We start from the raw sequence: 66,561 nt of genomic DNA on the forward strand, positions 1-66,561 counted from the left end.
TGCGTGGGTGGAGGGGGGGGAGGGGGAAGGGTCAGGGGGCGGGCGGGTCGTGTCACTGCAAGGCCCAGAACAACTCTCATAAATTCTCGCAGTTTTCAAGGCGCCCCGCCCCGCCCCGCCGCACCCCTCCGGACCACACCTCCCCCCCCCCCTTCCGGACCGCCACGTGAAATGGCGTGCGACGTGATCCGGCGAATAATTGGGAACGCGGCACGGCCATTCTGTCTCTCTCGCAGCCCCACGGGACGGCCCACGAGTGCGACAGAGACAGAGCGACGACGCGCGTCTGCGGAATCCGCGCGCCGGCCGCACGCAGCGCCGTCATAAAACACGCACAGGCCTTGTCTTAATCCAATTACGGTTCGCTTTCCCGTTCTGTTTACCGCTTCTTTTTGGAGAGTGCTCTCGCCGCGCGTCAAGTTTGGCACTCGGCAAAAAAGTTGGCCGTGGCGGCCGTGCCGCGCCGTGCCGCTGCCTCGCCGCCGTGCCGCCGCCTCACACCGCCGCGCTGCGGGGCCGCGGGGCCGCGGGGCTGCGGGCGTGTTCGCGGCCGACCTGTCGGCAGCACGCGCAGCACGCGCCTGGCAGGCGGCAAAGCGGAGCGAGGTGGAGGCACTGGAGGGACGCAAGCAGCGTGCCGTTCTTGCAGGCCGCAGAGTCATTGTGAGTGGCGGAGGGGAGGGGGGGGGAGGGGGGAGGAGGTCGTTGGGATGCCTCAAGAGCGTGAGCCAAGCTCTCGCCCCCCCAAATGCCGAGGCAAAACTTTTGAAAATATTTCCCCTCCGACCTGTTTACACCCCCCTCGTTCTCTTTTCACGGGCCCCGTCCATCTGTCCGCCCGTCCTCCCCGCCCCTCCTGGCCCTCCGCAAACAAACCCAACTTTTGTCCAGCTTGGCGCACTCTCCGCACAGAAAATGTACACGCCGCGTTGGGATTGACACTGTGCACGGAAACGGAGGCGGCAGTTCAAGCTGATTCTCTAACAGGATTTTCCCCGGAGGTCCGCGTAAAAGCGCATGACTTTACACACAGCCAACTTTCACGTAGTGTCGTCGAAAGATGGCAGGGGCTGAAGTCCGCAGTCAGAGAGTCAGAGTCAGGCTGATGCGTTGGTATACATCATCTGATTAAAATTCCCCTGCCTGCCCCCTCCCCCTCCTCTTTCCCTTTCCCAGTGTGGCGAACCGATTCCGGGATGCGAATTGGCGGGGATCGTGTGGCGAACGTGAGGATCGTTGATTGGCGCAGAGCGACGCAGAGCGGCGCAGAGCGAAAACAAACATCCCGGCTTCCCGGCGCCGCAGAGGAGTCGAACCAACAGAAAGAGGCGACGACGGCGGCCTCCTTCCTTTTTATTCCTTATTCCGTTTCCATCATTCGATCGGCCGGGAACTGCCAGGGACTGCCAGGGACGAAGAGGTGCAGGCTGAAGGCAGAAGGCGACCGAGCGCCAGGTCGACGCCGAATGTCAAATCGGTGACGCCCCCTTCTCTCATCTAAAGACAACGCATTTCCATCCGGGCGTTTATACGCCACGGGCCCCTCTTTGGGCCCGGGCAGCACAGCAGAGCGAGGACCTCCCCCACCACGGGGCGGTTAAGGCGGGCGGGTAATGCTGTCCGCGCCCGGGGCGGTATTTACTCGTCGGACAAATTGATTTGACAGGCCGAAGCGCCAAGACGCGCCGTGCCGCCGCGGGGAGGGTCGACGTCGTCGTCGTGACCGTCGTGGCCGTCCCCGCGAGCTGCCGAGGAGTCCGACGGGGAGTCCGCCGGCATGCAAATTCATCGTGATTCGAGGCGGAATTTTGTTTGGCAGTGGCGGCGTGCAGCGGCGGAGGGCCGTGGCGGCGAGGCGGCCGTTGTTCCCCCGCGCAGCACGCAGCGCCGCGCAGCGCCGCGCAGCGCCGCCTTATCGGGGTCGATGGCAATCCCACGTCACGTCGCGCGGAATTGACAACAAACCGGAGTTTTCCTGTCCGCCTTTTCGTTCCGCTATAATTGCTTTCGGCGGCGATCGGCGCGCTGTGACACGGCGAGGCCGCGGGGTGCGTGGTGGCTGCGGTGGGCGTGTTTGCCGTGGTGGCCGCGGTGGCCGCGGTGGCCGCGGTGGCCGTGGTGGCGGCCACAAGGACTGCTCGGACATAAAAAGGAGCCCCGCGGAACTTGTGAATGGCTGTCCATAAGTGGGGGAGGGGGAGGGAGCGTCGCGGTCCCGGAGGCTCGGCGCGGCGCGGCACGGCGCGCGGCTGGAATCCGGGAATCCAGCAAATGGCTGCGGACCGACCGAAGAACGAAGCTCCACTTGAGGCTGAAAGAGGTTCAAGGACCGCTGGGAAAAGTGTGTCTTTCCTCCAGAGAAGGAGCGAGAGCGCGGGAGGGACGTGAATATACGACGGCTACGTCAATAGTGCTTCGACCTCTCAAAACAAACAACAGCGGAAGCAACAAAAGCAGGAGGTCCCCGCGGCGCTGCAGGCTCGCCGGGCGCTGCCTGACCATTCGCTCTCCTGGAGGCCCTCCACCTCTCCGTGACTTGCGCGTCGTACATAAAAAGTAAAAAAAGGCGCGCGGTGCGCTGAAAAACACCAGTGGGTCCGCCGGGGCCTGGCTGGCTGGCCTGCCGCCGCCCTGCCGTCTCGGTGAAGAGAAGACGTTCCGAGAAGCAATGCGGAATGGTCCATACAGTGTGCACGCCGTAAAGGCAAAAGCACGGCCTTGGCCGAGGCCCTGGCGTAGCGGACTTTACGGCGGTTTGCAGCTTGCAGTGCGAGGAAGCAGACAGACAGGCAGGCAGCCAGCCAGGCCGCGGTCCTCGTCGGGGAGGAGCAGCGCACAATGTAGGACAAAGTGGGCCAAATTGACTGGCGCACAAAAAAAGTTTACCGGACCTGACGCAGCGCGACGTCGTCGACGTCGTCCTCGTCGTCGCTGTGGCCTCGTCTCGTCGCGAGCTCTTTTCAATAAGACTTCTTTGCCTCGTCTCAGCCGTCTTGGCTCGACGGCCGAGCCACCCCGCCCCACCCCACCCCAGATCGCCCCGCCCCGCCCCGCCCCGCGCCGTCGGCGGAGTCTCAAGCTTTCCCCCTGATTGCAGCAACGGGAAAATATGAGTCGCAAAGGCCCCCTTCCCGCGTGCCGCGCTCCGCGCTCGGCGTCTCGCGTCTCGCCTGAGCGCCGCCGGAACTCAATCGAATCGACGTCATCAACTGTTTGCCGAGTTTAGAGGTTTGCAGCGCGGCGGCGGGGGCGGCGTCTCGTTTCCCAGCTCCGCCGACCGCCTGACTGCCCGTCTGCAGCCGCCCCGGTCCCGGGGGCCGTTTCCGTCACTCCGTCTCTCTCGCACTCGTGCGCCGTCCCGTGTCGCTGCGAGAGACGCAGAGCGCTGAAACCGACCCTGGGCCCTGGGCCGCGCTGGCGGACAGGACAGGGCGCACGGTGGACTCGCTCGCGCCCGATGAATTTCTCATCAGCAGCAGTGCGCAGTGATGGTAATCGCAATGATAATTATTAATTGGGGCGAGATGGGCCGGGCGCAGGAGAAATCCAATTACGAAATGCGGAAAAGGCGAAGAATGGCGCGACGGATGGCGGTGGGCAGGACGGGGAGGACGACGAGGCCGTGGCGCCGCCGAGTCTTCTTTCTTTCATCTCCTCAGGGAAGGCCCACCCCATTCGTGATTCCGTCCCTCTGCACCTGCTGCTCAAACCATATTATCATTATCGAACCTGCCTGCCTGCCTGCCTGCCTGCCTGCCTGCCTGCCTGCCTGCCTGCCTGCCTGCCTGCCTGCCTGCCTGCCTGCCTGTCTCTGCCAGCCAGCCAGCCGCCTTACGCCTGCCTGCCTGCCTGCCAGGTCGCCCCGTCCCCGTTTCACTCTCCGTTCCTGGACAGCAGACAGCGAGGGCGGACCAGCACAGCCAGCGGCCCAAGGACCTGCAGCAATCACATAACTGTCTGGACCACCTTCTTTTCTTTCCTGGCCACTTTGAAATCAATAGAGCGCCTAATCCTGCGCGGCGTCTGACATGTGGTGTGGTGGGGACACGGCCTTACAGGAGGCCCCGCCCCGCCCCACCCCGCCTCGCCCCGCCCCGCGCAGTTCCGTGACCTGATTCGGTATGAACCCCAACTTCTGGGGCGGCCAAAACTTTTTTCCAGCCCCAAGCCTTGCAATCTCGCCGTCTTCATCCCCCGCCGTACATGATTTTTTCCCTTCTTTTGAGCGACCCGCTCTGCGGGGTGCGGATTTCGCAGCAGTGGCGCGGGTACCGGGTAATTTTGCGTCCGAAGAGGGCTGTCGGACAGCTCTGTCGGACTCGGACTCCGCACCGCTTGCCCCCACGCGGCGGCGTCCTCGTCACCAACGCAAAAACGGAGCCCAGGCGCGCCGAGGGGCCGCAGGTAGGGCGCTACTTTTGGAGGGCGCCCCGCCCCGCCCCGCCCCGCCGAGTGCCTCGCTCTTGAAGCACGTCGCGCCCCCCGCCGGCGTGGTGCCACTGCGGTGGAGCCACTGCCGCGGTGCAGCCAGACTGGCGTTGCCTGGCGTCGCTTGCTTGGCGCCCCGAGTCCAAATTAGCAAGGGAGATGCCGAGACGACAACCCCAGCGGGCCGATCTTTTGTCTCTCTCGCCCCGCGTTCGGGTGGCCCCACTGGTGCGAGAGAGAGAGAGAGAGAGAGAGAGAGAGAGAGAGAGAGAGAGAGAGAGAGAGAGAGAGAGAGAGGCTTCGCGCTCGGAATGCGTCCGCTGGCGCCGCGCCGCCCGGAGCTCGCGGCACCTCCGGGCACCTCCGGGCACCTCCGGGCACCTCCCCCCACCGGGGCTAAATCTGCGGAAAATTGAGAGCCCCGCCCCGCCCCGTCCGGGCGGCCGGGCGGGCAAGCGGGCAAGCCGTGGTGACTCAAGTCGGCCAAACCAATAACGCTTTCTGCGCCCTTCTGCCGTCCCTCGGCGCGCCGGCCCCGCGCCGCCGGCGGAAGGGAGGGGAACCCCACCCTGCTCCAGCAGACACGCACGCGTCCGCGTGTATCAAGTTTTTGTTTCTGTTTGTGTCGAGATAAACCGCGCGGCTCAGTGCCTCCGGCGAGCTCTCCTCTCCTCTCCTCCGGGCGCGACGGCCGACAGCGGGGAAGCGACACTAACTCCGCGGGGAGTTGGTCTTTATTTTTCATGCCGCATACGGGCCGCCGCCGGGAGGGCTACGGCAGCTCCGCCTCCGGGCCGCGCACGGCGGTCCTCGCTGCGTTGGCCAAAAATAAAGGCGAAAAACGTACAGACAAAAGTACGGTTGTCATGTGGTTCGCGAACGTCGGGGCGTTGGCGCGCCTGACCCACTGGCCCGGGCTGCGTCCCGCGAGCCCGCCAGGTCCTGCTCTTGTCTCTGCTGCACTAAAGGGCCGGTGGTGTGGCTCGGACGCACCCCTGGCCTGCAGTGGTGACTCGCTGAAAGCATCGATTTGTCCCTTTTCCCCGGGTCCGCTCCGCCCGGCTCGGCCCGGCTCGGCCCGGCTCTGGCGGCGCGTATCGCCAGCATCGCCTGCCATTTGTCTTTTTCGCGCGGTGCCAATTCGCGATTCAACCCAACAGCGGGGGCCGCGCCCTCTCTGCAGTGACGGCGCGAGGGAGGGGGGGGGGCGAGAAAAACACGAGCGGGGCGAATCGGAAGGACACCGCCAATCTCTGCAAATAGTACTCAATCTGCGGACAAAGAGCCGCGGGGAACGAACGGGGGGGAAGTTGCGTTCATTGTAAGCCGCGCGGAGCCAACGAACCGCCGCCTGATCCCGGCGCCGCCGGAGCTACGCTGGATGCTGGAGTGATTTCCCAGCGCCCTGGCGGCAGCCTGAGCCCGGACGCCCTGCCGGCAAAAGCGAAAGGGCTAGTGAGTATCGGCAATTAATAATGGAGCCTCGTGAATTCGTGATGGGCTGGGGCGACGCCTACGCTTTTTGGGGACCGCGTCGTCGGGCGTCCGGGCAGCCCGCGGCCGCGCCGCCAGGCAGCAAGGGCTCGGTACCCGCCAGGCAGCATGCACTCTGAGAAAAAATGACGGTAAATCCTGGATAATTTTTTTGCCAAACTTTACCGTACTTCAAAAACCAGTATCCACCGTACAGTCTACAGTATTTACCGAACTTGTTTTACAAAATATTCCGTAGTTTTTTAACAGAAGTTACCGTTCTTTCGTACAGACCATGCCGTAGGAAGGACTAGATCTGGTCACAACAAAGGCCGCTCCCAAGAATTGTCCACATCAGGATTTTGAAAAAAGGGGGTCGACCGACTGAAAAATTTTATTGCACCTTTCGATAGGTCTCGTCAAGACCTTTTCAACGAGTGGTCGGAAGGGGGGTCCAGGAGTCCGACTTCAGCAGTTACGTACATCAGGATCTTGAAAACGAGGGTCGACCGACTGAAAAACATTATAGCAGTTTTTGATAGGTATCAAAAGTACGGGATTGCCGGGTAAAAAAGTACGGGATTCCCTGTAAAAAAAGTACGGCGTTGCCTGTAAAATAAGTACGGTATTGCCTGTAAAAAAACGACGGTATTGCCTGTTAAAAAAAGTACGGTGAAGTCTGGAGTAATCAGTACAGGATTTACCGTGATCTTTTCTCGCAGTGTGGGCTCGGTACCCGCCTGGCAGCATGGGCTCGGTACCCGCCTGGCAGCATGGGCTCGGTACCCGCCAGGCAGCATGGGCTCGGTACCCGCCAGGCAGCATGGGCTCGGTACCCGCCAGGCAGCCGCAAGGCAGCCTCTAGCTGGAGCCAGATTTTAGCGGCCTCACTTCTGGCCGAGCGCTTTGCCTCGCCCGCGCCCTTCTTGCCAAAGTTTTCCGCTCCGCGGCTGACACCGAGGCCCCACCCCCTTCCCTTCCACTTTCTCGCGAACCACTTTCTGAACAACCGCCGCTGGTGGTGAACAAGTGCTGAAGCAGCGGCTGAACAGCAGCCGAAGTCATAGCAGTGTGTCCGCCTCGCCAGTGCGTGCGGCATTTCAATGAAAAGCAGTCGGCAGACCGACGCACAGTGGACCCGTACACGATTCGAGCTCTCTAGTCCTCAAATAATCGAACTCGAATCGCATAGGTCGGTACCAATCATCGACTCCTCGTTCGAACGGCATTTCCTCGTTGGTTCAGACTCTTGTGGTAAATGTTAATCTTAAAAATCGCGACGGGGTTCTAGTTTCTCGCGGCTCCCTCATCAGCACAGCAGGCAGAGCTTCACAGAGCTTTGTGGGGGCGTGGCGGGGCGTGGCTTTAGCGCGCATCCAACGCATCGCATGCCGCAAATTGGCTCCAAATTGGGGTGCGCGGAGCGGCGTGCTTGCGGGCCTCCTTGTTGTCGGCAGACGCACCGCCGCGGCCTAGTTGCCACCGCCAGGTTGCCTCCAGGCTAACCCCCTAGGCTTGCCTCTAGGGTTGCCGCTAGGGTTGCCCCTTGCCCTGCGGCCGGGGTGGGATGTGTCGCCCTCTCGCCTCCATTAGGAGATTGTTCTTCTTTTCCTCTCACGGGCCCGCCTGCATGCCTGCCTGCCAGTCCGCCCGCCGCCCTGCCTGCGTGGTGAAAGGGACAAAATTTGGTTCCGAATTTATGGCGCGTCCCCTCCGACTTTGACGCACGATGTAACGATTCCTCTGTCTGGCTTTACGGCGGCATGCGGTGTCCACGCCCCCGCCGCCGTGCCGCGCCAAAAAGTCTCCCTCCGTGGTGCCGGGTGGAAACGCTAGCGCGCGGGCGGCGCACTGGCACCTAGCCAACTGGAATGCAGGGGAGGGTTTTGCCCTGGGTGGGCCAACGGGGCCCGCTAGGGTTGCCGCCTGGCCTCTGATTGATCCCCGCGTTGTGCTTAGCAGGGTACACCGAGTGCAACCTGAGGTCCCGGAAGCCTGCTGCGAGTCTTCCCGGCCTGGCCTGGATTATCACTCGGATGTTCACTGGGCCTTCTAGGGTCGCCACCTCCTCGACGGCTGGGACACAGTCCAGGGAGGTTGCCACTAGGCTAAGGGGGAGTCCACCCCTGGATTCCACGCATCCCTGCTCCACCCTGCCGCCTTGCCCCGTATCGCCACTTTGAGCCTTCCCAGGGAATGCCAGCTAATGCACACAAAACCACAGGGAACCGCAGGACTCGAACCCGCACCCTGAGTCCCATCCGACCCGGCTCAGCCGCGGTGGGCTGGCTGGGCTGTCTGCCCCAGTGGGTGGGCTTGGGCGCTGTGGGCTCGGCTCGGCCCACCCGGCCCGTCGGCCCAAGGCCGCTGTGTGTTTGCTCTGTTCCTTGCTGGTGATTGACGCGGACTGTGGGCCAGCGGGGCGGGGCGGGGCGGGGCGGGGCGGGGCGGGCCGCTGATGAAAGATGAAAGAGCGAGGCGAGTGAGGCGAGCGAGGCGAAAGCGGTGAAAGCACTCGCCCGAGCGCTTCCACTGCATCCCCCGACTGAGTGCGAGGGAGAAGCGCCGGCCGCGTTCTGATCACGTCCTCTCTGTTCCAGGCCGGGGCGATGGCGCTGCCGCGCACCTCTGCAGCGGCGCTGGCGGTGACGGCCTCTGCGACCTCGCCGACGACCTCGCCGACGACGAGACGGAGGCACTGAGGGTGAGCGGTGGCCACGGCGGCGGTAGTAACTGTCGGAGGCGTTTTCTTTTTGCAAAAAGGGAAAGGGAATGTTTCGGCGCTGTGGCTCTAAGGCGTTCGCGGCATTCTCCACAGGCGCGGCAGGCGCGCCATGGCGGCAGGGGTGACACCTGCCAGGGCGGCGCGCTGGGCGGCGCGGCGGGGGGCGGCGCGCTGGGGGGCGGTGCTGGCGGGGGCGGCCCTCCTGGGGCTGGCCTGGCCCTGGCCGCCGTCCTGGCCGCCCCCGGCCGCCGCCCTGCCCGCGTGCCGCATCTCGGAATTCCCCTGCAAGACCAACAAGTGCATCCGCCTGGACCGGTACTGCGACGGCCGCGACGACTGCGGCGACAAGAGTGACGAGCCGCCGCACTGCACAGGTAGGAAAAATGAAAAAGTAGAGGCCGCCGGAATACTGTGCCAGAATCGCGAAAACAAAACAAACAGCCGCTGTATTGCAAATGTAACAGCCAACGTGCCCTGCCCAGCCATCACGCGGAGCCGAGTAAATGTTTCGCTTTGGTGGAGCGCTCCAGTTTGTGGCGACAGCGCTGTGTGCGTTGTGTTGTGGTGGTGGTGTGTGTGTGAGTGAAAGTCGTACGAGTGCCACTGTGTGTGTGCGCGCGCGAGTAGAACAGTGGAGACCCAACCCCGGCTTTGTTCGAGTCGCGCGAGATAGACGCGGCTCCCCGAGGGGGGGGGGGGGGGGGGGGCTGACATGGTGTTGCCTGGCAGGTGTAACTCCTCAACCCCTCTTGACATCCCCTATCCGGTTTGCTTCTCGAGCTCACGCCAAGCGACGCCAAGCGGGGCAGGGTGGCACACTGAAAAAAAAAAAGGAAATCTGAGACAGCCCATGATTTAAGAACTCATCCATCTCCCCAGTCAACCAATCCTTTAAAAAATGACCTATCGTCTTAATATTTGTGGCGATTTGAATGATTTATAAAACGTTGTGTAGACCAATGCAAGTTCCAACTTCATAACTATTCCGAATCGCGCCGCGGTGTCCCCGCCTCCTCCGCGCGTCGATGATCCGCGCGTTAAGAGAGAGGCGTGCGTTGTCGGCGGCCCGCGCCATCCACCACACCATCCACACCATCCACACGCCGACGGAGACCGCGAAGCGAATGCGATTAATTAATTTCGTATTCATCATCCGCGGGCGGCGCGGGCGGCCGGGCTACGCAGCCGAGCGCTCACACACATGCTCGCCATTAGTCTCATCCGTGTGCGTGTGTATGAGTGTGAGTGTGAGTGTGACACATATTTAAATGACGGGGCTCGGTGCCAGCAAGGTGCAAACGGCCCCTTCCATTATTGCGCGCTTGAATCAAACGGCACTCCATTGCGAAATTCATGAGCGGCGTGGCAGGGGAGGCCAGCGTGTGTGAGTTACACGCCCTCCGAGAGGGAGCGTAGCGGTGGTGGCGGTGGGGCAACACCCCAAATTTTACTTCATTTGGTTTTTCGTTTTATTCTCTTTTTTTCGTTTGTTTTTCTTCCACTCACGAGCCGCGTTGAGTTTTTGCGACAGCGCCGTCGCACCCGCTCCGCACGCGGCTCGCGCGACTCAGGTGGCAAAACGGGGTGTGTATTCGTCCCTCCCGTTGTTCGTCGCATTCAAAGTGTGTGTGTGTGTGTTTTGTTTTTCCAGTGTGCAACCGCACGTACTATGGGGATGTCGGCAAGACCTACGAGCTGTCGCTGGGCAAGCCGCCGCTCGACCGGATACCCTACAACTGCCACCTCACCTTCACTGCCAGCGGCCACACGCACGGCGAGCTCATCCAGGTGAGTCCCGGGAGTGGTTCAAGGCCGCTATGGAGGGGGCGGCAGGCACGAAGAACCTACAAGCCAAGAACACCGAGCACGCTCCGCTAGCAATTCCGCGATTCAAAACAAGGACTCGTTAATTGCACTCATTGCATTCCGGCCGCTCGTCGCAAGTCCCCCGTCGTGTTCAAATTTAGCAATGCAGTGGTCGATGGCGGGCCGGGCCAGGCCGGGGAGGCGTCTCGGCTGCCCGCCGCCAGCCCCGACTGGACTGCCCGACGTGGCTTCGAGGAGAGGCCGTTGAGGCGCAGAGCTGATTCGCTGACGGGCCGGGTCAGTAGCTCCCCGCCAACCCGCCAACCTGTTACCGAGTCACACTATAGCCATAAACACTTTGCCGCTGTAGGCCCCGCCCCGCCCCGCGCGCCCTGACTCATTGATGCCTTTGCCGCCGGCCCGGCCTGCAGCCCTGGACGCCCCGGCCGCCACGAAGAGCGCAAAGGGGACGAACGCGAATAAATATTTAGACGCGGCGGCAGGGGCACGCGCAAGGCGGGGCGGCGGGGCGGGGCCGCCTCACGCGCCCTCCCCGGCCCCGTGTCACAGCCCGGCCGGCCTGTACGGCCTGCACGCCTCCATGGAGTGGCCAGCGCTGCCCGGCTGCCTCTGACACATTGCACCACATGCACGGCGCGCTAGTGATGCCAGCGGTGGTCGCCACATGACGGGTGCAGCACACACACACACACGCGCGCACACAGAGCGCGCGTGCAGTGTATCGGACAGCATGTGTTGTGTTGTCCGCCGCAAGTACTACCCTCCGCGTCAGGGTGGTCGGGGTCATGACGATGGCGCATCACGTTCGTTGTCATGTGACGCGCGCGTCACGGCGGCGAGATGGTGGAGGTGGACATCCCCGCCACCAGCAAAGAGAGACAAAAGCGAAAAACGTCCCGTCACTCATCCCAGTGCAGCAGGCTAATGCTGAAGCAGTGCCTTCGTCGCTCGGTCTGGGCCGTTCCGCGGACGGCGCGAGAGAGACAGAGCGACGCGACATGGCGAGCGGGACAAAAGCGGCGGTCAGCGAGAAGGCAGGCCTGCTAATGGAAGGGAAGGCCCTGGTGGCGAGGCGCGGCGCCGACACACGGAAAAAAAATATTTCGCTACTTCAGCGAAACTGCGTTTGCTAGACTCAAGTTTGCTGAAGTGGCGAAAATAAACGCTGACACGAGGATAAATAACGCTAGTTTAGCGAACCCCAGTTAGCTGATGTGGCAATCACATTTTGCCTACCAATGAGCGAATTTATTTGCTAAACGAACATACAGCATGTCGAAAGTGGGCGCAGGACACAAGTGCGAACCTCTGGCTGATGCGAGGAGAATGTCATGGTAGCCTGGAGGTAAAGCGTGCGTCTGGTATTAAAAAGATCACGGGTTCAAATCCAACCGAGGTTGGATATTTGCGAAGCTGAGCGTCACCAGGTATCATACGGTGCACATCCGTTGGGCTGGACCAACGTCAAACAGCAAGTATGTTGACGCTGGATCAGCCAGCGATACGCGTTTTGCTAGATTAGGGGCAAAGATTGTTCGCTATTTCAGCGAAACCAAAGTCGCTAACACATTTCCTATCCAACATTCCGTATCTGCCCCAGCGTTCATGAATCGCAATCCCAGCAATATTTGTTTGCTATTCCAGCGAATATTTGTTTGGCGAACAAAAGTTCGCTGTTTCAGCGAATTTGCCCCTTGTCTCAAATCTAGAAGGCCAAAATTCGCTGAGTCAGCGATTTTCTCGCTGAATCAGCGAATTTCTTTTTTTCCGTGTGCAGAGAAAGAGAAACCGAGATATTATGATAACGCAGTCGCCCCCGAGAGTCTGAAGGCTAATGGCACAGAAGTCTTGGAGGGCTGCGCGCTGCGAGTCACTGCGAGTCCTGCGAGTCCTGCGACTCCCCGAGCGAGGCTAGGCTAGGCCAGGCTGGCATTAGCAAAGCGCGGCCGGATGAAAAAGCGCCGCGTCGGCAGTTAGTTGTCGACTGCGGTCCGACTCCCGTCTCTCTCGCACTCGTGGGGCGCGGGCGTTCCGCAGGCGGTGCGAGAGAGACGGAGCGACGACAGCACCGTTCAACCTGCCTTTGTCAGTGCACTGTTTTATCGGGACGGCGGGCGGGGAGCGTTGTTTCAATACAGAGTCCTCGTCGTCAACACCATCACGCCGCGTAACGCAGCGCCACATCCCACCGCAGGGAACGGGAAATATTTGGAATATTTGGCGCCCCTCCACGCCACGCCGGCCATGCCCCATTAGCGCAGTGGCTGACTTCTTTTTTCCTGCTAACCAGCTTGCCGGCTTGTCGGCTCCGAGTACGTGCTTCACTTTATGACGCGCCACGGGGAAAAAAATCCGGGCTTGAGGGGAACTCCGACCGCGCGTTGTGTGCGTGTGCCTGAGTGTGTGTGCGTGTGTATTTGCGTGAGTATGTGTGAGCGTGCGCGTGTGTGCGAGCCTCCAGAGCGCGCCCCTCCCCTTTTTGCGTTCCATACGCCGTGAAAAATTCAGCTTGTGCAGGCCGTGGAATGACACCCCAGGGCAACACTAGCGCCCGCCGCCGCGAAGAGGGCGGGGGTCGTTCCCCCGCGACCAGCTGTGGAGGGGGGGAGGGGGGGCACCGCAGCGGAAACGTAACGGGGTGTGTTACGGCCAAAGCGTACGCACTTCCAGTTTCCAGGCCGCCCGGCCGGCCGTCAGTTTGTCTTCATTCGCGGCCATCCAGTGCCATGGCGGCATGGCAAAGCAGCAGCAGCAGCGCCGAGCGGCCTCGGCCTCGGCACAGCGGCCGGCCGGCCGAACGGAGTGGAGGACGCGGCAGAGTGCACCCTGTCGGTTCAAATTTGGCGCGCCTGGCGGTACTCGGCGGCCGGTGGGCCGATTGGTGGCGAAGCGAGGCGAAGCGGGGCGAAGCGTGACGCTGGCGTTATTCGATCTGGAGCGGTGCGGCGGTGCGGCGGTGCGGGACGGGGGCGCGGCGCACCGTGGCCGGCCACACATCGCCCCCGCCCCCTTCAAGGCCCTCCTGGTCCTCCTCCCTCGATCGCCTCCGTCGGCGAGCTCCTATTTCACCGCCACCCCCACCGCCTTCTTTTGCCGCCCTCCTTACACCTTCATTTTGCTCTCCAGGGGCAGCCGAAGCTCCCACCCCACCCCCTCGCCCGCACCGCGCACCGTGGCGACGATTCCCACCCCGCACCTGGCATACTGAGTCATACTCTGGGGGCCTCTACATCTTTCATGCCCCTCTCCATTCTCGTCGTGGGCCGCCCCACGCCGCCCCGCCCCGCCCCGCGCCGTCGCCGTGGCCGCGCCAGGCATATTTCGTCGGGGAGGTGACTGCTCGCCGACCCGCGTCGACCCCGTCGCCGTCGCGGGCCTGCCCGGGCCCCATCCCATCCCCGTCCCCGGCGGTCCCCGGCTGCGCGGTCGCATGAAAGCGCCATCCGGGCGGCGGCACTGGAAGAAGTTGAATTAGTGATCGCGTCCAGAAATTGGCCCGGCCACGGCTGGCCTCGGCGCGCCCCGGTGGGCGGCGGCAGCCCCCCGCCCCCCACCCTCCGCTACTCGCATTAGAATCATTTCGGTCGGCGCCGAGGACGAGGACGACGAGGCCGTGGAGTCGAGAGGCTGCGGCCCGGAGCGCCTGCGAAGCGGAGCGCGGCAGCACGGCGACACGCGCGTCCACCGGGGTGCCTACCTCGCAGGCGCCCTTTGCGAGGCCCAGGACTTGGCGGCGAGGACGACGCGAAAAGTGGGCCCTTTGCACCGGGAAAAAGACAGGCGACATTGTCTTGGCTTCAGCCAGCCGCGAGGACGCGTAAGCCGAGCGCGACGGGGTGGCAGGGTGGCTGGGCCGCCCGGGGCGAGGCGGGAGAGGCGGGCGAGGCGCCATTCACACGCACGCTGGAGTGCAGCAGCAGTGTCTCTGGAGCACGCCGCGCCACGCCGCGCCGCCATGCCGGGCCAAGTGGCCGTCGAGGCCGTGTACGTGCTCAGAGTGCACGCGGCTACGCGGCGGGGCCGAGCACGCGTGTCCTGTGACTCCCTTTCCCTCCCCCGACCCGGAGCCCCGCCTCGGCCAGTCTCGATCAGGCGACGGAGCGCCCAGTCGACCCAGTGACCCAGTTTTGAAATACTGCTGCGATAAAGAAAATCCCGGAGGTGCGAAAATCACGTGCGTCTATTGCGTTACCCTCGGCCAGCGGCGGGACGGGGCGGGGCGGGGCGGGGAGGAGGACCCTCTGGCGGGTCGCCGCCATGCCCTGCCCCGCCGTGCCCGCTAATGAACGGGAAGGGGTAATCCGAGGCCGGTGGGCCGGGTGGGCCCGGTGGGCCCGGTGGGTCGGAGCCTGCGGCGGGCCGAGCGTCCTACAAGCGGAGCAGCGGAGAGAGGGAAGGCTCTGCAGTACAGTACCGAAAAGGTGCGCTGCTTGTGAGGGCGGTGGCGGCGCCTGTTCGCTCGGGCTTGATAACAGGAGACTGCCAGACCAGACCGCCCCGCTGGCAGTGCTGGCAGTGCTGGCCGACCGGGGCCTAGGGCGGAGCGCAGGGCGGCCCGCGGTTGTTATTCTGAGGGAACGTGTAACTACCGGCCCCGCCAGCAGTTTAATGCAGGGGAGCCGAAATGAAAAGCAAAACTTGTGTGGCCTCGCCCGGCAGCTACTCACCGCCCCGCCGCCCGACTTTCTCTATCTCTCTCTCCCTCCGGCAATACTACTTGTCACCGCCACCGCCTTATTGTCTGCACACGTTGGTATTCTCTCTGCGCCCCGACCCTGCAATTTTGCCCGTTTTCTCGGCGTCCGACTGTGGATGGAGGTGCGCCTCGCTCCGCGGCCTCGCCTCGCGCAGCTCTGCATACAATGCCGGGGTTGGCCGGGGTCCCCCGACCCCTCTCTGCCCCACCCTTTGTGAAATCTGTGCATCGACAGCGAAGCAGCGGCCCGCTCCCGGTGCGCTCTAGCGTGCTGTGGCGTGCTCCGGCAGCGGCCTGTGGTCTGGCGGAGGGCGGTGCCGTGGCGGTGCCGTGGCGGTGCCGAGCTGGTCCGTTTTAATCGGCAGCGCATAACTATTGCCGCGGCCGTTGGGCCGTTTGCCGCTCCAGACCCTGCTTCTAATGCCGACCCCGGTGGTGTAGGACGAAACATCTGGCCACCGGGCAAGCCCGGCGCACGGCGAACCTTTGGGTCACTCCAGCTGCCCCCCCCCCCCCCCCCAAAGCCGGCTGGCCGGTGGGGGGACCGGGGTCGGGGGCTCTCGCCAGGGCAGCCCTTTCTTACCCTGCTGCTTACATATTTCACCCGAGCCCTTTCAACCGCTTTCAGCACCGCCAAATAATGAAATTTTCCGAAGGGCCGCATCCTCTATCCGCCGCATGGCGCCGCTTGGCCAGCTTTCGGCTTTCGGCTTTTCCAGCCACCGTCTAGCCCGCGCTCGATAAAGCTTGTTGGCTCACGGTTTCACAGTGTAGGCATTGTGGGGCGACCGGCCATGTCACGGCGCCGCGTGCCTTTATGGTCTCTTGGATATTCCTATTCTATTCGTGGTGTTTTAGTCGCGACGGGGGTGGAGGGGAGGGGGGAGGGCCATTGAAGCCCTGCGCAAACGCTGGAGTGGCAGCCTGCTAGCATCGGGGGCAGGGCCTGCCCCGCCCTTCCCGTCTGTGGGCCCCCGAGGTCCCTCTGAGGCCCCCTGGAGGTCCCTCTGAGGCCCCCCTGAGGTCCCTCTGTGGGCCGCGGCACCGAATCTGCTTCGCAAGCGCGGGAATAGAAAAAAGAAAGAAAATGGACCCAAAATCTCGTCTTTGATCCGCGAGTCGCGGTGGAGGCCTCATTGAAAGCGTTTCCCGTCACAAAGACGGAGGAGGCCGAGGAGGCCGTGCAGGCGTTCAATTACAGTGGAGGGGAAACTCGCGGTGGGCCGGGCGGCTGGCTGTTTGGCGCAAACAGGCAAAAGGCCGTCGTCTTCTTTCTGCGTGTTGACCCCTTCCCCGACAGAGCGACGCCGCCACGCCGTGCCGGCCGTGCACAAGAAGGCCGTGCGCCGCCAGCCGCCATGTTGATCTAGTAGAGCGAGGCCGGGGGGCCGTCAGGGGGCGGAGGGCCGCCGGGGGATTCGGGGAGGTATATAGGAAGCACTAGAGCATCAAGTTTTGTCTCGGGCTTTGGCCTGAGAGCGGAGCTACGTGGCTCGGCGGGCCGGGGCTCGGTCCCCTGGGCACGGGGCTCACCTGTGCGAACGCCGGATACATCCGGTAAATATTTGCCCCCTCCCTCCCCTTCCTCGCCCCTCCCCGACCCAGCCAGCCTCCTGGCGAGGAGCCTATGCCGCCCTGCAAGTCTTCCCAAGTCTGCAAGCGGCAAGCACTTTGCGCCGCTTTGCGAGGCCGGGAACCAAATTAAGCAATCTGCCCGCCTAGCGAGCGAGCGCGTGTGTGCGCGGCCTTGGCAGTGCCCTCGCCGCTCGGTCTCTCTCGCGCTCCTGGGGTGGCGCCCCGTGTGGGTGCGAGAGAGACGGAGCGGCGATGCGCTGCGGTGCGGCACGAGGAAGAACGGCCGACTCACTCTTCTCTCTCTCTCTCTCTGTCCGCAGCTCATCTTCGACGAGTTCCACGTGGGCCGCTACCTGCGCCACGCCGCGGACGCGGGCTGCCCCGACGGCCACATGACGCTGGCCGAGCTGGGCCGGCCGTTCACGGGCGGCTTCTGGTGCGGCGCGTCGTCGGGCTACGCCGTGTACTTCTCCGAGGTGTCCACCGTGACGCTGTCGCTGCGCCTCTTCGCGTCCACGGCGCACGCCGCCACGCCCTTCCGCTTCCACCTGCGCTACCGCTTCATCACGCGCGACGACGCCGTGGTGCGCTTCGGCAGCCACGACAAGCAGGTCGAGCGCGGCACGGTGAGGACAACACTTGCCACCACACTTTGGCGGATTTTGGAAAATCCGCCAGAACTTTTTCTCTCGGTTCGTCATTGTCATCAGACCGCCGCAACCATGGCGGCTGCGCGGCCAGTTCGCAAGCACAACCCCCCCCCCCTCGGCGTCTCTTTGACCCACTCCCCCTCCCCTCCCTTCGTGGACCAGACTTCATTACAATTTTATCGCGAGCGGCTCGGCGGTCGGCGCGATGCCCGTCACAATGGCTGGCCGCCGGCCGCACCATTCCGCCGTTCGTTGTGCCCACGAGGCTGCTTTGTCGCCGCTCGTCCGCGCCGCCAAGTAGGCCGTCACGCACGTCACGTCGGTCCGGGTGAGTGACAGCTGCCCCTTCCCGTGTTGCAGGGCGTGCCGGGGACGTACTGCAGCCGGCAGTTCGACGAGTGCTACCGCAAGAAGTGCAAGCTGCAGAGCCCCAACTACCCCGGCATGTACCCCCGCAACGTGACCTGCTTCCTGAGCCTGCGGCAGAAGGAGGTGCCGCACTGCAAGCACGCCATGATCACCGTGCACCAGAACGCCGAGCACAAGGTACGCCGTACACCGCCACTGCGTCCGCGGCCTCCGCGAGCGCTTGACTGACTGTCTTGTCCTCCAGATCCAGATCAAGCGCGCCGCCGCCGCGCTGCCGGCCAGCGTCAACAAGACGTCGCGCGCGGTGCGCGTGTGGGACGACTGCTCGGGGCCGCTGGGCGAGCGCGACTACCTGGTGTTCTACGACGGACCCTCCACCAGCGACCCCGTGCTTATCAAGTGGTGCGGCGGCGACTGGCTGCCCAAGATCTCGTCGCGCGGCCCCGAGATGCTCGTCGCCTTCCACTCGTCGGCCTTCTCCGCGCCGCTGCACGCGCTCAGCCCACTGCGCGGCTTCGAGCTCGAGGTGGACGTCATGTTTTCGGACTCGGACTCGCTGGACTACCAGCGCGACCCCCGCAAGTGAGTGTGCCAAAGCCCAAGGCAGGCCAACGACACCAATAAGGAGGTCAAGGAGGCCCCCGTCCCGTCCACCGCCACGTCATTTCGCGCCCTGCCAGCACGAATGGCACCGGGGGATCGGGGGAGGGGAGGGGAGGGGAGGGGAAAGGAAGGGGGCGGTACAGCAAGAGTCGTTGTGCGTTTCTTCTCCCCCTCCCCCCCTCCCCCCTCCCCTCCGCGCTGCAACGTGGCACCGTGGCGCGCACACTTGAGTCTCGTCCCGGCCTGCTCCTGCTTGGGCCCTGCCACGCCCCGCCACGCCCCGCACGCCCCGCCACCCTGCCCCGCCCTGTTGGCTGGAGGAGGTTTGCTCCAATTTGCATGTCCGCTTAATTCATTCCTGCGTTCCAGCAGCCCGGAGCGAGGCCTGGGGTGAGGCTAGGCCGGGGGGTGAGGCCGGGGGGTGAGGCCGGGGGCGAGGACGGGGCAGAGGCCAGAGGCTCTCCTCCCTCAGACGCCCATATCCAATAAGCGTCATTGCCCGGGCGGCGCGGCGCGGTGCGGTGCCACCGCAGAGCCACGCCGGGCTGGCCAACAAGATCGCGGTCGCCTTGGAGCGAGGCAGCGAGGCGGCGAGGGGCCGACTGCCAGGGCGCGGGCGGGGCTCTCCAGGCAATACAGAAGTACACAGGGAGCATCGCAAGCCCTGCTCCTTTCCCAAAGCATGCCGCCATAGGCGCTACACGAGAAAAAAATCTCATTCAACGAACGTTAAGTAAAGGTATCATCTGCTAAAAAGATTTAGCGCGATACAACCTGCAGGCTCTCCCGAGCTGGCAGGCAAACCGGTAGCCGAGTGTGCCTGCGCGGGGCACGGCGGCATGCGATGAAGCGAAGCAGGAGGGGTGCGTTTCCAGGCGAGGTCAGTCACATGGACACGATGTGGTGTGGCGCGGCGGGGCGGGGCGGGGCGGGGCGGCAGGGCGTCTGGAGCAGGGTGCGGATGTCTGCGAGCTATTCTGACATGGGTGCGGCTTACGAAAAGGGAAGTGGCGGGGTAGAGGAGCTATACTGGGGCCGTGCAAAAGGGCCGTGCCGCCGCGCCGCCGCGCCGCTCTTCATGCGTGCCCGTTCACTTCGATACGTACACAGCGTACCGCCCCTGCGGCCCTGCGCGCCTGGATTCACATTCAGATTGGGCGATGTGTTGCCAGAGGGGAGGGGGAGGGGTTTGAACGGCTGGGTGCGGTCAGCGTGTGGACCGCGGCAGCGCGGGGACTACCCTGCAAAACTTTTCCCGACCGCGGGTCGCCGCTCTGGTGGCGCTACACGGTACACCTCGTTTGGGGATCCCGCAGGACAACAATGCACAATACATCATCCGGTGTCGGAATAATTCAATTTGCCATGTTTACTTATTCATGACTCTGCTTGCCGTCCCCGCTCTGTTTCCAGGTGCGAGTTCTGGATCAACGCGACCTCGTGGGGCGTGGGCGGCGCGGGTAACCCGCCGCCGCGCTGGGGCCACGTGCTGAGCCCGCGCCACACGCTGCCGCCCAACACGACGTGCACGTACCGCTTCCACGGGCTGGCCGGCGACACGGTGTGGCTGTACTTCCTGGCGTACTCGCACCACTCGCTGCTGTCCACCTCCAGCAGCCTGCCCTCCGTGCTGGCCACGCCCGCCACCTCCACCACCACGACCTCGGCCAGGCCACCGTCCCTGCTTCACAACCACCTTCTGCTGCTGCCGCCTAGGTAACTTTAACCTCTGCCGTGTGCTTATAACAATTTGGGGGCAGCAAGTTTAAATTTGTTGCTATTTGTTTAGGCCGGCCAGCACACCGCCGCCCAGCCCCTGGATCGGTCTGAGCGGCACCAAGTCCAACCAGGCCGGCTCCGGCTCGCACCACCGATCGGACCTGAACCACATCCTCGGCGTGGATCCCGCGGCCACGCCGTCGACGGCCTCGGCCTGCTCCATGCGCCTGCGCATCTGGGACGGTGGGGGCACCACGGGTAAGGCAGAAGGCAGGACGTCGTACTGGCGGCCACCTGACGGCCTGACACCAACCGTCCGCGGCTCTGTTGGCAGGACTGCCGGTGCTGGCCTCGCACTGCGACAAGGACGGGCCCCGGCTGTGCGCGCACGCCGCGCTGGGCAACGCCACCAGGACGACGCGGTCCTGCGGGCCGCACGAGAGCTACGAGTCCACGGGCACCGACCTCACCATGCAGCACACCATCACGGAGGGCACCGCCCTGCACCCCGTGCACTGGAGGTAAGCCTTGGTTCACGCGGCACGCCACCTCGCCGGATCGTCGGCTCTACGCTCCGTGCTAACGCCGCCGCCACCTTGCCCTCCTCAGGCTGCACTACGAGTTCGTCGACACGAACCTGGGCGGGGAGGCGTGGACGGGCCGCGGCGCCATCCTGGCGTCGGGCGCAGTGGCGTCGGCGGGCCGCCCCCTCTCGCGGCCACCCATCCCCTGCGCGCGCCTGTTCCGTAAGCTGCGCTCCGGGGACGTGTTCTCGCCCCGGAACGTCTTCATGTTCGGGAGGGGCGGCGCCGCCAACCTCTCCTGCATCTACCGCATCGAGGCGGCCAGCAACGAGCGGGTACGTCTTCACTTTCGGTGTGCACGCCGCGCCAGCGATACCCCAGTCCGCAGGGACGGCCTCCAATCGGCAGCAGTTCGTTTCACCGCGCTGCGTTTGTCCACAGATCCGCCTGACCGTGGACAAGGCCTCCTTCGGCGGGGACAGCGACGCGTGCAGCACCGTGGCGGACCCGCACACGGGCCGGCCCAGCTGTGCGTACGCGGTGGGGGCCAGGACGTCGGAGCTGCGTCTCTGGGAGGTAACAAGAACAAGCCGACTTTTCTCTCTCTCTCTCTCTTTCGGAACGAGCCACATAATCCGGGATTGGGACTGAAACAACGGCCTCTATTTGCCCCGGTCGGCGCGAAGGTGCCCTGGAGGGACGTGCGGCTGCCGCGGGCCTGCCTGTGCGACAACACCACCGTCACGTCACGGCCCTTCGTGTACCAGTCGGCGTCCCGCGTGCTGGAGCTCGCCTTCACCGTCACGCAGCTCAACGTCACGGAGGACTTCGACGACCTGCACTTCCACGCCACCTTCGAGATGGTGCGGAGCAACGAATGCTCAAGGAAACAAAGACTGAGGTGGGTGGTGGAGTTTCCTCGCTCTGTCTCTGAGCGCCCGCAAAGCGGCGGGTAGGCCGTCCCGCCGAGCACGGCTGCGGCGCGGGCAGGCGCTCATCGTCCTCACGGCGCTCGGCGCGTCTTCCTCTTGCAGAGGGGCTGGCGGCGAGATCGAGTTCGAGAGCCCCGCGTCCAGCCGCACTGACCTGAGCTGCGAGGGCCTGCCGTGGATGGTGGAGGCGCACGAGAACAAGAGCCTGTTCCTGCTGACGTGGGGCAGCTTCCTGCCAGTGTCGGGCCCCATCGACGACTCCACGACAGGGTCCTCGCCCTCGCGCTGCCACACGAGGAGCCGCATCCTGCTGTACTCGGGCCGGCCGCTCCGGTCAGTGGTTCGAACCCCAGCAGTGCCTTTTTGTTTTGGCCTTCCTGGAGTGGGGTGTGACGCGACCTTGTCTGCAGGCTGGCGCGCGTGGTGTGCCCGCTGCCGCAGCGCGAGCGGCCCTTCTCGCTGCACGTGTTCTCGGAGGAGTGGTTCGGGCTGCCGGCGGGCCAGCAGCTCCCCGCCGCGCCGCCGGGCACGCAGTCGTACACGGCCGTGGCGGTGGCGGCCATGGCGGCGGGCGCGACGCAGGGCTTCGGCGGCTACGGCGCGCCCAGCTTCCTGGTGGAGTGGGTGGGCCGCGACTCGGCCTCGGCCGCGCTGCACTGGCTGGAGATCTCCAGGCCCAAGCTGGCCCTGCAGCAGCGGCTGTGGTCGGAGAAGGGCGCCAAGCCGCCTCCCGACGCCATCCCCAAGGGCAACCTGTCTCTGGCCCTCGGCTGGGACTGCCCCCACAAGTGAGTGCCACGGCCGCGACACCGAGTGCTTCTCAAAGTGTGGGAGCAGATTTAACGTCTTGTCCGTGCCGCCCCCAGGTGTCCGGAGCTGAACGCGTGCATCAGCGAGTCGCTGTGGTGCGACGGCCGCCCCAACTGCCCGTCGGGCTTCGACGAGGCGGACCCCAAGTGCGAGTTCATCGGGCGGCGCATCTTCACGTGGCTGCCGGGCGGGCTGTACTTCGCCATGGCGAGCGCGGGCGCTGGCTGCGTGGCGCTGCTGCTGGCCTGCCTGCTGCTGGTCTTGTGCCGCGCCAGGGCGCGCCGCCGCCGCCTGCAGGCCAAGCAAGACGCGGGCTACGGCGGCTACGGCGGCTACGGCGGCGGCAGTGGCGCGGGCACGCTCAGCAGCGTCACGTCCTCCAGGGGCACCATCGGCAGCCGCGGCTCGCTCAGCGCCGGCCTCAGCGGCGGCTCCCTGCCCGGCACCTACCGCCGCACCAAGAGCCGGCGGCGCAGCGACGGCACGGGGCGCCGCCTCTCCGGCGTGGACGGCGACGCCATCGCCAACCAGCCGCGCCGCGTGCCCACGTCTGAACTGCTTCTCGACGCCAACTCCTGACAGCACGCCAGGTCTGTGGAGTACATCCGCATGGAGCTTGAGAGCACCGTGTAGGATGTGGCCGCCCGTACGCACACCGTACCGGGTGGGCCGAGCAGAAGTCCTCTACTTGTGTCGGTCGGCCCGGCCGACTTCCCCTAACCACCGCCCCACCTGCTAGTGCCAAAAGCCACTAGGGGAGCCTCCGAAAGCAGTCTGGATCGTGGAATACAGAAAGGTTTAACCTATCCTTACACTTACACTGCCCTTGAACTTTGTTTCATTTTTATTTTGTATTTTTGTACATCATGTCTGCCAGATTGTTGCAACTTTTTTTGCGACCCATACTCACATGGCAACCTTTGACCTTGTTCATTATCACTTCTTTACTGCCATTTTTTATTCACAATATAATTTTTTTTAAACTTATTTAAAACATACTCTAGTATGGTGATTAAGATGTGTTCATGTTTTCTATAGTTATTGATCACCTGGTGTGTTCGGTCGCTGTGAAGGACCACTTTTTATCACTTCTTAGACAACATCCCATTAGAATGTTGTGGAAATCTGACTCCAATCCAGACTGTCGAAGTTGCCCCTAGTTACGCACACATCACCCACAGATATGCAAGAAATGAAACAACAATTTTGTGTTAGCCCCATGCTGTGCTCAAACCATATATGGAAACACTTCAAACCTCTTTCTAGGTAGTAGATGAAAAGACGTCCTAATGCATGTTACCTCTTGTGCCTCAATTACATTTAGTTTTATTGATATACACTAGCCATATTTAATGTGTGATATTTAATTCTATCAGTGAGATGCCAACATTTCCCTTATTGATAAAAGGGAATTTGAGTAGGCAGGGTAACAAAGTCAATCTGTTGCAACAGCTGTGCAGCAATTATCATCAAGAGTTCAATACTCAATTTCAATTAGCCTGCTCATCTCGCTCAAAAAAGTATAATTTTGTATAAGCTAGGAAATTGTGTGATGCAAAGCAACGGGAAGAAAATAGGCAAGGTGTGACATGGACAACAACATCAACTCGAAAAGATTGCTTGCATCCACATTTTTAAAGATCATCTACATTTAATTAAAGGTGTATCCAAGTTGCTACATGGCAACAGAACAAAACAACTTAGAATATTAATATAGAGTTTAAATCAAACAAGCACCTTATGTATTTTAAAAAGCAATGAACTTGTAAATTTCACTTAACACTTACACGCACAAAGAATGGGATGGTTCCAGCACACTAGTGAAAATTAAGAAATGCCAAGTAGCTCTCACTCCTAAATGACTAAAAAAAAATGTTTGACTAGCATAGTAGTGCACATATAATTTTAAACTGGAAAATGAGCCTAACTTACACTGTCCCAATGGGGGATCAAAAAATAAAAAGAAGTTAATAATAAATTTCACTGACACCATTGCATGGCAAAAGAAATACCTTCCACAAATTATGACAAATTAATATGAAAGTAAAAGTTGCTAATCAAAAACAGATTCCTTGAATAGAATATTTAGAAAATAAAATAAATAGAATTGTGTCGTTAAAAGGTCTCACAAATTTTTGTTTGTTCTTTTTCTTATGAGTACCTAGTACCTGTGCACTCTTTCTATCATTTTTAAGGAAACAGGCATGGGTCTAAAGCAACTTGCTATGGGTGAAACTAAGCTTGCGGCAAAAACATTATTCGCATGGTATATACTGGAGCGGGTGGTTAAGGAGGAAAACCTAGAGGACTTCTGTAACTCCACAGACCGAAGGCAACACTGCAGCCAATGTTGTCCTGATGCACTTCATGGACCAGGAATACAGACTTGTGTGATTTCTTTTGTCCTCAGACTGCATGAGGAAAATAAAGGTGATGTTCTAGGTTACTAAAGAAAACTGAAATTAAGACTTGTTAACAGTTTGTAAAAAGACTATGAACATGTGTTTTAAAATAATTTAATGTAAAGTCTACGGTAATGTATAAAAGAAGTGACTGTTAATTCTTTCATAAAACTCTAAAACATTGTTACTAGTGTGGATGTTTCATTGTTTAACACAAATTCAATGTGTCAGAAAAGTTATAAATTTAATTTGATTCTCATAGAGTCAAATTTTGCACTAAAAATGGAATCCAAAGTGGTAGCATAGGACCATGTTACATTGCCATAAGCTCAATTTTATTGAGCTCGTAACTTGTAATAAGAAATTCAGACTAATGTATTTTGTTCTGTCCAAAATGCAATACAGTCATAAGCTGTGACATAGAAACTAAAGCTGTGTTAAAAAAAACAACTTATTATGGCCGTGCCAATTGATAATGTACCTTACACACACGGATAACAAATGCATGAATTCAATCTGGCATAACTTGTTGGACCGTGTTAAAAGATAAATAAAATGCAATTTAGTTAGAAAGTATATTCTTTGAGTTCTTTTTACTTCTAATTGTCTAAAATTACAAAGCCTCCAGATTTAGGTACAATTTGTTTCAAGGTGATGATTCCGATGAGCTGGAGTTATCAGTCTTCATTCGTTTTGCTTGATTTGTCTTTTTTGTAAAGTCAAAATCACGCCACTTTTTGGAAAAATCTACTACTTTTCGGCGCTGTTTGTCAAAGTTTTCAACCCTGGGTTTTCTCCACAAATTATGATCCAAGTCAAGCATGCCTCCAATGATTTCCTGAAGAAAAAAATAATGGGTAAGTACGAGGGCACAGTGTGTGCCAAGCTGGAAAGGAATTAGGAGAAGAACTCAGTAACACTCACTTGGGCAAAATTAGTGGGAAAATATTTCTCTTCTTCAATGACATGGGCGAAACCACCCTCATTTCCAAAATCCACTGCAAAATAAGGTAGTCCCTTTGGAACAGAGTGACGGATATCTTTTTTTGACAAATCAACCAGCTTCTTGTTAGTAGACCATTCAGTTTCACATTCTAGAATAGCTTTCTGTAAAAATAAAATATGGAATGCAATGCAATGGAAAGGCTAAGCACACCTTATATCTGTTTTTGATAAATAAACAGTGGGGGCAATAGTCTTACCTTAAAATAGATTGGAGCCATGTCTCCAGTTTCTCGTGGAAGTGGAACACATTGCAAGACCATGTGAGGAAATTTGTTGAGGTACATTGCACTTTCAAAGAGAACACAGTCTTCATCATCTGCGGCAAACATTCTTACTAGTGCCTTCCGGAAGTCCTACAAATGGAAAAAAATAAATAAAATGAGCTTTCAATTCAGTTTTAGATAGGGAAAGAACATGATTGAAAAGATTAAGTGAATGCACCTGAATTTCCTCCCAAACATCCTCATCCAGCATAGTAGAACAGGTGTTGTGGTGGAGGGGTATAATAAGACAGTGTCCTTCTGTCAAAGACTGGTAAGGAGGCAAACAGACATACGACTTGGCACCAACAGCTACAATCAGATGACGCTGAAGTTCTTTCCCATCAAAGCACCACTTGCAGCTATCAAGCATTTTCTCTTTACGTTTATGTTCTTGTATAGCCCTTCCTCTTTCTCTAGCTTCTATCTTCCCATCAGAATCCTTTTGACGAGCCCTCTCAGAGAATATATCATCCATATCAAGATCATGCTCTTGTCTTTTGTCTTTCCCGGCCAATTTTGTGAACATTTCATTTTGGTCCTCAACAGTGGTAAGCTTCTCTTGCTGGAACATATCTTGCAAGGAATATTTATCATCATCTGCAAAGTACCGAACTCTCTGACCATCTGCACCATGTGTCTCGGCTTTTTCCTTTTTTCTCCGTCCACCAACTGGTTCGGGATGGGCACTTTTTGTTTGAAGAGGTCGAGCAAAGCCCTTAGAGTCAGTTCGTGTAAGGACTACAACCTCTTGCTCAGACTTCGCAGTTCTAGAGCTCGATGCAACCAGTTTTGGATTGGCAGCACGCACTTGTCTCGCTAGCTCCAGCTTCTTTTTCAGCTGAGCAACGAGATCATCATTACCTAAGATTTCAGCTTTCACCAATTTGGCAGCAAGTTCATTCAACTGATGATCTGATAAAACTTCTGGTTCCTCAGGTGCTTTAATAGGTGGTGCACTTTCTGGCTCTGATTCTGAGCTAGAACTCTGGGCTGGTGAAGGAGATTTTGATTTTTCCTTTCTGGCTGTTGAGCGCTCTGGCTTCGGCACATTTGATACAGGATTAGCATCTTTTTTACGCCAGTTTTTGTTTCCACTTGAGCCCTGACCATACCTATAATCTGAGGAAGATTTTAAATCACTTTCACCCGGTTTTTTAAAGGAAAGCCTTGACCTTCCTTCAGATGAAGACTGACGGTATTTATCATAAGATTCATCATCTCCATAGGACCGTGCTTTCTGTCTTCGGTCATCACTTCTTGCATCTGACTCCTCTCCACTATATTTATGTCTGGAGCTTGAAGAATTTTCACTATCTGGCCTGGAAAAGTTTGGCTTTCTTCTATAGTCTCTATCGTTGTCTCTTCTTTCAGAGCCACTAGAGTACTGACCTCTATTTGTATCAGACCTTTCTTCATTTGTTCTTCTGTGATCTTCTCTTCTTTCCTTGCTGTAAGATCCAGGTCTCCTACTAAATCTATCATTACCCCCTCGTTTGTCATCTCGGGACAAGGAAACTTTGCGGCCCTCAGCCTCAGAGAGAAGTTCTTCCAGTTTTGCAAGGGACTAGAGCAGATCAAAGAGAATCATTGTTAAAACTTTTATTATTATTGTTGTTATTATTATTAATGGTTAACGTGTACCTACCCCCCATCGCTCAGCAGCAATCTCTTCCAATGACCGACCAGATTCTTCTGCCTGTTCCTTGGCTCGCTGTAGGGCTCTCCGAAGCCAATTGACACCCTGATCACCAACTGTTGTAGAATTCAATGATAGCGATTCTGGCTCAGGAGGCTTCTCAGAAGGCAAGCCTGTTCCACCATTTGCCCAGTAGGGGTTCAGTTCACGGCCACTTTGCCCAGGCTGGAGTCAAAACAAAAAACTTATGCCATACACACCAAAAGAACAGTATTCCTCTAGAATAGAAAAAACATAGATAAACATACCCGGTCAAGCATATACTTTGCCGCTTCTTGCTCTTTCTGCTTTTCGGTGGGCTGTTTAGCAGCACGAAGCTGATCTCTCGTCACGCAAGCAAACAAAGATGGGACAGTCATCCATTCATCTCTTTCAGGGGCTGAGCTGGAACTGAGTGTTGAGACTTCTTTCACATCTTTTTCTTTTTCTGGAGCTTTCTCTACCCATTCATTGCCACTTTCATCAGAACACTGTAAAACAAAAACACTGTACAAACTGACACAAGCCTATGATTTAAGAACGTTACACAACTCACTGAAGAGGAAGATGATGAGGAAGACTCTCTAATCCTCTTTTTTTGCTTTTTACTCTTTTTAGACTTTTTATGCTTCTTTTCCTTTTTTTCTTTCTTGGATTTCTTGTGCGACTTCGATTCAGCCTTCCGTGTTGCTACATCCATGATGAAATCTGCGGCAACCTAGAATAAAAGCATATGTGTCAGCAGGGTTGACAGTCGTGATTTTAAGGCCTAGAGAAGAACAGGTAATTATTGTGGTAGCTGCTACACGAGTATCCTTCGAAAATAATATTTAGAGCATAATTGAGTAAGGTTAGGGAGACAGATTCCTCTTGTAAAATCAAGACGACACAGAAGGACAAGGTCCATCTTACAGAAGAAAACGCATAAAATTTGTTTCATTTCAATGAACTATAGGATTTACCTCAACAGCGTTTAGAAATGTCAAAATCAAGGGGGAGTAGTCGTTCGTTCTTCGTGTTGTTTTGAGTACGTTATAATTCTCATACACACACTCATAGATCATGCATAGCACGTTTGTCATGAAGAGTACCATGAGTATGAGAAACGTATCGAAAGCAAGTGCCTTGTTTTCTTGAAAAAGGCAGCTTTCTGCGGATGCACTATACGCATCCAAAATAGAGGGAGGGGAAATGGCGGGAAATAAAGTCACAGCAGTGACACTTCAGTGGTAGTGTGTGTTGTCAACTACCTAATTTTCAATACATTTAAAAGAACCCGTCGACTTTATTTATTTGAAAAGAGTCTTCTTTTTCTTTAAGATTTCTAAATTTGTTTTTCAAAGTTACATTTGTTGACATGGATTCGACTGTCTCTGTGTCCAAGGTAAATTGACGTTATGCTTGAGGTTATGCTTCCCTTGCAGAAAACTGTTTTTCTACTGTCAACATGCATTGTTTTTGTATTTAGGGTTGTTTTGCCTTCAAGAGAAAAAGGAAAGGTAAAATTCCCTCTTCAGTCCACTTATCAGGAAATTTATGGTATCAGTCGTACAAAAAGTGTATGGGATCATCTGAGGAGTTACTAGAAGTAAGTTGTCGCTTTATTCAGAATATTTATCTATGAACAAAACACTGCAATTCATGATTTTTCTTTAAGGTTCTAGAAAAGAAAATTTTCACTGAAATTTTTGAAGGTTTATTAGAGTATGTCAAAAAGTGTTCCTCCAATCCTGAAACATCCCACACTGAAATTCCTGCTGCTACACTACTCACAGGTAAAGACAAATTTGAACTGTTATCTTTACCAGACTCATAACGGTTTCTCTAACGAGTTTTCTCCCTTCACTTGCAACCTTTGTTTCAGGTGTGAACATGCCTGATCACACCTCTTTGTTTGCAACTCTTTCAAAGAGCATCCAACAACAAGCGACCCCTCATGTTGCCACTCTCTGGGCCCGTGATTGTTCTTCTTTGAAAGCAACAGTGGAGCGAATGTGCTCGCAATTTATGCTTGTTCCCACCAGTGATGACGCTGTAAGATGTTTGAATGGAGTCCGTTTCTTTTCTGGATTTTAATCTTTACTTTATTTTTCTCTAATGATTTTCGATGTTCTGGATTCCCAGAATGATTCTCAGGACTGTGATAATTCAAGCAATGAAGAGTCAGATGATGAAAAACAGACAAAGAGTAAAATTAATCGGTGGCATTGCAACTTACAATATCTCTCATCTTGGTACTCCACCATTGCTGCCAAGGGCAATAAAAAAAGAAAGACTAACAAGCTGTCAGAAAAATTTGGGGGCAAAGCACAGTCTCTTGTTGTAATCATCCCTGACTTTGAAAGCTTTCCTGCCAAAGTTCTACAAGAGTTTATTTTACTTTTGAAGTATGCAGACTGTTTCCATTTATATTTTTGTTGTTTCAAAACTCATGTAGATTTTTAAAAAAAATATTTGTTTCCTCTTTTTTAGGGGTTATCAGTATCGAGTACCATTCCTACTTGTGTTGGGAGTAGCCACTGCTGTGTCAGCTGTCCACAGATCATTACCTCATCATGTCTCATCTTGCCTCAGAATGAAAGTTTTCCACTCCCGACCTTCACTTGCATATTTAAATGAGGTTTTAGAGAAGGTAGATTACTTTTGTTCCAGCTTCCAATTAAGGTTTTACAATAGTTTTAATAATAATAATTTTGAAAACAAAATCATATTTCAGGTTTTCTTTTTGCCTGATCAACCATTCCATTTGGGGGGGAAAGCTTTCAAGCTACTCTTAGACGTTTTTCTTTTCCATGATTTCTCAGTCATGGGTTTTGTACAAGGTTACAAGGTGAAGTAGAATTACTATACATAAATTTTTGTAAGACAATGGTGGTGTCCATGGAATTTGCTAACTGACTCCTCATTTCCAGTTTTGTATGATGCAACACTTTCATGGAAAAGATTGGACAGTATTAACTTGCTCCCCTGAGGAATTGCCGTCAGCAGTAAAGCTTCTCTCAAAACAAGATATTGAGTCAGTTCGGAAGCTGCCTTCTGTCCGTAAACACATTGAGACTCTGTGTTCTAAGGCAGACCAGATTTCTTGGTTGAAAGATGACACATTTGTTAAGGTAACATTTCAGAACATTGTTATCTTCAATCTCTCTGAGTTTTGTATGTTTATGTGAACAATCGTATTTCCAGGGGGAAATAGTGAAGCTCCTAACAAACATTCATAAATATGTTCATTCCTTTTTTGCAACATTAAAATGCCTCAATATATTAACTTGCGATTTACCAGGAGCACCTCTTGAGAAACAGGTGAGTTAGATTTCTATTTTATTGTTTCATTTTTTTAAAATTCTAAACCATTGACCTTGTTTGATTTACTTTTACTTTCAGCTGCGATCAGTATACATTATAGCATCTACTTGTGATATTGTCAAAAGCTCAGAATTGAAAGAATGCATGACACTACTTTCATTTTTGTCTAGTGATGAACTTGAATCCAAGTTATCTGAGGTAAGTTCTTGCTGAGATCCAATTTATTATGTTGAGAGTTGTTGGGGAGGGGGGGAGAGAGAGGGTTTGGAAGGTGGCAAGGAGGTTACTGTTCGTACTGCTAAACTGGAGCTCTTGTGTCTTCTTTCTTCTAGATTTTGGTAATCTTACATGAATCTTTGAAAAATGGAGCAACGCAAATGATGGATGTCATAGAGAAGCTTGAAGGTCTTGTGGCAAAATTCAAGACATTGTGGGCACCAGTTCCAACAACACCCACCAAGAACTCACAAAGTCCAAGCAGAAGTCCATTGAAAGCTGTTCGGAGCCCATTGAAGAGCCCCAGCAAGTTGTTGATGAATGTCAACAGCAGGTCTCAATTAAGAGAAGTAAGGACATGACAGACTAATAAATGGCTTTGAATTTGGTGACATTCTCACAAGACATGTTGCTTTGCAGAAACTGAAAGAGATGTCCACCCATGACATTAAACTGTCTCCTTTTGAAAAATTGCGGACAGAAGTGCTATCATTTTTACTGGAGGAGATGTTCACCCCATTCCTGGCATCACCTCAAACCAAACCCTTGCACGAGTTGGTTTTCTTTGATAACATTGCTGCTGTCAAATCTCACATTGTGGGGTCACCAAGGCAAGCCATGTTGAGAGGCTTGAGGGATCCTCACTTCTATTTAGATGTAAGTTCTTCTCATTTTATTTTAATATTTCATCTTGGTAATTTCCCTTGCTGTACATACTGTACCTAACCATTTTATTTCTATCCAGTGTGATTGCTGCAAGTTGTCTGATCTTGGTGACATCCTTCCAACATTACCTGATGTTAGCATTGTCTACAAATTACATCTTGAGAGTGGGAAACTGATCAATATGTTTGATTGGTTACAGGTTTGTGCATGAACCAAAATTTCTAAAGAGGCCTTGAATTGCACTCAAAATGGTATTAATCTTATTGTTTTTTGTCCCTTGTTTTAGTCCTTTTTGACGATTGTCGACCCATCAAGTGTTGAAGAAGAACAGACTGAAGTTGATCCTAAGCTACAGTATCCTTTCTTGTCATGACTCAGTTTTCTTTAAATTTTCCCCTCTTTGAGACCTTGCAATATTTACCACCGATTATTACTTAACTAACACCCCAGAGCTCGTTTTACCCGTGCTGTCGCGGAGTTGCAGTTCCTTGGATTCATCAAATCTTCAAATCGCAAGACTGATCATGTTACACGTCTCACCTGGTGTTAGTTATTAATACAATGTACAAATATTAGTTTTAATTGTCTTTCTTTTTCTCTTTGTGATACTTTACAATTGTGCATCCAATAAATAATAATAATAATAAAACAATCTTAATCTCTTATTTTTACTGACTAGGCAAATAAAAATTCATACACATCAATCAATAGGGGAGCATAATAAGTAAATTTTTGGAAATGCAGGCAGTTTACATTATTATCCTTTAGCAAAGCTCTATATTTTTCTTTGGCAAATGCAATAACAACTCTTTTATCAAAACTCACAACTCAAAAAAAAAAAAAAGAACATTTGCACCAACAAAAGCCAGCATTCCTCTGTCCAGACATACAATATATTATTAAAATGCTTATCCTTACCTCTGAAATAACAGTTGAGATCACAAAGTTACTGATCTAAGTATAGTAGTTGTTTCTTTTAGGGATTAAGTGCCGTACCTTCACTGCAGACATTGCGAAGCAGGTGCAGGAAACACTCACTTAGTACTCCTCTTCAACGGCAGTCTCACTTGGTTTAACAAAATTGAGTCTATCCTGCAGTGGCGGGGTGGGGTAGTGACTAGGGTGGCGTTGACGCTCGCTCAGGACGGAGCGTTGTCTTTGACACGGCTCGCGGTCTGCGGCACCAGTGTCTAGTCTAGTGTCCGTGACACGACGACTCCTCGTCGTGGTCGGCCAGGGAGGCCGTGATGGCCCGCGACATGTCGGAGCCCAGCTCCGACGCGCACGGACTGCGAGCCTCGTGCCGCGCTTTCACTAAAATTAGGTTCCAAAAAAAATATTATCTTGTTTTTATTATAAAGAATAAAAGAAACTCGAGGCACATCTCGAAAAGACCTACTGAGCGGGTTGGTGGTGAGGTGGTGCGCGGGCAGGGTGCCCGTCGAGCCATGAGTGCGGTGGCACGTGCTCATCATCACGACCTCCTTCGTGTTCTTCTCCGGCTTGAGCATCACGATGTACACCTTGGGGCAGAACAGGCAGCTCAGCTGCACCAGCCCGCTGTGGCAGAAACACAGTGTCGCGTCAGTCCGACCCCTTTCGGTCCAAATCGTTACTTTTCGGACCGCGGCGTTGAAGAGGACCGCTTGCTGGGCCACCCGACTCATTTCCGAGCAGTGCTCTGCCTCTGTCTCTCTCGCACCCGCCAGTTACGCCCCGCGAGTGCGAGAGAGACAGAGGGGAGTGTCGGAGGCAGCCCTGCTGTAGCGCCTGCGAAGCAACAGGTAGGCCGCCCGCCGCACACCGGTGTCCGCCCGCGACCGGGCTGCCTATCCGAGGGCTGACAGGCGCTCCGTCCCGCAGTCTGCAGTCTGACTCACCTCAGCGACAGGGACATGGCGAGCGTGACGGTGCGGATGGCCGTGGACGTGGAGGCCAGGTACAGCGGCACGAAGGCCAGCCAGATGATGGTGACGGTGTACGTGGTGAAGGCGATGTGCCTCGTCTCGTTGAAGCCTCCGGGACACTTGCGCGTCTTCACGGCGTACACCACGCACAGTCCTGCAGTCCGAGGGACAGGGTGACTTTTCAGTGGTGGAGCGGGCGGGGAGCAAATACAGTGTAGGGTCCTGTCCGTACCGATGAGTACTAGTGGGTAGGCGAGCCCCACCAGGTAGGAGGTGTCGTCCAGCCCGGCGCAGATCCGCTGCCGCACGTCCCTGCTGGGGAAGTGGTCCCGCACGTCGGCCGGCTCGTACGCCAGCCACGCCAGGTTGATCAGGGCCTCCACCGACGTGAGCAGCGCCGTGATGACCAGCTGCGAGCCCGGCGACGTGTACCTGCAAGATACTGGGTTCAAATACTGCGAATCCCGGGTGAAAGGAGAGCCGGGGTGGAGGTGTAGCTCTCCGTGAAATTGTTCCGACAGAAATGGCGCACCGGGCTTTCTTAGGACCGGCGCCGGGGCACTGGTTGAAGATCCTGGCGATGCGGTTGGTCTTGGTGAGCACGGCGGCGTACGACATGGTGAAGCAGAAGCCCAGCGAGAAGCGGGTCAGCCCGCACGTGGTGCTGGAGGGCGGCGCCACCATCACGAAGGTGACCAGGAAGGAGGCGAGCTCCGCCACCAGCAGGAGCGCCGACAGCTCGCGCCCCGCCGCCTTGATGACGGGCGTGTCGCGGTGCGTCCAGAACACCATGGACACCAGCACCGTGGCCACCAGGCCGAAGCTGGCCACGGCCATGGCGGCGATGGCCCAGGGGTGGCTGTACCCGATGTGCTCCTCGGGCACCTTGACGCACTCCTGGTGGTTGGCGGTGGGGCGGTGGCCGGGCAGGCAGTCCTCGCACGTCCAGTCGTTGTGGCGCACCTGGAACTCGCCGCACCGCCGGCAGCGCCAGCAGCACGCGTCGCGCTGGGGGAGGACGACGGCCACGTGTCAGTAGGGGTGGGGGTGGGGGGCACACTGGCGGGCACGGCGACTGCGATACTCACGACCCGCGTCCTGATGTGGCCCGCCTCGCAGACCGGCGTGCAGGTGGAGGACTGCAGCGGCGCGTCCCCGCGGCTGCGGATCTTGCTGCTGTTGACGTGCAGCGCAGGCCCCGACTCGTCCTGGCTCACTGACGTGCACAAAAAACGACAAACAGCGAATCAATCATTTTCGAGGCAAGAAGCCTGCGGTAGGCACGGAGTGACAACGGACTGGTACTGCTCTACCACGCTTACTCGTGTAGTCGCCGACGGGGTGCCAGAGGTACTTCCCGGGCTCGGCGGCGTCGTCGTCGTGGTGGTAGTTGAGCACGGAGTAGCGCGGCGGGCCGTCACGCCCGTTCTGGAAGGTGAAGGGCTGATTGTTGACGTCTGCGACAAGCAAATGCAGAGGCCCGGTTACCAGAACGCCGTCGGGGCAGTCAAGAGCGAGAGGGTCTGACGCAGCCTGACCATTGAACTTGACCCTCTTGAGGTAGTCCCTGAGGGTGCTGCCCTGGATGTGGCGCATGGCGGGGCACAGCCCCGGCTCGCCGTGGCACCGGTCGCGGTGCAGGTCCGTCAGCGCCTGCGCCACGGCCCAGATGGCGTCGCGGACAAAGTGCAGGTAGCGCGCCTGCTGCAGGTCCTCCCGCGAGCCGCGGATGTCGTTGAGGCTGGCGACGGTGGCGCGGGGGTCGTTGCAGTGTCCCTGCGCAACATGAAAGCAGCAGTCAGAAAGTCAGAAAGAATGCGATGACGCGGTCCTCTCACCTTCGGGTTGTCCTCGTCGCGGCAGCCGAAGAAGTCCTGCCACAGCTCTCGCCACCAGGGGTTCACGCGCTCGTGGTCCAGCTTGAGCGCGCGGAAGTACTCGTCGAAGCCGTTGATGGTGCGTGACACCGGGTGCACGCAGATGGACCCCTCCAGCAGCTTGGGCTGCCACGTCTCTGCGGAGGCATCGGCAGACAACGGACCGTGAAACTTGAGTGGCGGCGCCGCGCCAGAACGAAAACGAACCGTGTCTTTACCGTCCGGACGCTCGATGAACTTGTCGGGCCACAAGTCGGAGAAGACGAGCGTGAACTTCTCCAGCACGTGCATGTCGCGCGCCTTGCGCAGCAGCGTGATGACGGACGAGTGGAAGCTCTCCGAGAACACGACCACGACTGCCGAGCCAGAGGGGAAAAACAGAAACATCTTGTGGTTTAACGTGAACGGCAGCGAGACGCACCAAGGGGTGGGCACTACTCCTCCTCACTCTTGGCCTCGGTGGCGTTGAGGTTGAGCACCACGCCGGCGGCCTCGTCGTCCGTGAAGTACTCCTTGTCGAGGCGGTGCGCGGGCGAGGCGATGCACACCGAGTAGTTGGCCGCCAGGTTGCTGAGCAGCTCCCAGCCGTGGCGGCCGTACTCCGTGTCCGTGTACACCATGCTCACGTACGTCCAGCCCAGCCGCCTGCGAGAGACGCATCTTCATCATGGCGGCGGGGAAGCGAGGCAAAAAGCCTGCGATTAGCGCGGCAGCCCCGTCCCCGCAAGGAAGAGAGAGAGAAGGGGGAGGGGGAGGAGGGGGCACGGCGACAGGGCCATTAGCGGAAGCGCGATCGGCTCGAGAACCGACTCGAGAACCAGTTGAGGTCTCTGGCGGCGGCGTCGCTGTCGTCGCCAGCCTCGAGACTTGCCGCGCCGCCGGCGTCCCGTTGGCACTCCATGCTCACTTTTCTCCCCGCAGGACAAATTTTGCGCGGGATGAAAATGCAGCAAACGTGTGGAGGACCTTTTAAAAGTTCAAAGGAAGGTTCCCTAAAAAAAAAAAAGACAATGCCCCGAACTATTTTCCCTTTTTAATGGTCTGCTCGTAGACTCGCCCTGCTCCCATTAACTTTCTGTCCCTGGGCGAGCTCTTGCACGAAGGTTTATTCCATCTAACATGAAAGTAAGAGGAGAGACAGAGCGACGAAACAACTCTTCTGAATCAGTCGGCGCGCTGCTCGTCACCTCCTCTCCCCCCCCCCTCTTTTCCCCAATTACCATGAGTAGCGTCCTAACCTAACCAGCGTTCCCGCCCGGCCGGCGTAATTATCTGCAGTCTGCAGAACAGCGAGGATCGTCCCTCGGCGAAGGCTGCAAAACCCGAGCAACATTTTCATTAAAACCGCCCCCGCCCCTCCCCTCTGCCTCCCTCCGCGGCGAATCGATATTCTCATCATCGCCTGCTCCCGCGGGGAAGTCCGGTGCTTCGGAATGGGGCTTAAGAGACCGGCCCGCATTTTGTTAAAGGGTTGGACAAGTTGACATGGAGCAACACAGGAGAGTGTCGCGATGGGGTCCGGCACTTCTCAGGCACGAATCCAAGAGGGGTAAAATCACTATTGACCCCTCGTCCTCTAGATAGCCGCCTGACGGTAGGCGAAAACAGCCCTTGGCCCCCGCAAGTTGGCCGAAGCGCTACTTTGCCCCTCCATCGGGCAGACTCTGGATCCGCCACTGGCACTACTCCCTGAGGATGTCGACGACGGAGGATGGCAGTCAAGCCGATAGTAGCAGCTCGGTGAATAAGTTACGTCGCTCCGCCACCTGGCTTTGCATGGAAAGGGGGCGGGGCGTCCCTACACTGGCGGCCGAGGCGCGGAAAGTAGGCAGGGGTGCTGCCTGCCAATCGGATTGGCGGCACTCGAGGCCAAGTAGTGCGCCACCGACGAGGACCTCAGGACTCCACGCGCACCGACCTGAGCAGCCCCAGCATGGCGTGCGCCTGGTGGAGGTCGCTGGGCACGGTGCGGAAGAAGTACGGGTACGTCATGCGGTCCGACAGGGCCGGCGACGTGGACATGTAGGACACCTGGGGCACCTTGAACATGTGCATCAGCGTGGCCAGCTGCGGGGACAGACATTTCCGTTAGAGAGAGGCACCACAACAAAAGCGAGTTGACGCCGTTTGAATGCGCAGAGTTACCTGGATGGTGACGGCACTGGACAGCCCCCCGATGATGGCCACCACCTGGTCCGCGCCGCCCCTGAACACGGCGGGGCTGCCCGACGGGCACGTGAAGTCGGGGTCCTCGTGGAACACGTTGAGGTGCGAGATGAAGCCTGTCCGGCACAGTGAGCGGTGAATGAGTTTTGGCAGTGGCATGTGGCCGCCTCGGCCAAGTCGAACCGAATAAGATGGAAGCAAGGCAGGAGGCAAACCACACAAGTTCCATTCCATTTCCACCCTGTCGGTGGCCTCGGTGGCCTCGGCCCTGCTGGCGCCGCAGTGCGGCCGCACCTTTGACGAAGTCCAGCGACTGCTCCAGCGCGTGGGTCGGGTTGTTGCACGAGTCGTACGCCAGCAGGCCCAGCTTGATGCCCGGCAGGAGGTGGGGGTCCCTGTTGACCATCCCCACGGTGTACAGCATGGCCTCCAGCGTCTGCACGCCGTCCTGGAGCTGCGGCACCAAGCGCACCAAGCGTCATCCTCGCTCCCCACGTCCTCGCCGACGCAGCTATCGCCATTAAAGTCAATTCATCATTTCATCTGAGCGAACCGAACTGCGGCTGAGGTTGCGGCACGCCCCGCTGCCGCCTTATTTCCGGCATCGCAGCCGAACCGGAAGCAGTCTGTCTGTCTGTCTGTCTGTCCGTCGGGGTGCAGCTGCCTCGCTGTCCGTCCGTCCGTCCGTCCGTCTGTCCGCCTGCGCGGCGGAAGGGCGTGGAGTGTTCGCGGAAATGGGGCGCTACAAAGTAGTGGCTGGCGCGCTGACAACGGTCTGGGGGAAGGGGTGGGGGTGGGGGGTGCTCCGCATACATGCATGTGTGAACCCCCAAAGCGGGCCCTAACCTAACTCGCCTTATGACACTCATTTCCATATCTGATTCCTCCCTCGGCAACTCACGAGAGAATCTCCCCCTCCCCGACCCGAGACCTGCAGAGGATGGCGACCGAGATGGCGACGAGGTCGTGGCCGAGAGCTGCGGAGCAGGTCGTGGAGTCTTCCGGGCCGCAGCGCCGCAGCTTGGCAAGAACTAGTGCAGCCGTTGTGGATATCGCTGTCTCTGTCTCGCTCGATTCGAATCGGCATGAGCACAATGAAACTCAGCGCAGAGTACACACTCGCTCTCTCGCGCAACAACAGTGGCCAGCATACGCTACGCTCGCGAGTCGGACGTTGAGCAGTGCATTTAGGATGTTTACCGCCCCTTCCCCTGCCCCGCGGGTTGCCTTCATCTTTCCTTCCCCCCCCCCTTTCCACACCAACAGGCCGACGGGGGTAAGGAGAGGGAGGAGGAGAGAGAGGGGAAGCAACTTTGGTGCGCGCCACGCGCCCAAGTAGCGCACAGGTGCCTGAATTGTAGCCTAACTTCCAGGGGGTGATGGCGGGTGCTTTATACTGGAGTTTTTCCGCGCAGTTTGCCAACACCGCCTGCAACCCGCGGGACCCTGGGACCCGAGGGCTGCATCACTCTGCGTTTAGGAGTGCGTACTCGAGTACAGATGAATACCGCATACGATATTCAAAAATTTCAAGCCGTTGTTGTGTTTATTTTTCAGTGGTCTCCACAAAAAAAAAGCTAAATCTTGCTGAAATACGGTTAGTTTAGTTCTTTCAAAAGTTGTTAGTCCACTTTATTGGATCCGAGGTGTGCACATTACACTAACGATAAGTGATTCACCCCTCCGGTGGGACGCGCCCGGCACGGTGGTCGCACGGCGGGCCTCCCTTGCCGGGGCTCGGCCGGGGCCGCCAGCGAGCCGCCAGGGCTTTTAATGACTTCACCGCCTGTTCCAAGTTCGAATGGACCTGGCCGCGCGACCGCGCAGCGAGTGGGACTGCAGCACCAGGGCCGCGGCCTCGCCGAATAAGGGCGGATTGATTGGTTGTGAATTGAAGCCTGCGAGTAGGGGAGGTCTGCCTGCCCCGCAGCCTGCCCGGCGCGTGTTGATTGGAGGTTGTAAAGAGGGCCGTGCTGCTGATGGACAGGCCGGCAGGCCGGCAGGCGGGGCGGCCAGACCATTGGAGGGTCAATGAGCGCCGGGCTGCGCGGCTACACGACGGCCACCGCTGCCCGCCCGCCCCACCACCCCGCCCGCGCAACCAGCAACACTTGATTCCATTTTTATCCCACCGCTCCCCCTCGCCCTCCACCGCGCGGCTTGCCGAATGATTTAAGAGCGGCCCCACGCCGTGGCCGCCGCGTTTGCCTGGTTTGCCGTGTCCCGGACGGCGCCCCGGCTGGCGGGGCTGGCGGGGCTGGCCGGCCGGGTGGACAAACCCTCGCATTACTCACGTATTGACCCCGTTTGGCCCGGCCGGCCCGGCCTGCAGTCATCGCGAGTTATGGCGACGGAGGGAAAGTGCGATCGGCCCGATCCTACCCGACGCCCTGCCCCACGCCCTGCCCTGCGGCCCCGTGGGGCTCGGGAAAGGGTCTTGCGAAAGGACTGAAGACATCACATCACACGTGGCCCCAGCCTCAGGGCGCCTCAGAGCGTGCCGGGCGAGCGAATAAGAGACGCCCTTGCTCGAGAAAGGAAAAAACAATCAGCGTTTGTTTAGGCCTTCCATCTAAACCTCAATTGAGTGATGGAAATGCAGACAGCATCCCGCCGCAGGCGAAGTGCGCTAGCCAGAAGATTAATTTCGCCAAGTTTCCTCTTTTAACGGCCTTTTGCTGGCCGCATCTAAACACTCGGGAATGGTGTGTGTAGCGTCGTGGCTTCTCGTCCAAACATTCTTTACAGTGCTGGACGCGGCGCCGGCCTCGCGGAGCCCCGGACAGCCCTCGGCGGGGATCCGGGGAATTCATCGTCACCCCTGTCACTGTCACATCCGTCTCGTCGTCCTCGTCGTCCTCGTCGGCTTCTCGTCGTGCCTGGATGCAGTGCCGCCCCCGCACGTCTACTTCCTGGCAGCCTCGCGGCCATGGCCGTGCCGCCACGCCATGTGTCAGGGAAACGCCCAGATTGGCTGCCAGGCCAAGTGTCCTCCGAGGAGGCAGGGCAGGGGGAACTGGAGGGGCCGTGGCGACCCACGGGGAGTGAGGGCCGCGAACATGCAAAGCAGGCCGCGTCTACCTCACTGTAAGTGGATCTCGTTCACGTTCAAGTAGAGCTGGCCGGCACTGCAGTGTACCGAGCGACCCCGCGTTCCGGACCGCGCTGTGAGGGTTTTCGATGATCGTGGTGTACGTGGTATCCCGCACGCATACCAACCCCACCCCCTCCTCACCTGGATGACCCCGCAGTCCGTCCCCAGCTGCCCCTTGCGGTGGACGGGCACGAGCGCCCCCAGCATGAGGTCCCCGGAGTAGTTGAGGAATTTGTTGCCGGTCGTCATGGTGGAGCCGAACGCCCCCCTGCCGGCGGCCGCTGGAACAAAAACAAAGAAGTGTTGGTGCGGCGGGCGAGGAATCTCCAGGAGTTTCCCGGCCGGCGGCGAGCGGCGTGCTGCAGCAACTCACTTGAATTTGCATGGTGCGCGGCGGGCAGCAGCGACCGGCTGGACAGCAGCCACACGGCCAGCACGGCCAGCTGCAGCAGGCGGGGCAGGTGCGGCAGCTGCGGCGCCGTGGCCTCGGGGCGCATCCTGGAGCCACTGGAACCGCCGGAGCCTGGAACAGCCCGCGGCGAGTCGGCCGAGTCACTCCGTGTCCTGCAGCGGGAAGCTGCTCGCCAAACTTGGCGCCACGGCAATTAGCCAATAAGCTTTCCGCGTGGCGAGGCGCGGAGACTCCCGGACTACAGCGCCCACTTCCTGGAGAAAGACGGCGGGCCGGGATTTCGGCTCTCACTCCCCCGGGGCCTTTTTATCTGGCGGGAATGCAGGCGGCGTCCCTGCAGGAAGGCGCGGGGCTCGGCGCGGGGCTCGGCGCGGGGCGCGTGGGGGGTTTTGCCTCTCGTTTTCGCGAAGAAGAGGCAACGGCATCCGAGCCGCGCGCCGCGCCCGCCTTGCTCCACCCGACCAACAATTGAATTACGATATCTGCGACGAGTCCGGGCCAGGCAGCCAGCCAGCCAGCCAGTCAGCGCCCGTGTTGATGGGCCAAAGCTGGAGCGCGGCTGTAGCGCGCAGCTCGACGGGACAAAAACGAGCGCGGAAAACACGCAAAGAATCCTTCAAACTTTGGCAAATATTATTACCATGACGTGAATAACCGTACCGCCGAGAGAGAGGGAGGGGAGAAAGGGAGAAGAAGAAAGAGAAAGAGAGGGAGGTGGAGAAAAAGTTGGTGAAGTTTCGGCGCAAGCGAGCGGCCGTGGCGGTCGAAACCGGAAGCTGGGCCCGCCGCACACATGACAGCCCGGCGTTCCAGCTCCAGCCGCTCCAGCCGCTCCAGCGGTGCGGCCAGGCGTGGGGCGGACGGGACGGGAGCTCGCGCTTCTTCGCCGCGTATGGCGTTTACAACTTTACAGAGCACGCTCACGCATTGCGCTCACGCTCGACGCGCGCATACAGCGGTACGCGCGTGTCGCCTTCAGCCACTATCCCCCTCCCCCTCGCCCTCGCGCCTCGCGCCTCGCGCCGCGTGCAGGAGATGGAATTTCATCCGGTACAATATGCGGCCCAACATTGACTGCGTCCTCTGCCGCCCTTCCCCCTCCCCTCCCGGGAGCCTCCCTGGCCACCCCGGGCACTGTCATGTTTCGGAGAGCGGCCCCGCCTCCCCCTCCCCTCCCTTCCATCTCACCACTTTTCCGCTGCTCGAAAGGCCGAGCGGCGGGAAAACAGTGATTGGTCGGAGTGGTGCAGGTGACTTCCCTCGCGGTGTCTCCACGTCGCCGCACAGCACAGCCGCGCGGACACCTCGCTGCACACGCCCTGGGGCCCTCTCCGAGTTGGACTCGAATCATCCACAGTCTAGCCTCGCGTCGAGAACCTGGAATTCGGGGAATTCCCCGTCGCGCTTGTGCCCCTGTCGCAGCAGCAGCGTCCCGGCCAGGCGCGGCCCTGCTCCTCCTTCACCGCGGCGACAAACCGCCCGCTGCATTTCATGGCGCTATTATGGAAATGCTGTGGAAGGGCGGGAAGGGCTCTCCGGCTCTCCGGCTGGCGGGCAACGCGTCCGGAGTCCGGGAGTCCAAAGGGCGTGGTGCAGTGGCGCGCGCCTCGCCTCGTCGGTCCCTCCGCGTGCTTAACCTGCTTCCCGGCCGCCCTGGTCGCGGTGAGGAATCCAGTTCGGGGAAGCGCTGTCCGCTGAAGCGGGATGGAATGCAGCGAGGGGGAAATCACTCGCGTAATAGTCGGGTCACCGATTCCTAGTATTACGCGTAATAGTAATAGCGTAACAGCCAAATTTTTTAAAATTTTCCCTATTTTGAGTCTGATTTTAGCCCAAATCTGGATATTTTCGAGCGTAATAAGCCTTCTGTAATAGCGTAATAGAACGTAATAGGGAGTAGTCGGGTCACAGTTTTTAAGAGTGATTTCCCCCTCGGAATGCAGCGACAGTATCTCCGCGTTCCGCCGCGTCCAAAACACATGAGCGGCAAAACGAAGCGTTGATCGACTCAAAAAGCCGTTTGGTTCAAAATCCACCGTTCTCTTTGCTTTTGTTACTTGACAAAGAGAGACGAAGGTAAATGAACCACCCTCACCTACCCTAATCCAAACTAAGAAACCTAACCTAACCTTACCTAACCTAATCCAACCTAACCTAACTAACCTAACCTAATGATCGCCACCAAGAGGCCCGGTGGAGCCTCAGGCTCGAGGGCCCACGGTTGACACGACAGGCTCGCTGACAGTCGCCAGCAGGGTGGCTGGAGCCCCCCGGGGGTAGGCAGCCCGGCCGAGCAGGCCGTCTGTCGACTGTGGCGCGGGGGTCGCCGGGTCCGACGTGTGCCGAGCGTGCCGCGGCGTGCCGCACCACTCCAACTACGGCGTCGTCAAGCTGATTGGCCATAACGTGGGGCGACGAGTGCCGCCCGATAACAACAAGGACGGCAAGAACAACAAGAGCGGGCAGAGAACAAGGCTCGGTTCGTTAGATGATGGCGGCGTGGCGGCGCGACTGCGCAGCGGAGGCGTCCTGGAGCACGGCGACGACGAGGAGGAGCCAGGAGGGGACCGCCCGTCTGCACCGGGCCATTGCTGCTATTGCCGGGGGTGTGTCGTCTGCACCCCGCCCCGCCCCGCCCCGCCAAGACGTACACGTGTAATTCCAGGCGGAAGCACCTTGGAGTGCAATTACCTTGGCACGGCACCGCACCGCGCGGCGAGGCTGGCTGGGCCATTACAGAGCGAAGCCGAGGAGCCAGACAGTGGTTCGGGGTTATAGCGCGCGGGAAAAAAGGCTCTTGCACTCCACAGGGGGTGCAGCGCTGCTGCTGCAGGCCCGCTACTAGACGTGGCAGGCGGATCCAAAAGACGTAAACAACTGCAGGGATTCCCTGACGTTCCCCGCAGAGTGACGACGAGGTTCTTGACTTGCACCGGAGCACTGCACTATTCATAAATGGTAAGATGCGAAGGGGTGGGGGTTTACTGTTGTTGTTGCTTTGAGTGGGTGTGTGCGTGTGTGCCGCGCGCTAGTGTTGGTCCAGTTCGTCCCCATTGCGGCCGCGCCGCCCTGCACTGTACTGTACTGCACTGTACACTGTGCCGCGCGGCTTCGCGCTCCGATCCAAGTTGTCGGACATGAAGCAGGCCTCGGCGCCGGGCGATAAGGAAGCCGCAGCCTCCTTCCCCCTCCACCGAGCAGATTGCCATGCAATTAGAATCATCGTCAAATAATTACTCCGCGCTGCGCTAATTAATTCAAACTGGCGTGTCGCGGCTGTCGGATTGCCGGGGCCGGCCGGGGCCACTCAAGGCTCAGACGGCGACTGTTTGCTTTGCGAGTCTCGCCAGTCGCCGCCCTCATCCACTTATTGAGCCAGCCGACCGGGCAGCGCACAGTGGGCCAGAGACCGGTGGAGGCGGACAAAATTCTAGGTGCGTTTTGATCTGTAGAGTCGTTGTGACCCCACCAATGGATTCCTTGTTCGGAGAGCAATCCATAGGTGGGGTCACACGTTCGGTTCGAGTCCCATTTAACGACGCTGGAGCTCAAAACGCGTCTAGAGTTTTGGCCGCTGCCGCCGATCTTCTGACCCACTGTGCAGCGCTCCCTCCTCCACCTCGGCCTCGGCGTCCTTCTCGTCGTCCCGGAGCGCCTGCAGTCGGACGGCGGGCCGCGCCCCGGGTTGCCTGCCCACCGTGCTATTGCCTGGGACTGGGACACCGTGAACGCGTCCCCCTGCGGCCCTGCGGCCCGGCGGCCCTGCGGCACACAACGCTGATGCCGCAATATTGTGCCGGCGTTCTATTGCATTGGCCGCGGATAAAGAAGCTTGCCGCTGCTCATCTCCCGTCCCTCTGTCTCTCCGTCTCCCTCGCTCTTTTTCGCTCAACTTGAAGACGGCCGAGGCCGGCGGGGCACGGCGCGGGGCAGCCCCAGTGATAAAGCCAAAAGGCGGATTCAATCTCGGTCCTTTCCGCTCGCAGTCTCCGCGCTGCTGGCAAGGCCCCTCCCTCCCCGCCACGGGGAGGAGGTGGAAAAATCATTTTCAATCCATCAAAAAGTGCGTATGAAAGGCGAGGGGAGGGGGAACGGGTTGTATCACTCGACTAATCAGCATTGTGTGGCCCCCGCAAACAAAGGCCGACGCGCCCACAGGATGGAGCATCGCTCTTTTCTCTAAAAAAAAGCTAAATTGTTTCATTGCAAAAAAAAAAAATCTACAACAGGGACACGTCGCGCCGCTCCGTTGCTGTTGAGAGAAAAAAAAGTGAAAATGTGACAGGTTTTTCCACCGGAAGTAACAGAGAGACAATGGCTGGCGGCGGTCATCCCAGTGGAAATGATAAATAGGCCCCTGCAGTGTTTTCAGTCTTCCGTTATCCCCCGGGCAGCCGTGCCAGCAGGGCGGGCGAACGGGGCGAGCGGCGCGAAGGCGAACAAGGCCGCCCTGGTCAAAGAGCGTGGCCGCGTTAGCGACGCCCAGCGCGCCGCCTCGCCGTGTTGCGTTTCCTCATCATTTCCCCCGCGCTTTCTGCGTCGGAGCGACGACCGTTTGCAGAAAGGCATCGACTTCCAACTTACGGTGGCTCACCGCGCCCGGATGGCACTGTATTCAGTGGTGGATACAGTAGCCCGCCAGCACAACCCCCTCCCCCTCCTGGAACTCACCCGATCGGTGTGCCTCAGACCTGGCCACGGCAGCCGCGGCAGCCACGGCGTGACGGCGAGCTGCTACTCCCCATCATTGTCGTCCTGTCCTGCTCCTGTCGGCTGCAACAGACGAAGCAAAAAAACGATGTGGCGTTGTAATCGAGTTTGACTTGCGCGCGGCGTGCACGCTGTCCGTGACACTGCCGCGGCCCGACAGCCAACGAGGGCGTTATGCTGGCCAGCCTGGCCGCAGCGAAGCCACCAGCGAAGCCACCAACTAGCACGCCGCGCCATGTGCACCGCCTGGCCTGGGGCCTGACTGTGTATTGGCGCGGCGCAGGCGTGGCGCAGCAGCAACATTCTGCACTACATCCTGGCCGCGAACACGGCGACAAGGCGACACTGCACTGCGACAACAGCGCGCGCCGCGCGGCCATCCGTTTGATTGAATCGCAGTGACTTGCGGGTCGGCGGGTCGGCGTTGGCGGGTCAGCGAATCGTCCTCTTCGACGACCTCTCCGCGGCAATGATTTGGGTAAAGGGGCGCGCGTTCTTTGTCGTTGCGTGGCCGGGACCGCGTCAAGGATGGCACGCCTCGACCACACCGGCCTCCATAACCACGGCCACCACGGCCAACACGGCCACCACGGCCACCGCGGCCACCACGGCCACCACGGCCACCACGGCCACCACGGCCACCGCGGCCACCACGGCCACCACGGCCACCACGGCCACCGCGGCCAGCCCGTCCGCCGCCAATCCATCATGCTGTCAGTGCGGCGAGGGCTGCCCGGCTGCCCGTCCCGGTCGCGTCATGCGCGCCGCTCTCGACCTCGCCTCTCTCGACAATCCTCGAAAGCCCCTCGCACTGCATTCGTTTTCCATCCATTTCCGACGATCCGGCCCCGCCCCCACCCCTCCCACTTGTCCCGCTACTCCCGAACAAACTCCCGACCCCACTTCGATCCCACTCCCACACCACACTCAAGTAACTTTTCCAAGCGGGGAGTTCCATCCCCCTAACTGCGAATCCACCGCAGCGCGCACTCCGAAACTCCCATAGCGATTGTCACAGCTGCCTCCAGCAAGCCACCCCCACCCCTCCCCCATTTCGGTCCCCCTTTCACCTCTCACTCACTCACCCGCCCGGAGGCGGGAATGATATGCCACGCCTTTCAGCAGAGCGAGACTGTCAGCATCTGTCAGTCAACCGCGGGGAGTCATCAGACTTTCAGACTAGCCAGACAAAAGAGCCGTGCGGTGGCTGCGGCGGGGAGTGGAAAAGGAGGAGGGGGGGGGGGGGGGGAGGCCGCAGACGGGGCGAGACGCCTGCACCGCGATGCGCTTCATCGGAGCGCGCGGGATCCCGGCTGGCGCGCTTGGCGGCGCTTGGCCGAGCAGCATGGCAGGCACCCCAAAAAGATAATTGCGCGCGCGTGGCCCCACTTGAAAGTCTTATCGATGATGAGGGAGGGGGTGAGAAAAGTTGGGGCCAAAAAGTTGAAGCGCAAACACACATAGAAACAAATGGGAAATATAAAAAGGCGGCGGCAGCGGGGCTTGAACCCGGGACGCTGGCGGCGGGGCGATCATTTGGGCAGCGGGGCAGTGGGGCCATTGCTGCCACGCGACGCGCCGTAATAACGCCACCATAAAACGGAGAATGGCTCTGTTAATAACGCACTGAGTTATTATTTGCTCGCCGTCCGCCGCTCTGCGTTTGCAGTGGCGTTACGTCGCGTGGCACCGCGCCAGCGCGCCAGCCTGCTTGAGGGCCTTCGGGGAGCCTTCGGGGAGCCTTCGGGGAGCCTTCGGGGAGCCTTCGGGGGCGGAAGGAAAGACGGAAGGACGGACGGAAGGCGGGCCTTGCGGAGCCGCGGCCGACGCAGGCCGGCAAGAACACCAAGCCCAGCCCGGCCGGCCGCCGGTCCGTCAAGCCGCAACGCCGGCAAAGCCAGCGGTGTGGCGGCCAGGGAGTACAGTCCCGGCCAAAATGCAACATTCACGTAAATTGGCGGAATTGTGCGGGCGAGCGCCGGACCGGGCCGGGACTCCCCCGCCCTTGCGGCCCAGCGGCCCAGCGGTCGCATCGCAATGCTCGCTGGCCGCCGCCCTCCGGGACGGCGCGGCACGGCGGCACGGCAAAGCGCTGGCGTTAATTTCGAATAGTAACTCCGTTTGCAGCGCCAGCCAGCCGAAGCGCGTGGCGGCGTGGCGGGAACCAGTGAACCGAGTCGGTGGGGGCGGGGGCGGCAGAGTCAAGGCGGCCGGGCCGTCTCGCACAGCAGCGCGGAGCAGCGCGGAGCCCCTGTCAACGGAGGCATAGGCAACCCGACGGCAGTCCTGTCACGCACGTCAGCCTACGCGCGCCCGCCGCGCCGCCCGCCTCCTCCGTGACGCCGTCCTGCCTCTCCAATCTGGCTGCAGAGACCTCCGCGTGGTAGTTGTGTATCTCTCCGGACTCCCCTCCCCAGCCCCCGATTCCCTCCTCACGCAATCGGATTTTTAATGCTGCAGAGCCGTGGGGCCTGTGCGCTGCACACACCAGACTGGATGCTGGCTGAGGCTGGCGCGTGGCCAAGTCTCTTTCGCAGCCCCCCCCCCCTTTTTGCCGAGGTGCCAGAAGACTTCTTTCTCTCTTGCACTGACGTCGCAACCGGCATGAGTGCGAGGGAGACAGCGCGGCAGCACCCCTCTCGGAATCAGCCTGCAGCTTCAGAGCCCCGCCACCATTACCCTCTCCACTGGAGCCTCCAGTTCCTGCAGCCCGCAGCGTCTCCGGCCGCATGCCGCGCTCTTTTTGCACGGGCCGTCGCACCCCCGCCGGGATTCGAACCCACGGCCAGACGAGAATGGCCCTGAGGCCGTGGATAACGGCCACTGCTCAACTCCCAGTCGCATAAAAAACAGACGGCAAATGGAGACCGATTGTCGTACTCGAGATCAAGCCACGTCTGGGATCTCTTGAGCTGACATTTCTTCGGTCTCTTGCGCGTGTGGTGGCGGAGGGGGTCGTTTCTTTAGCATGTATCCATGCGCCGAACACATGCGCTCCCCTCCCCCAGTGCGCCAGTACATAGCATGCACAGACACATTAGCTCGTTACCCCGCATGCCTCAGCTGCCTCCAGCAGCCTCCAGTTTGCAGACCGAATAACAAATGAGGGGACAAACAGCAGACGTTCTCCTTTCCAGACTGCTGCCATGCCCGGCCCTGCCGCCGGGCCGCATGGGGCTTAAATCTTGTCGGGTAAATAGAAGCAGTTCCGTCCCGGAGGCTCCCCGTCACAGCGTCGCTGTAGCGACGTGGCTTGAAGAGTGCCTCTGCGTCGCGCGCTAAGAGGCCGAACGAAGAGTCCTTTTGTCGCCCTGCCCCCCTTGGTGCCCCCCCCCGGACGAACTGCCTCTTCGAAATCAGCCTGCTGTATTGTCAGTCTACTCGGTCTACTCGACGCCAACCTGGTTTCCAGTTCAAGCCCTGGAATAATCGCCCGCGCCGACACTGGTAGACGCCACGCCGTGTCCCACATCTGTTCAGGCCGACGGGGTTCGCCACCGCCACGAGGAAGCGGCTGCCTCCCCGCCCCCCGCGCCAAATTCCCCCTGGCCCGCTGCCACCGAGGCCGCCGCGACCCCTCCTTAATCCACCTTCACGTTCCTCCATACGCGGGCCGGGCCGTGCCGCGCCCTGCCTGCTGCCAAGGGCGAAACCCTTCCAGGCCACACATTCCATTCGGTATAAATCTTGCGGATAGCGCATAGCCATGATAAACCCAGTCAGGGGTGAAATGTGGTCCGGGCGGGATGCCCCGGGAAGTAAAAGGGGGAGGGGGGCGGGCAAGTCGCGACGCCCCGGCTGACGTCCCTGACGCGGCGGCCCGTTGATAGATAGGCTTTGGTGAAACAGTGAAACAGGCGCTTCACTTGTCGTGCCCCCCCCCCCCCCTCACTTGCTGAGGCTCTCTCGGCTCCTTCGGCCGTCTAACTGCTGGCTCTCTACACTTCTAGCCAAGTTCCTATTGGGTCTTTTCTTCGAACTACGAACGAAAATTTTACAACTATGACAGAAGACGCAGAAATTCGTATGCAGAGGAACAGCTCGGTATTACGACTGCTCATCATTTCTCAGCAACGAATTGGATGTGTGGGCTCTGTAGGTTCCGCTATACGCTCTACACGCTCCCTCGGCTCTCCGCCCGGGTTCTCTAGTACACACAGTACCACAGGCCACAGGCCGGGCCGTTCCGCCCGGAGATCTGAGCGCGTCGCCATCGTTGCACCAGAGAGCATTAATGATGAGGCCGAGCCACGAGGCTGGCCGCCCCAAATCTCAGAACAAGCTGCGATCGCCGAGGGACTACAGACGTGAGGTCTTCAACCCCTCACAAATAATTAATATTCATGTAATACTATCAATAAGAGTAGAGTAGGAGGTTCAACTGATATACACTCCTCCGTTATTACAAGCGAACAAAGGAAATGCTCGGCAATTTCCGTGCAGTGCACCCCCTCCCGTTTCTCCTCCCCTTCCGCTTCAGGTGACGCGCGCTCTGCCGGAAAATGGGTCCTTATTCGTCGCCGCCCCGGACGTCGTGTTCCTACCTGGCCGTCGTGGGCGGCCTGGCTGGGCCTGGGCCACTCGAGCGTGCGGGCCGAGCGGGCCGAGCGGGCGGGGGCCGCGACGTCTAGACGCCACCAGGCCGCCACAAACGGGGCCTGCCCAGCGCCCTGCGTGGCCCAGCGCCCTCCGCCCGCCGCCCCCGCGTCCATCAGTCTCCAGCCGCCTGACGTCAGAATAGACAAGCCCTGACCCGGATCAGCCCGTAAACCCCCTAGTTTGGCCGGTTGGCCGCAAACATGATCCTATTAAGGTGATGCACCCCGGCGCCGCACCCTCCCCCTGCCGCGACTCGCCCCGCCTCGCCCCGCCCCGCCCCGCCCCGCCTCGCCCCGCCTCACCCCGCCCCGCCACTGCGCTGACACCATTCCGCCCACCATTCCGCCCCTCCGTGCCATCCAATTCATCTCGCACTTCTGTCACAGCGAGAGCCAGTCAATGCTTTTGCCAAGCCGGGAAGAGGGCGCGTCTGCCTGTCGGCCCGTCCGCCTGTCCGCCCGTCTGTCTGTCCGCCCGTCTGTCCGCGCGTCCGCCAGTGGCCGACGTGCGCCACCGAGCCAAGCCCCGTCGCAAAAGAAAGCAGCCCGGCTGCGACTCGCCTCGCGAAGCCCAGAGCAAAACACTGTGGAGACGTTGGTGCCTGGATGGAGAGGTCTTGTTGCGCGGCTTGGCTAACGAAGCAATGGGGATCAGGGTTCGCGTCCACAAAGTTCTTTTCGTTTTGACGTTCAACACATTCCCCGAGCTAGTCCACCGTCCACTGTGTCCGCGGGAGCACAGGTATCTCCCCCGCACTCTGGCGAACTGGGTCGCCTGTGTCATTTCCACTCAAACTCAATCTTTTATTTTTGAAAGTTTCGAACTTTTTGGTGGACGTTCCTCTGCCCTCACCTGGCAGGTGGCTCGCACCGAAGACGCTGCGTGGGCGGCGACGGCGCCCCGGGCTCCCCGGCGAGGAGGGTGGTCGACTTGTTGCGGCCCATCGCGGGGACGGCCTTGGCTGCCGAGGCGGAGGCGCGGCGGCCCGGCGCGGCTCGAGCGCCGCCCGTTGTGCAAGCGGCGGCTTCGCACTTCGCAGCTTTCACGGCGTCCCTCTTCCTGGTTCCGATTGGGCAGCGCCGCCCGCTATCTGCAGTCGCACTGGCCCATCACGGGGCTGTGGAGCACGCGCAGCACGCGCCGCGACAGGTGGACTGCGGCACGCGGACGTGACCACGCCGTCGTGCGGACATCCACCACCACCACCGTGCCGCCGGTCCCCTGCTTCGCGGTGCTGTGATGCGGTGGCGCGGCCTCGCCGGCGTGCGTCACGCACTTGTCGTGCTGCTCGTCGCGGGGCGTCCCTGTACTGCCCGCCGGTGCGGCGCCGCGCGACCCCCAGTGCAGTGCTCCCTCGCGCCGTCCCGTCCGCACTGCGCACTGCGCGCCGGAGCAGCAGAGCAGCGACTGCCGCGCGCCGCCTGCCCTGTGGCGGGGCCAGGCGGGGCGCAGAGGCAGAGGCGCCGCGCGACCAAGGGATGGTGCCCCCACCCCCCACCCCGCCGCGCTCCAAACTCTCGCACGTTGCGAGCGATCTAAAATAGAGAGCGGCCATGCAATCCCCCCCCCCTCCTCCTCCTCACTCTTCTCCCTTTTATTTTTTATCGGCCGCTCGGCTCCCGCGTATCGCGCGGATGAGGGAGAGGTGCGAATCAAGATTGGCCGCGGCGCCTCCGAGACCTTGGCACCGCGACGACTAGGGATCCCTCTTCCGGGGGATGCAGTAGTGATTCCTGGGGGTAGCACCAGGCCAAAGGGCACGCGGGTTTCCCTCTCGTCGGACACGGAACGCCACTTCCCCACGACGCCGAGCCCCGAGCCCCGCGCCCCGATGCCGAGGGTGCTGGTCCAGGCTCATCCCCTCCAGGAAGGCGTGGCGGTGTCGATGCCAGGGTATAAATAAAGAGACGAGGCGCGCGCCGTGCTTGTCACGTCGGCATGGCGACGCCGAGCCTCGAGCCTCGACGCCGAGTCCAGGCCGGCCGGACTGGCTTGGACGCCCTGGAGGCGGGGCTGGACCCCGCGCCCCCCGCGACACACAAGCCGCAGGGCTGGGGGCCGCCGGGGCCGCCGGGCTGTGAGACGGGCCTCTTTGTCACGTCTGGCATTGGGTCACCAATCTCGGTCACGCCCATATTCTGGCAAAAATCATTCCGCTTTTGCGCAGCGCGGGGCGGTGCGCACTGAGAGCGGCGCTGGCGGCGAACTGGCGCGGCGCGATCCGAGTTGAGGCGACTGTCCCACGGCCTGCTCGGCCTCCTGCGTGCTTCTTTTTCTTTTCGCAGCCGTCGGAAACGCATCCTTCCAGAGAGGGCTGGAGGTCGGCACGTGGTCGCCCCCAGCCTCGCCTACTTCTAGTGGGGCGGCACTCCGGTCCCTCCTCGCCTCGCCACGCCGGGCCGAGCCGGGCCATCTCACTGTCTCACGGTCTCCCTCTGATTCAATTGCATTCCTAGTGGGCTGCCGGCCTCTGCGGCCGCGACGGCAAGGCGGGCGGAACCACCCCGGAAACAACACGGCCAGCGAAAACAGCAGCAAGAGTGATGAAATTGAGACCGACTGCCCGCTCCCAGTGCTGCCACGTAAGGGAAAAAATATCATTCAACGAACGTTAATGAAAGCAGATGATCCATCGCGTATCACAACTGCTGTGATAGCCGAGAGGTTAGAGACGTGGGATCGAGTTACCGCAGGCGGGCGTTCGAATACCAGCGTCACATACATTTTTTCGACTTACTATCCGAAGGGTGGTGGTTCGAGGCCATCCGAGCGGAGCCGTGTGCAACAGACCCACATGTCGGAGGTTCGACTCCTAACAAATATTTCCATTTAATTTTACTGCCTCACCCAGTGCGGTTGAAACCCGTGAACGTGAGCCCACTCCGTGCATGGGACGTGGTGGTCCAGGGAGTAGAGGCGTCGGTTCCCAATGCTAGGGTCGGCGGTTCGACTCCCCCAACTTCTTGCGAAATTTTGACCGGGTCGGTCGAGTCCTGTTGCGTCAAGAACCCACCTCACGCCGGTCCCCTCATCGTGGGCCGTGGTGGCCGAGAGCGTAAAGTCGTGTGATCCCGGTGGCGGGGTCCGGGGATCGAATCTCATCATTTCGTTACATTTTTCGTCTGCCTTCCTCCCACTGCAACTCAAACCCGTCGTCCAACACGCTGCCACACGTACAAGCGTGATAGCGTAGTGGTCAGAGTCACATTCACCTGGCCACTCCGCTGTGGGTGTCTAAAAAGCAATCCGCTTCGGCGGGTTGGCCTCGGCACTGGAGCGATGGAGTATTTGATCCATCAATCCAGACCATCCGGTGTGTGGTTGCGGGTGGTGCCTCCTTGACTCGTCGGGGAGGCGATGATAAGTCCTTTGAAGCTGGCCTAAAACGCTGTATGTTCGGTACGGGAGCGCCGGACAGTGGGGGTACCATGGGGTACACAACCAACCCTACGAAAACAAGAAGCTCCCACCAAACCTCTTCTCTGTCTGAGTCTCTCTCTGTCTCTCTGTCGTCTCACTCTACGTCCCGCCCCTCAAAGAGCTTCGTACTGGGTGCTCTCACCCTACTGCCTGAGCTTTGGGGTCCTACTGGGTCCCCCGGCGAACGCTTGGGTCGCTGACGGGATTAACCCCAGGTACCTGATAGCACCGGTTCCCATCCCGAACACCGAAGTAAAGCAGGAGGCCTCCCCATTAAGACTGGGGAGGGGGTGTAGAGTTCAATTTTTTTTTCTTTTCCCTTTCAAATTTCTCGGTCAATACTCGTTCGGTTTCCTTGTACGGGCTAGTATGCGGGCTCATTCCAATGATCCCTCACAATGATCCCTCTTCCCCGCTGGCTTGGTGAGCCAGTGGTTCCCCCATCTCATCACAGGGGCAACCTCAGAGTTAAATCGCAGTGGCCCCGTCATTGGTCAACGTCATCTGTGATGTGGAGGAGTCCTCTCATAGTAGGCCAGGCTGCCACCTTTCCCAGTAGTCGGGTTTCGATCCCGGCCCCAGTAAAAATGTGTGAGTGCCGGGAATCGATCGCCCGATCCGGGCGCCGAATTCGGGCGCCTCTGCCTGCGCAGGGAGTCCGCCTGCGGGGACGAGTGCGACGCCGCGCCGCGCCGCGCTGCCCGTTGGGCTGCCTACCTTGCCGGCGGCCGTGCGGCGTCAGACTGCCAGAGCTTCTCGGGCCATCGACGCCCTCCTGGCGCATCGCGCTGGGCCTCCTGTACTGCACAGTGCAGGCGACCGGAATCCGTGGGGAATCTCGGTGGCGGCAATGCCGGGCAATGCTGGGCGACACCGGGCAGTGCCGGACGGTAGCCGGGCGTCCTTAGCGTCCTTAGATAGCGCGGCACTCTTATCGGGAGGAGCAGCAGGCTGATTCCGACGAGTCATTTCGCCACTCCGTCTCTGTCGCTCTCACGGAGCGCCCCGTTCGGGTGCGACAGAGACAGGGCCACTACGACTACTACTCGGAATCGCTCGCCAGGTGTGATAATGCCGGGTGCTTTATGACATTCTCAATCACCGTCCGAAAGTCCGTGTCGGCTTCGGCCTTGGAGATTACCAGACAGAATGGAGCAGGATTGAAACGCGCGGCAGAGGGTAGGCGTGCTGTATTTTCTTACTTTCTTTATTAACAAATAATATCTGCTACTTACAAAATAATACACGGAATACTCTTCCTCAAATTTGAAACCAAAATCAGTCCAGGCATTTTGGGGGCAAACTAACAACTGAGGTCTTCAGATTTGCACAGCAAAACTACTCTTGAGAAATTGAGTATACACGCGAGAATGATAATTTACACTTATGACGATGACTATATAATAGGTGATATGGCACGAGATAGCGTTAAGTATAGCGATGGGCGTTTTTAAAATGATTGTCCTGGTATCACTGTGACAATCCAGACTGGGTTACATAACAAAACCGCAAGGCGGCCACACTTTTACAAAACTAAAGCAGCTGGGATAGAAACACCGTCCAAGTGACGCGACGGTTCTGGCCCACCTGGTTTCATCAACCTATTGAAATTTATTCGATTTCCTGAGTTTTGTGCGTATTGACCAATCATGAAGAAGCGGTCTTTACGATGAATACTTAGTGGTTCGATTTTACTTTTCTAACAGAGCAGCAAGCGCGACATGGGAGAAGCTACACTACCTGCTGCAGTCCAGTGCTCCCGCGCAACGTCTGCGTTACGTATTTTTCGGTACTTTGCAGGAAGCCTCGAGGTGCACGAGGGACTACCGCGACCTTCTGCCACTCAGGATGTCCTGCACCTCCTGCTGGGACTTGCCCTTGGTCTCGAAGACGAGCACCAGGACGAACACGGTGGCCGCCACGCAGCAGCCGCCGAAGGTCCAGAAGGTGCCCGCCGTGCCGATGCTCGTCATCATGGTGCCGAAAACCTGCAGCATGAGAAGAAGGGGGTCAGCATCTAGGAGGCGACCGAGGCGACACTGTTGGGCGCGGGTTGGGCTGCCCTTACCTTGGTGACGGCGAAGGCCATGATCCAGTTGACGGCCGCCGCGACGGTGGAGGCGGACCCCTTGACCTCGTTGGTGAAGATCTCGCCGGCCATCATCCAGGGGATGGGCCCAAAGGCGAGGCTGAACACCACCACGAACAGCACGACGCACATGAGGGGCAGCCACCCCAGCTTGGACACGTCGGAGCCGGACTCGCTCATGTAGAAGTACACGCCCAGCAGGATGTGCATGGCGGACATGATGGCGGCGGAGCCCAGCAGCAAGATGCGGCGACCCGCGCGCTCCACCAGCAGCGCGGCGGCCAGCGTCGCCAGGACCTGCGCGACGAACACGGAAGGGAGAGGTTGGACACGCCAACGGTGTGAGGGCCGCGGACTACCCTGCCCCGCTGAGTCTCTCTAGCATACCTGCACCACGCCTACGATTATAGTGGCGATGCTGGGGTCCAGGGTGCTGCCCGCCGCCTTGAAGATGGTCACGGTGTAGAACATGACGGCGTTAATGCCGGAGACCTGCTGGAACACCATCAGGCCGAGGCAGATGACGAGGGCCTTGATGACGGCGCGGGACTTCAGCATATCTCTGGAAGGCGTGAGGTGTGACGGTTAGAGACCCGAAGAGAACGGAGCAAATAAGTGAAGCCGCTACCGGGATTTGAACCCGCGTTACCCGAGGGACGCGTCGTTGCGCGCGGCCTCCTGCAGGTTGCGCTGCATCTCCCCCAGCTCGGCCTTGGCGCCGCGGTACGACGCGCCGCGCAGCCTCCGCAGTGCGGCCTCCGCGTCCGCGGGCTTCCCGGACTTGAGCAGGTGCAGCGGGGTCTCGGGCAGGAGCAGCACGGCCACGCACCACACGATGGGCACCATCATGCTCACCGCGGCCAGGACCGTGTACGACGCGAAGCCCCCCACGATGAAGGTGAGCAGGATGCCTGCGAGGGAGAAGCAGACGGCGTTGGTGTTTTCAACTCGCGGATCATTTGAGGCTCCACATGGAGGACGCGGTTCGAGGACGCACCGATGGTGACCTGCAGCTGGAAGAAGGCGCCGAGCGTGCCGCGGATAGACACCTCGGCGATCTCGGCGGCGTACATGGGGGCGGCCACGGAGGTGGCGCCGGTGGCCAGGCCGCCGATGAAGCGCGCGGCGTACAGCATGGGCACGTTGCTGGCGAAGAGGATCAGCAGCCAGCTGAAACAACAAGCCAGCCAATAAAGCACTTGAAGCAGCCGTAAATCAGAGGCCCTAGAGGCCGCGCGGCTAAACGCGGGCTGAGGCTGGAAATGTAGAGCCCGCGAGGGTGGATCTGGCGGTCGGTATCGCCGCGGCGGGGCGGGGCGGGGCGGGGCGGGGCGGGCGGGGCGGGGCGGGGCGGGGCGGGGCGGGGCGGGGGTGGAGGAAGACGCGAGTACGCCGAGAACACGCATAATTCACGATCCCGCGCACGCCGGCGCGGCGCACCTCAGCGCTACGCCACGCCACGCCCCGCCACGCCATCCTCCGATAATCGAGTCCATACAGTATTCCCATTCCCTGAACAGGCGCTCCTCGGGCCGGCGGCGCCGCGCCGAGTGACGCGGCCAAGGCCGTGTTTGCTTACCGCGCACCGCGCCCTCCTCGGCCGCCGTCACAGCTGCACCCTACCTGATAACGAAGGGCACGGACAGGGCCAGCATGGTCACCTTCCTGCCCAGCTTGTCCGTGAGCGGGCCCGCGGGCACGGCGCCGATGCCTGCGCCGATGGGCATCAGGGAGCCGATCCAGGAGCCCTGGTCCGGGGAGACGGGCAGGAACGAGTCGTCGGCCTGCAGCGCCTCGAGCGTGGGCGCCGTCCAGGCCAGGACCGTGCCGGCGGCCAGCGCGCCGAGGGTTGCTGCGGGAGGAAGGTCAGCGGTTCAATAATGTTCAGCGCAGTGTCGCCGTCTTTTCAGCAGTGTGCGCTACGTACCCAGGAAGCCCGCGACGTACTGCATGAGCTTCTCGCCCTCCTCGCGGGGCGCGCTACCGCCGTTCAGCTCGGGGCCGTTCTCCAGCGCCACCATGGGCGTCTCCTCGCGCTGAGTCGTCGCCATATTGCACTGCACGCCGAGAAGGAAAAGAGCATGACAGTGTCACTTTCACTATTTGTGGCAGTGTATCGTTTTCTCTGAAAGCTATGTTGGCCATCGTCCATGTCGGCTGAGTGTTTCGATGTGCAGGCCGATCATTGATTCAGAAGGCAGCGTGCAAATTGACGCGGGGAGTTATGGACAGGTGCAGGCGACAGGGTAAAAAAGTGCGCATGCGAGTGAGTGTGAGTGTGTGTGGGGGGGGGGGGGCCACCGCGGTGCATCTCAGCAGAGGTTACCCGCGGGTCAGGCGGGGAAGTCCCCCCGACGACACAAGGCTGACCGACTCCGATTGAACGCGACCCGCCTTTCTGACGACGAGGAATATGGGTGGAGTGGTCCAAAAGTAATCACTTCAGCCGGAGTAAATCGCTGCGAGATATAGGCCGATAAGGCGCGCTCAAGTGGCGGCCATAGATTGGTAATATGTGACCTTACATCATGGCAGCGCCATTAAGATAACTTACTGACCACCACTGCGCTGACTGCGCTTACGGGGCAGATGACACTGTCGCCCAAGTGTCGCCAGACTAAAGACGTTTTCGCGTCCGGTAGACGTTACGTTGGCAACAAGGGGGGCGGGCCCGGGCGGGGCGGGGCCGTCGAGGGGAGATTGTGGGCGATTTGAAGACCGTCGCGAGCATAGAGCCGAAAATGGTTTCGGGGAATGCCTTCGGAAAGTGCGCCGGTTCGGCAAGCGGAAAAGTCAGCGTCGGGAAAGAAATTGCGTACATTTTCTGTGCCAGAAAATAAGTTGTGGCAGCTCTGTTTTTTTTTTTGTTGTTTTTTTTTCATTGGGTTGGAGATGTCCTGAAGCCACCCTCGCGTGCCCCAGGCCCGTGCCACCGCCCAGTGCTCAGCGCGGCTCAGCGCACGCAGTGCACGGGATGGGGGCAAGGGGCCTCTAGCTCCGGGTCGATCCTGACAACGTCCCCGCTTGACTCGGCTTGACTCGGCTTGACTCCACCCATGCCGGCCGGCACTGCCGGCACTGCCGCGGCGAAGCCCAAGCCGGTCGACGCCAAACAAGCCGTGTGCTCTCAGCAGCGCCTCGCTCTTACGGACGCGATTCTGCAGTTTTGCTCTGTTTACTCGTAGGCCAGGCATACGTCGCGCGCGGTCGCCTCAAGCATTATTTACCTTGGACCAGCAACCTTGAAGACAAAAAATCCGATTTCAGTTGTGGGGAAGGAACGGTTTGCGCGGTGGTTCGAAGTACTTTCTGCCACTTTAAGGTGGGAAATTTGTGCCGGGAAATAAAGTCTTTGTGAGGGCGTCGAGGTGTTTGTGAGTGTAGGACACGCCCGGCTGCTATGATTGAATGGAATTAACCCTAGCAAGGACCCGCATCACGCGTAATCAACAGCAGTCTGTAACGGAGGTCCTGGTCCCGATGGAGCCCTTTTCGGTGCGGGAATTCCTGCGTACTATAATTCCACCACCATGTAGTTCAGGCGGTCGACCGTGTCCTTGCCACAAATTGCAATCACACTCTGTTCACGCACTCGCCGGTGTCCGTATGGCGATCGTCCCTGCAGCCCTATCGTGACCGCGAGCGCTAAAAGCAAAAGCACTCACGGCCGATACGGCGGCGCGGACGCCGGACGCCGCCAGACGGCGCGTACTCACCTCGTCGCCGTGAACCCTCGCCGAATGGGTGTCCTGTCCGCGGGCCGGTGGGCGTGGGACGCGGCGTGGGGCCCTCGGGGCTGTGACGGGCACCTAGCCTGCGGTGCGATGCGGCGATGCGGCGCGTCCACTCGCGCGGTCCTGTGTGAACGCGGCCCTGCCTGCGGCCGTCGCGGTGTCGCGGTGTCCGCCGGGGGGCTCTCGTTGCTCGTTGCGCGACCAGCACGCCGACTACGTAGACCACGTCTGGGCGGCCCATGCCCGCACCGAGGCCCGCGGCCCGCGGCCCGCGCTCCGCACCTCGCCGCCGAAGGGGCATGGCGGGGCCTAGAGCGGGGCCGGGCCCAGAGGGGCGTGCCAGCGTGCCGGCGAGGACCCAGGGCACGGCCTTGTGGGTGGGGCTGGCTGGGGCTGGCGCGCCGAACGCCACCTTGCCACTTCGTCTTATCAATTCGCATCATTCTACAACAGTGCCATGCAGTGCCATGCAGTGCAGGCGCCATGGCGCTCTTGAAATTCCCGCGCCCGAGTGGAGCCTCAAGCGCCACCTCACCTCGAGGCCTCGAGCGCCGCCCAATGTGGTGCGAAGCTGCAGGCCGGTCGTCGCGCTGTCGCTGTCTCTCTCGCACCCCTACGGAACGAACGGGCCGCGCCGTGAGTGCGAGAGAGACAGCGCGCTGCTTGCGATGCCGCGTCCATTATTCAGGGCCTGCTGCTGGCGTGCCGCGTGCCGCTGCTGGCTTCCCTCACGGTCCCTTCGGTTGGGTTGGAGACTTTCCTTGAACAGATGGAAATGCGGTTCAATGAGAGATAAGGGAAGGCCAGGCCGGCCGGCGTGACGGTGTAGCGGCCGGCCGGCGCGCGGACATACCCCGCGTGCTGCCGCGCGGTCGGTTCCGAACCGCGGGGTATCGCCGCTGCGGCGCTGCGCTCTGGCGGCGCGGGGTAGCGACACAGAGGCGGGCTCGGTGTTCGTTCGTTACTTTGGTGATTCGTAAGTAGAGCTGAAATTGACATGAAGCGACTCTTTGTTCTGAAGCATACGGTGGCGATTTGAAGAAGTCACTGACGAAACCAATACAGTGGGTGTACCTCGTTTTGCGCCGGTTTGCAGGGTCCACTTTTATACTGGCAAGCAGTCCTCAGATATTTTGCAGTCAACATCAGTGATGAAGGTGTGCCCTTCCGTGAAAAGTCCTCCATCTCTGGAAAAGAGACAATCCTCCAGCAGTGCTGGAGGCGGCCTTCCCTTCCCTTCGCGCGTCACTTTCCTGGAAAAGGCTCCTTCGGCGGCTTCGCGAAACTCGCAGGACTCGGCGGACCTCTGTCGGTACGGATCGGAACTAATTTGTCCTGGCCGCTCATCCCAAATTATTTTCCTCCTAATGTGCGAAACTGCGGTCTGCGGGTCTGCGGGGCGAAGAGGTGTCGGAGGGGCGTAGGGGGGCGGCTAACCCGACCTGGTTCGGGAGCTCGGAGCACACAAGACACCCTGAGGCTGAGGCCCGCGAGAGGCCCGCGAGAGGCCCCCGAAGGGTACCCAGGTGCAAGCGGGGCCCGGGTAGCCCGGGTAGCCCTGGGAAGCCCCGGGCGGGGCGGTGGCGGGGCCTCGGGCGGCGCGGCGGAGGCCTGAAAGACCGGATCTTCTTTGATGGTGCCGACACGATGGGCTCAAGGCACGCTCAAGGCACGCTCAAGGCACGCTCAAGGCGGCACCGGGACCGAGCCAGTGGCGGATCAAGCGCGCCGAGGGTGCAAAATACTAGCCGAAGCCGCTCGCTTTCGGGGGCCGCGTGTATCGGATTACAGATGAGTTGCAGCGGATTTTAAAACGTGTGAGGGGAACTCGCACCTCTGTGACACGGCGAAAATGACGAGGTGCTGGAGCGACTCGAAGCGAGGCAGGTGCCTGGCGACTGGCATTTCGTTCCACGGCAACGGGTGTGCGAACAAGTCCCGGCCCAGCTCCACGCGCCCACCAACTGTTCTTGATTCGCCTAGGCGGTGACGCGGTGACAAATCAAGATCTCCGACCGATGAGAATTCGACGCAATAGACGCACCACACGTTTCGGCCGGACTTGAGGGGCCAGGCTCAGGCAGGACCAAAGGTGTGACTAAAGGCGGTGCCAAAGTCAAGGGCGGGGCGAGGCGGGGCGGGGCGGGGCGGCGAAGCGGCGGCGGGGCTGGCGACGCGGGGCGTGTGGTGATCAACATGTTATCTCCGGCCAGGCCAGCAGGTGACACGAGGCGGGGCAGGTTGTCCAGGGAGAACCTTCGGCCTTCGGGGACCGTCCCGTCTCCTCCGCCCCCGTGCCCGCGGCCCCCAGGGCGGCCCCCTACACGCACTCCTTCCCATTGTCCCCGCTACTCGCCCCCCTGGCTGGGCCGAGGGCTGGGCTGCCCCTCCTGCCCCAGGCAGTTGCGGGCTGGTCCCGTCCCCCCACCACCCCGCCCTGCGTGTCGGCATGTTCCCTTTGAAGTAGCCTCCTGATGATCCAGTGTTTGCATTGCTCTTAAGACCCGTAAGATTAGGCTGGGCCGCGCCGGCCGGCCGGGTGGGGTTGGGAGGGAGGAGGGGGATGGGAGGCGGAGGCCGCTTGTCGCGCCGCGCCGCCCGCCCGTCGTCTGTCCAGCCACGCAGCCACGCCGGGAGCACCCCGAGCAACTCGAGGTCCGCGGCAACGCTGCGACAAACAGCAGGGCGATTCCGAACATCGCTCTGTCTCTCTCGCACTCGCAGATATTAGGTGCGAGAGGGACAGCGACAAAATCAGTCTGCGCAGCCGGGCCGCGGAAAGTGAAAATAAGCCGGGGAGGCATTGTCATTGTCTCCGAGACAAGGAGCAAATTGAGGCTGAGTGACAGGGGCGACGTGTTGCATGGCAGCCAATGGCAGCGGACACGGGCGCAGCCTCCAGTGCCTCCAGTGCCTCCAGGGCCTCCAGGGCCTCCAGGGCACGGCGAGGTGACTATCCTGCGGGACTTCCTCGGCACCTTCGTGCATGTGTAGAACGCCCTATGAGGCATAGTCAGCGATGGCGGCTAGCACACTGACAACGAGCCAGCACCCACCACAGCCTGCGTGCTGAGCACAATGTGCGAAAGTGGTGAAAGTCGCCGGTAAGTTTACTGATACCTTTATAAAATGTCGGTGTGCATCAACGAGTACAATAGGTATAATTATTGAAAAATAAACTATGTTTCCCTGCATTTGCTGCTGGTTTCAGGAAAACGGTGTCTACGCTCTCTAAATTTGTCGTGTTGTTATCGTAAAGGAGTTCAAAGGACGGAACACCGTGTTGCACCTTGCAGTGCAGGGCACAAGGGCTCCGCGGCTCCGCGTCGTCCCCGCGTCTGTGGAGGAGGAGGAGCCGAGCGGCCGCGCCCACCCCTCCCCTCCGCTCCGCTCCGCCGCCCCGCCCCACCTCCCCCCGCGCGGCCCCGGAGCAGGCCGAGCAGGCCGAGCAGGCCGAGCAGCGCAAGCAGAGCCCCTGGGCGGACCCTTAGGCCAGCCAGACCGACACGGGGCTCCGAGAGGTCCACGACAGTGCCACGGCAGTGCAGTGCGAGCACAGGAGCGGTACGGAGTGGACGCCGAGCTGTCGCCGAGGACGTGCAGGACGACGTGTAGGACGACGTGAAGTGGGCGAAGTGGCTCGGAGTGACGGCCCCAGCGCTGCGACGATGACGACTGCCTGCGAATGCGCCCTCTGACCGAGATCGCCGCCGTCAACGCCTGGACTTTTTAGTGATTTCTTTTCCCTGTGTGATTCTTCTTTGAGCTCCATTTCGCGGTGTGCCAGATTGCCATCATGGATGCGTTGTTGATACGAGGTGAGTTTCCGGGAGACGAGACCGGCAGATGGGGCGTGCTGGACGCGAAGTCATTGTGTGGTTGCCTTGCAGTGCTGCTGGCGCTGGCGCTGCTGGGCGCGACGCGGTGCCGCGTCATCCTGGACGTGGACGACGACGCGGGGGTGACCGGCGGCCCCGCGGAGGACGGCGCGGCGCGGGTGTCGCGGTGGGCCACGCGCGCTCACGACTGGCTGCTGGGCACGGCGTGCGTCAACGCGTCCGCGACCCCCGCGGACTCCGGCGCCGCGGAGGCGGGCGACCTGTGCCGCGACCTGGTGGAGGTGCCGCGGGCGCAGATCCGCGTGTACGCCGCTGGACGCGGCACCGGTGCCGTCGACGACGTGGACCCCGTGATGGCCACCCTGGTGGGCCCCGAGGGCGGCAAGCCCCAGGGCCCCCACGACGCGGTGCTCGTCCTGGACCCGTACCCCACGGCCAGCTTCGGCCACCTCGTGCTCGTCTTCTTCGTCGCGCTGGGGACCACGGAAGAGCGCTGCGGCCAGGTCCGTGGACTGCGTCTTGGTAAGTTCAATCATTTTTCTCCGACTCCCCGCAGCCCGGGTTCGATCCCCGGCCCCAGCGCCTCCGCTTCGCGTTTTCTTCTTCTTTTTCCAGAGGGCGCTCCCCTCGTTAGTTTTGTTTCCCTGTCAGAGCAACTTTGTTGCATTCGTGGGCCGACCTTGCGCGTACCTTTGCGGGTGCCTTGCGGCGCGCACGCCCCAAAATCTGGACGCGGACCGTGGACGGCGGCGCGTCAAGGGCGCACCGCGACGCACGCAGCACGCACCGCAGGCCCTCAATTTCTTTCAAATGCCGTCGCCGCCTTTCGCGGCATGCGGGCCCGGCGGGGCTGGCGGCGGCACGCGGCGGCGGTGCGTTTCAGTTAGTCAGTTAGGCCCTGGCGTGGCGTGCCAGGCGTGCCCCGCACGATGTGCCCTGCACGACGCACGAGAGGCGGCCGATCGACCCCCACTACACTGCGGCGGCGGCGGGCCGGGGCGAATGGGGAGTAGGGGGCGGGGCGGGGCCGCGGTGTGGCGGGGTGTGGCGGGGTGTGGCGGGGTGTGGCGGGGTGTGGCGGCGCGGTGCGGCAGCCGGTGGCGGCTCGGCGGCACACGGCAAAGGCGGCCAAAGGCGGCAGACGGCTGTCGCGCTGCGGCGGCGCCTTTCATCTCGCCGCTACAGCCACCATTTTGACACTTGCAGCGTATACAAGGCCTTTGATAGTGCCGCCCGCCGCCGCGCGCTGCCCGGGCTGGCCGCCGCCAAAGGGGATGGCCGTCAGAGGCCGCCAGGAGGGGCGGGGCGGGGCGGGGCCGGGCCGGGCGGCTGGGGGGGCCGGGCGGGGGGGCCGGGCGGTGGAGTAGAAAGGTGAGACGTCCAGGCCTCTAGCGTCCGGGGCCGTCTCGGGCCTCTCTGCACCGTCACGCCGCGCGCCGCCCGTACGAATGTGTTTGCCAAGCCGGCCGAACGCCAAAGCCCGCTCGGCCTGCTCGGCCCAGCCGTGGCCCAGCCCAATCAATCGCACTGTCCAATGCCGCGGCCGGGGAGCAGCCCGTAGCACGCCGACAATTAGGCTCGCCGGGCTCATTAGAGTGGCGCCGCGCACCGAGCCCCTCCAGGACCTGCAGGACCTCCAGGACCTGCAGGACGACGGCGGCGCCCCGTTTCCACGAAGCAGCGGAGCCTTGGACGGAAAAATTGTCTGTCGGAGACTTGAACGCGCGGGCTGAGCTGGCAGGACACCTCGGTGAACGAAGCGGTGGCGAAGCGGTGGCGAAGCGGTGGCGAAGCGGGCCGCCTGGAACGTGTGTGTGTGTGTGTGTGTGTGTGTGTGTGTGTGTGTGTGTGTGTGTGTGTGTGTGTGTGTGTGTGCGTGACGCGAAAGCGAGACAATATCTCGTCCACAGTTGCTCCGTCCTTCGAGGGCGACCGTTTGATTCGGATCGCCGAGATGTTCGTCCTGCCGGCGCCCTGACCTACCGTCTTCCATGAGGGCTTCCTTCTCGTGCGTGGCCGTGACTCCACCCCGCCCTGCGCCCTGCCCCGCCCCGCCCCGCCCTGCTCGGAGACTCCCGGCCACCTTCGTCTTAATTGCCCCATGAAATCCTTTCAAGTCGCCGCCGTGCCGCGGTCGGCTCGCCGTGGCGCCGTGGTCCTCCCCGCCGCCGTGCGGCCGGCCGCTGCTGGCCGTCGCCGTCACCCGACGGACACGTCCTCGTCCGCGACGTCGTCTTCTGCAGTCTTCTGGCCGTTGGCCGAGGCGCCCGCGTGTGGGTGTGGGTGGTCCTGGGCCTGCACGTCCTGCATCACGAGGAGCGTGCGTGTCCTCGCGGCTGACCAGGCAGGGAGCGGCGTGCGGCGGCGGTCGAGCCAAGAGCCAAGCCACTGTAAAAGCGGCTTGACGATGAGGCCGCGCCGTGCCGCCCCCGGTCGCCCCCAGGGTCTCTAGGGCACCTCCAGGCCCACCTCCAGGGCCACCTCCAGGTCCACCAGGGCTGCCTACTTGTTGTGCTCCCTGTGCCGGCACCGCCTTGTGCCGGTGCCGATGGCACGCCGCGCCGATCTCCTCTCCTCCGCGTAATCCGTGCTGTAAATCTGCACAGAACAAGGCACCGACTAGCCGACCGGCCGACTGGACCACTTGGCGCAGTTTTTACTCGTTTTATTGTTTTATTTAAAGGGCCATTGTCGTTTTGGGTTTTGGCGGTGCGCGTGCGCAGGGGCCTTACAGTGCGTCCTATTCGCGAAAGAGTGTATTTTGTCGCGATGCACTCAGAAATACAACTCCCGACGGCCGGCCGCGCCGTTTTTGCATCTTTTGGCGCGCGTCGCGCGTTGTTGTGGCGG

At 59.8% G+C, this 66,561-nt stretch overlaps 5 protein-coding genes across 6 annotated transcripts; 2 read left to right on the forward strand and 3 right to left on the reverse strand.

Moving 5' to 3' along the window:
- Positions 1–710: 710 nt before the first annotated feature.
- LOC117643321 lies at positions 711–25,309 on the forward strand. The gene is made up of 15 exons (XM_034382166.1): positions 711–723; positions 8,866–9,000; positions 10,278–10,414; positions 17,045–17,350; positions 17,735–17,920; positions 17,988–18,325; positions 19,760–20,062; positions 20,136–20,323; positions 20,400–20,586; positions 20,675–20,924; positions 21,031–21,165; positions 21,276–21,490; positions 21,624–21,854; positions 21,932–22,309; positions 22,388–25,309. Exons 1-15 carry the CDS (start codon positions 711–713, stop codon positions 22,908–22,910), a joined length of 3,525 nt encoding a protein of 1,174 aa, XP_034238057.1. The 3' UTR covers positions 22,911–25,309.
- Positions 25,295–28,796, reverse strand: LOC117654117 (CWF19-like protein 2). Its single transcript, XM_034400314.1, has 8 exons — positions 28,639–28,796; positions 28,233–28,394; positions 27,946–28,167; positions 27,647–27,862; positions 26,180–27,565; positions 25,936–26,091; positions 25,658–25,840; positions 25,295–25,571 (listed from the first exon to the last, which is right to left on the reverse strand). The coding sequence occupies exons 1-8, from the start codon at positions 28,768–28,770 to the stop codon at positions 25,380–25,382; spliced, it is 2,649 nt and encodes an 882-aa protein (XP_034256205.1). The 5' UTR covers positions 28,771–28,796; the 3' UTR covers positions 25,295–25,379.
- Positions 28,797–28,883: 87 nt separating this feature from the next.
- LOC117654126 (origin recognition complex subunit 3) lies at positions 28,884–32,522 on the forward strand. The gene is made up of 15 exons (XM_034400327.1): positions 28,884–29,060; positions 29,145–29,264; positions 29,334–29,451; positions 29,541–29,710; positions 29,801–30,063; positions 30,149–30,308; positions 30,393–30,506; positions 30,589–30,789; positions 30,863–30,979; positions 31,061–31,180; positions 31,315–31,548; positions 31,619–31,855; positions 31,944–32,063; positions 32,151–32,218; positions 32,315–32,522. Exons 1-15 carry the CDS (start codon positions 29,034–29,036, stop codon positions 32,412–32,414), a joined length of 2,169 nt encoding a protein of 722 aa, XP_034256218.1. The 5' UTR covers positions 28,884–29,033; the 3' UTR covers positions 32,415–32,522.
- On the reverse strand, positions 32,481–41,330 carry LOC117654112 (metabotropic glutamate receptor 6-like). Its single transcript, XM_034400302.1, has 16 exons — positions 41,282–41,330; positions 41,050–41,189; positions 38,109–38,268; positions 37,794–37,930; positions 37,567–37,715; positions 36,097–36,293; positions 35,867–36,004; positions 35,610–35,785; positions 35,310–35,547; positions 35,094–35,228; positions 34,860–34,987; positions 34,304–34,779; positions 34,004–34,203; positions 33,745–33,925; positions 33,264–33,424; positions 32,481–33,178 (listed from the first exon to the last, which is right to left on the reverse strand). Exons 2-16 carry the CDS (start codon positions 41,155–41,157, stop codon positions 33,060–33,062), a joined length of 2,703 nt encoding a protein of 900 aa, XP_034256193.1. The 5' UTR covers positions 41,158–41,189; positions 41,282–41,330; the 3' UTR covers positions 32,481–33,059.
- A 13,908-nt stretch (positions 41,331–55,238) lies between these two features.
- LOC117641806 (facilitated trehalose transporter Tret1-like) lies at positions 55,239–60,084 on the reverse strand. 2 transcript variants are annotated; one of them, XM_034379461.1, is made up of 9 exons: positions 59,855–60,084; positions 59,366–59,379; positions 58,066–58,195; positions 57,762–57,990; positions 57,136–57,308; positions 56,788–57,049; positions 56,526–56,700; positions 56,118–56,435; positions 55,239–56,037 (listed from the first exon to the last, which is right to left on the reverse strand). In XM_034379461.1, the coding sequence occupies exons 3-9, from the start codon at positions 58,187–58,189 to the stop codon at positions 55,873–55,875; spliced, it is 1,446 nt and encodes a 481-aa protein (XP_034235352.1). In that variant the 5' UTR covers positions 58,190–58,195; positions 59,366–59,379; positions 59,855–60,084; the 3' UTR covers positions 55,239–55,872. The 2 variants fall into 2 exon arrangements, with proteins under 2 accessions (XP_034235352.1, XP_034235342.1); XM_034379451.1 differs by lacking the exon at positions 59,366–59,379 and having other exon boundaries at positions 59,855–60,081.
- Between the last annotated feature and the right edge of the window lie 6,477 nt (positions 60,085–66,561).

Source organism: Thrips palmi, unplaced genomic scaffold, assembly GCF_012932325.1.
Source record: "Thrips palmi isolate BJ-2018 unplaced genomic scaffold, TpBJ-2018v1 HiC_scaffold_1, whole genome shotgun sequence".
Classification (NCBI taxonomy): Eukaryota; Metazoa; Arthropoda; class Insecta; order Thysanoptera; family Thripidae; genus Thrips; species Thrips palmi.

Coding starts and splice junctions, on each gene's coding strand:
- LOC117641806 (XM_034379461.1), bottom strand. CDS start 58,189: ATGGCGACGACTCAGCGCGAGGAGACGCCCATGGTGGCGCTGGAGAAC. Junction 57,309..57,761: donor TCCGTGCCCTTCGTTATCAG/GTAGGGTGCAGC, acceptor TTGTTGTTTCAG/CTGGCTGCTGATCCTCTTCG. Junction 57,050..57,135: donor CCAGCTGCAGGTCACCATCG/GTGCGTCCTCGA, acceptor TCTCCCTCGCAG/GCATCCTGCTCACCTTCATC.
- LOC117654117 (XM_034400314.1), bottom strand. CDS start 28,770: ATGGTACTCTTCATGACAAACGTGCTATGCATGATCTATGAGTGTGTG. Junction 26,092..26,179: donor ATGTTTGGGAGGAAATTCAG/GTGCATTCACTT, acceptor TTCCATTTGTAG/GACTTCCGGAAGGCACTAGT. Junction 25,841..25,935: donor TGGCTCCAATCTATTTTAAG/GTAAGACTATTG, acceptor TTATTTTTACAG/AAAGCTATTCTAGAATGTGA.
- LOC117654126 (XM_034400327.1), top strand. CDS start 29,034: ATGGATTCGACTGTCTCTGTGTCCAAG. Junction 30,309..30,392: donor TAAATGAGGTTTTAGAGAAG/GTAGATTACTTT, acceptor ATCATATTTCAG/GTTTTCTTTTTGCCTGATCA. Junction 32,219..32,314: donor GAAGTTGATCCTAAGCTACA/GTATCCTTTCTT, acceptor CTAACACCCCAG/AGCTCGTTTTACCCGTGCTG.
- LOC117654112 (XM_034400302.1), bottom strand. CDS start 41,157: ATGACGACCGGCAACAAATTCCTCAACTACTCCGGGGACCTCATGCTG. Junction 35,786..35,866: donor GTTCATCGAGCGTCCGGACG/GTAAAGACACGG, acceptor ATGCCTCCGCAG/AGACGTGGCAGCCCAAGCTG. Junction 35,548..35,609: donor GCGACGAGGACAACCCGAAG/GTGAGAGGACCG, acceptor CATGTTGCGCAG/GGACACTGCAACGACCCCCG.
- LOC117643321 (XM_034382166.1), top strand. Junction 9,001..10,277: donor CGAGCCGCCGCACTGCACAG/GTAGGAAAAATG, acceptor TTGTTTTTCCAG/TGTGCAACCGCACGTACTAT. Junction 20,925..21,030: donor AGGCGGCCAGCAACGAGCGG/GTACGTCTTCAC, acceptor GTTTGTCCACAG/ATCCGCCTGACCGTGGACAA.